This window comes from Zingiber officinale, chromosome 4A, assembly GCF_018446385.1.
Source record: "Zingiber officinale cultivar Zhangliang chromosome 4A, Zo_v1.1, whole genome shotgun sequence".
Lineage (NCBI taxonomy): Eukaryota > Viridiplantae > Streptophyta > Magnoliopsida > Zingiberales > Zingiberaceae > Zingiber > Zingiber officinale.
Window position 1 is genome coordinate 25374253 of NC_055992.1, and position 72089 is coordinate 25446341.

The 72089-nt window shown below is 40.8% G+C and overlaps 1 protein-coding gene, 1 long non-coding RNA gene and 1 pseudogene across 13 annotated transcripts; 1 reads left to right on the plus strand and 2 right to left on the minus strand.

Moving 5' to 3' along the window:
- Nucleotides 1-23329: 23329 nt before the first annotated feature.
- Nucleotides 23330-25014, minus strand: LOC121969736 (annotated as a pseudogene).
- A 5722-nt stretch (nucleotides 25015-30736) lies between these two features.
- Nucleotides 30737-37647, plus strand: LOC121969737 (uncharacterized protein At5g43822-like). 12 transcript variants are annotated; one of them, XM_042519960.1, is made up of 10 exons: nucleotides 30737-31316; nucleotides 31639-31699; nucleotides 33180-33323; nucleotides 33428-33733; nucleotides 34224-34389; nucleotides 34879-34997; nucleotides 35612-35788; nucleotides 36123-36170; nucleotides 37143-37207; nucleotides 37309-37647. In XM_042519960.1, the coding sequence occupies exons 5-10, from the start codon at nucleotides 34258-34260 to the stop codon at nucleotides 37350-37352; spliced, it is 585 nt and encodes a 194-aa protein (XP_042375894.1). In that variant the 5' UTR covers nucleotides 30737-31316; nucleotides 31639-31699; nucleotides 33180-33323; nucleotides 33428-33733; nucleotides 34224-34257; the 3' UTR covers nucleotides 37353-37647. The 12 variants fall into 12 exon arrangements, with proteins under 12 accessions (XP_042375894.1, XP_042375896.1, XP_042375895.1 ...); XM_042519962.1 differs by having other exon boundaries at nucleotides 31643-31699; XM_042519961.1 differs by having other exon boundaries at nucleotides 30737-31117.
- A 13327-nt stretch (nucleotides 37648-50974) lies between these two features.
- LOC121973219 lies at nucleotides 50975-51567 on the minus strand. The gene is made up of 3 exons (XR_006109426.1): nucleotides 51460-51567; nucleotides 51265-51355; nucleotides 50975-51038 (listed from the first exon to the last, which is right to left on the minus strand). It is a non-coding gene; the product is annotated as an uncharacterized LOC121973219 (long non-coding RNA).
- Nucleotides 51568-72089: the final 20522 nt, after the last annotated feature.

Below are 72089 nucleotides of genomic sequence, written 5' to 3' on the forward strand. Positions count from 1 at the left end.
GGCAGAGGAGATGAAGGCATCAACCGTCTCATGTCCGTTCGATCAATGGGGAATGGATATTGTGGGTCCATTTTCGATGGCGACCGGGCAGAGGAAATTTTTGCTGGTGGCGGTCGATTATTTTTCCAAGTGGGTGGAGGCCGAGCCACTGGCCAAGATCACCGAACAGATGGTCAAAAAATTCATCCGCAAAGACATCATCTCATAGGTTCGGTATCCTCGCCGATTGGTTTCCGGCAATGGGCGCAATTCACGGAAGGTGCTAGAAGATTGGTGCAAAAGCTACGGCATCGAGCAACACTTCACGTCCGTGGCTTACCCCAAAGCAACGGTCAAGCCGAGGTGGCCAATCGGAAATTCTCGTGCGCTCGGCTCGACCACTTGGGAGGAAGTTGGCCGGATGAAGTGCCGGGCGTTTATGGGCCATCCGAACGACTCCTAAGGAAGGAACAGGCGTCACACCTTTTCATCTGCGAGGCAGTCATTCCGGTTGAAGTCGGCGTCGAGTCCGTCCGGGTCCAATGTTACGATGAAGGCAACGCCGAGCGAAGGAACATGGAGCTGGATTTGGTCCACGAGGAGCGAGCCAAGGCATCCGTTCAGCTGATGGCATACCGTCAACGGATGAAGCAAAACTACAACTGGCGCGTCATTCCCAGATCATTCTGTGTCGGCGACCGGTTCGAAGAAAGTCAAGCGGCTCGACGTCGGCAAGCTTGAAGCTCCGTGGGCAGGTCCCTTCAAAATCATCGAGAAGCTCCGCTCGGGCGCGTATTATTTGGAGGATGAGGAAGGCCGACAGCTAGATAGGCCGTGGAGCGCGAACCACCTCCAGCCTTACCGGGCGGGGTGAAAGGTGTGCCTATGTAAATCATCCTGTGTACTTTTTTCGACTGAATACTTGAAATGCAGAAATGAAAAATCAAGAAAACAAATAAGGCATCGCTAACAAAGGAACGAAGGCCCCGTACCGTTCGGACGGAGGTAAATTATCCGAGCCAAAATGCTCAATGCTGAAGACCCCGTGCCTTTCGGCCGGGCGTACGATACCCCAGCATTGACACAAAGACCGAAGGCCACGTGCGGGAAGCAAAGTGGTGTAATATGGCTCTAATTCTTCGTATATTTTCGGTTAGCCTATAGCCTCATAACGTCGGAAGCAAAAGTGATAAAAGAGGGCAAAAAGCTTCGCCGAACGGAAGAATCAAAATTAGCCTGAGGCCGTCTAGCCCAGACGTTAAACCGTAGAGCCGCGCCGATCGGCTATAAATATCCGCGCCGACGAGCTCCGTCGTTAAAGATCGAGAGCCGCACCGATTGGCTATAAATATCCGCGCCGACGAGCTCCGTCGTTAAAGATCGAGAGTCACGCCGATCGGCTATAAATATCCGCGCCGACGATCTCCGTCGTTAAAGATCGAGAGCCGCGCCGACGAGCTCCGTCGTTAAAGATCGAGAGCCGCGCCGATCGGCTATAAATATCCGCGCCGACGAGCTCCGTCGTTAAAGATCGAGAGCCGCGCCGATCGGCTATAAATATCCGCGCCGACGAGCTCGTTAAAGATCGAGAGACGAGCCGGCGTCTATAAATGTCCGGGCGGAAGGCCGACGAGCCCCGTCGTTAAAGATCGAGAGCCGCGCCGATCGGCTATAAATATCCGCGCCGACGAGCTCCGTCGTTAAAGATCGAGAGCCGCGCCGATCGGCTATAAATATCCACGCCGACGAGCTCCGTCGTTAAAGATCGAGAGCCGTGCCGATCGACTATAAATATTCGAGCTGGGAGCTCGAGAGCGAAGGCCCCCGACTGTGAACTTACTGGACGGAACTAAGGACGCCAAATAACGAGCGTTCGCAAGTACTAAATTGATTAAGTCCGATCGGCCATCGGTTTGCCAATACTTCGCATTCACTGAATACAAATAGTGCAGCCAATCACTAAACGGTTTCGAGGAAAACAAGCCAATTGATTAACCTGAGCGGTCGTCCAGTGGGAAACACGTGGAGCTTAACTGATTCTACGAATAAGCACCAAACAGACTAAAAAAGGGCAATGAAGGGCAAACAAAAATACAGGCAAAGGAACACAATTTAGCCGATCGGCACATGCAAAAATTTACATCAGCAGAGCGGATGAAATACAAGAAGTACTTGGAAGAACTCGCCTCACTCCGGGTCCTCAAAATTAAAAAAGGCGTCCGGGATATCATCTATCATGGCCGCCAGGTCGGAGGCAGGGATGTGCATTCCCGCAGGAAGGTGGCCACCCTTCTTCAAGTAGGCCATGGTGACCTTGACCGCCTCGGCGAAAGTTGAGGAGACGTTGCCACCGAATTTTGTGCCGAACCGCTCCGAGCGGAGGTATTCTTGGCGCGCTGCTGCTAGGCGACTCGGCTCTCCCTCCTTATATTTTCTGAGCGCCGCCCGGGAGGCAATAAGTGAATCTTGGAGAACTTTCTGGTCGACCTCCGCTTTAGTACGTTCAGCCGAGCGCCCCTCCCGTTCAGCAGTTAGTTGGGCTTCCAATTTCTTAGATTGCTGATCTAGGGCTCGGACTTCAACTTTCATCTTGTCCAGATCAGCAATCGCCCGCCTCTTCCGAGCCATCAGCCCTCACATCTCCGCCTTCTTCACCAAGTCTGCCTCTTGCCACCTTTCTGTACACCCAAGGTTCTGTTTCTCCCTTGATGGACCCCGAGTTTTGTTTTTCCATGGGATCCTCCAGTTCGACTAAGCTGTTGGCTAGTGGCATTTGCTCGGCCCATCGCTGTAAGGAAAATAATAAAATCAGGAATCAAACAATAGCATGACACGGGAATGAAGATGGGTTTACCTGAGTGGCCTGCTGCATATTGTTATCACCGAGTTGCTTAGGCGTCATAAGGGCCACCTGAATCTGGGCGTCCTCGAAGAGCTTGGCGAGCGGACCAGTCAAGGTTATTTCATGAATGGGGCTTGATGGCCGATCGGTGGACAATAAATATTCCTCCGAGGGAATCGAAGGGTAGTCTTGATGGTAGGGTGGCCGGACGTCGCTTCTTCAGTCGCGGCCGCCTATGGTTGAAGTCTCGCCCAACCGTCGTAAGCGACGACGAGTCCGTGGAGGAGAGCCAGAGGGCTGTGCGGTGGGCGAGGCCACTGGGGTCCCGATCTGCGATGGCGTGCGATCTGGCGAAGCGACCCCGATCGGCGCTTGTGGATCGCCCTCTTGGGTCGGCGGAAGGCTGGAGCCTCTTCGACGTTTTCGCCGAACTTCCAGTGGTGAATCCCCGGCCCGGGGGACTCCCAGCTCGGCTGGAGCGGAGGAAACAGGATCCGCCTCAACCTCCGTTGAAGCGGACGGGGCAACCTCTGTTTCAGGGGCGGACTGCGCCCCCCCTCTCCTGCATCTGCCGGGCGGCTGGGGATGAGACCCCGCTCGGCGAGTTCTTTTTTGGTAGCCGCCTCGATTTCCACGGCCTTCAGTTTCAGATGATCGGTAGCCTTGGAGCGCCACATGACTTCAGCTGCAGTGGAAAAAATTAAAATCAGTTAGATAAAAAAGGCGAAGGGAGTAAAGAGTCCTTACTCATGCGGTAGGGGAGATTGGCCCGAACGGGAGATAGTCCAAAAATGTACAACACCCCCTTGAGAAGCAACTGGTCAATTTTGTACCGCTGACCGGACAACCAGTTTGCCGCATGAAGGTAGGCTGGATTGCTTCTGAATTTGCCGAGCTCCGGCTGGGTCGGCACAGCGGTCTGCCATTTGGTTCTGAATGCTGGCCGCTCGGGAAGTCGTATATAGAAGAAGAACTCCTTCCAGTGCTTGTTGGAGGTCGGCATATTCTCAAAAAATTTGAAGCCTATTCTACTTTGGAAAATAAAAGTACCCAACTCGGATTGTTTGGGGTAGAAGAAGTAGTGGAATATTTAGGGGTCGAGTAGGATACTGTGCAGCCTAAAGAGGACGACCACCCCGCTCAGTAGCCTAAAGGAATTCGGCACAAGTTAGCCCAGCGGGATGCGGAAATAATTACAAACCTCCAAAATAAAGGGATGGGTAGGAAATCTAAGGCCGCCCTGGAATTGGTCTAGAAAAAAATAAACGGTGCCGATCGGAAGGTCATGGGGCCGGTCGGTCGGGTCGGCTATAACTATTTCGTGGTCATCAGGAATCCCGTACGTCCGAACAAGGCGCCGAGCGCCCTCTTCATCAAATCGACTCTCCATGGTCAGATACCAAGGGCCATGAACATCAACAGTGGGTACGGAAGTGCTTGCCATGACTAAAGTACCAAGAAAAAGAAAGAAGGAAGCCGAAAGAAACTCGGAAATGGAGGACAGATAAGAGTTCACAAGCAAGGGAACGAAAGAAGTCCCACGCGAAAGGGAAAGGCCGAACGAAAGGAAGGGAGAAGCTTACTGAGGGAAGATGAGCGGAGAAGATCACCAGAAAGCCGAAAACCACCAAGAGGCAAGAACTAGGACAGCCGGAATGAGGCAGCCGCGGGCACCTTCGACGGAAGACGCGGAATGAAACAGAGAATGCAGGTAAAGGCGAAGACGAAGGCTTTATGCGAACGAGGCTGGTCGGCCTCGTCCGTCGGATGCAGGTCACGAGAGGCGAGGTCATCATCTAACCGTCCATTTCAAAGTAATCGGCATCCCATCGTACGGATCATCACCGCCACGCAAGAAGAGCCACGTGGCGCTCTGTCACCAGGCGCAATTAATGCGCCCATACCGCGCATGCTTCGGCTTAATGAAGAGGATTTGCGTGATTTTCGAGAAGATTTAGACAAGCAAACATCCACGTTGAGCGACAAGACAACCAAAATGAAGAGCCGAGCAGCTGAATTTGGCATAAGGGCCGAACGGCTCAAGGGATATTATAAGCGACGGTAAGGCGACGACCGCCCGCTCGGACACATAGTCCAGTCAGTCGGACTCACTGCCTCCTTCGACTAGACTTGAAGGGAAGGCAAGTGATCCGGCGGTAAGAATGGGGGACCCATTTCCTGAAGGGTCCCAGCTTGAGGACAGATGGAGGGCTGACTAAGCGGTTAATGGCCGCGCCGAGCAGTTGAGTAGGTCCGAGCGGAGCCAAAGATAACCCAGCCATGGGCTTGGGTTTCCGACGCCAAGGCGGGAAGACTGAATGGCCGAGCGGGTGTCCGCCCGGCTGGGATCGAAGGGCCGAGCGGGTGGTCCGCTCGGCCAGGATAAGGGCGAGGATGCAAAGATTAGCCGAGCGGCCTATTCGTTCGGCTCAGGATATGGGACGTCAGCAAAGGCATGTCTGATGATTACGCCGTACACAAGAGTGCACGATGGAGGATCTCGCCGTCACATCATGGAGAGGTTGATACAGTAGCGGTATGGCCTTATGGATGCCCTTCTGACAAACCCATACCTGAGCATGGTCGAAAGCAGGTGATTGCTTTGATTGGCGCGCCCAGGCTCCTTCGAGAGGTCTATATAAGGCCTCCATTTCTTCATCGGAGGTACGCGGGTCTTAATCTCTGAAGCCACCTCTTTGTTATTCCTCGCCTGACTTGAGCGTCGGAGGGCCGTCGCCGGGACACCCCTCCCGGCTCGGTTTGTTGCAGGTTCGCCGGAGCACTCGAGGGTCCAGCAGGGAGCGCCACGTCCCCAGCGTCCATTGACTTCTGATTCGGACAGGATCAAATGACATTATCTTGCTTGTATCGATTAGATCTTGAATGATTGATGGTGATTCGTGCTTAATTCTCATTCTTGATTAATTGTTTGGATTTCTTATGGACTTTGTAAAGATAAACTCTCACTCGATCATCCGAGGGATCCACGTGACAGGTGCAAGCCCGTGTAAGGACGTTTGAGAGACAATCTTGAAGAGGAAATAGGAATATTCAAGAGAGTAGGATGGATTTTGTGATTAGTTTCTTGTATCTTGATAGATTAATAAGTCGTGGGCTTCTATGTTGATATCCGAGGAAGGCATAGTAATAGGTGCACTTCTGTGTAAGGACAACATAGGTTCATGTCTAATTAATCCTATTTAGATACATTTCTCAGTCCTTAGCCGGTTGTCTATTGTAAGAGAGAACCGGCAACTTTCTACATGTTTAGCAATTGAGGGATAAGAATTGGTGAACCATTTACATTCGAGAAATCCTACAAAGAAACCGAAACTCCTAGAATCTCCCTTTATCATAACCCAAAACACTAAATTCTTGTTTGTTGATCTTTAAGATTAGATTTGTTTACCTTTCCTTTGCTTTTGAAACGATTGGATAGTTGCTTAGCTAATTCGCATTGAGACATTTCTAGTGCTTATTCCAGTCCCTGTGGATACGATAATCTTTTATATTACTTGCGACATTTCCGTACACTTGCGGAGAGCGAACAGTGGGCTCCCACAGTCGCCTCTGGGTTCAGACAACCTAGCTCTAGGTTCAGATAACCTAGAAACAGCAAATTAGAACAGTTTAGCTATATTCAGTATTTTATTTTCAGTGGCACTGTACTGGATTAGATATCCATTGGGCTGGGCTCCCATAGTCGGTCCCTAGGTTTAGATAACCTAGTAAACCCTACTAAATGCGGGACTTGCAAACCCGGGTCTAGTTAGGGATGCGCGCACAGCAAGTACAGTTGTTGGGCCCATTAGTAACATGATTATGTATTTTCACTTATTATGATAATAGCTTTCAAACTCATAATCTAGTTATGTGATTATAGTTTAAGATCAGCACTAGCTCAGTTTTAGCTCAGTTTTAGTTTCAGTTTCAGTTTAGTTCTCCTAGTTGATACCATGAGATAGCTCCATGCTTAGATTTTATTATGCATGCCATGTTTCAGTGTTTATGCCATGTAACTTCAGTATGCCATGCTTTAACAAATCCAGTGCATGTTTTTAAATAGCATTCTTTAAAAACATGATTGCATCGTTGCATGTTTTTGTGAGGTAGATTGTTTCTTACTAAGCTTTAAGCTTACAGATTCTACTTTCCTTATACTGCAGATAAAGGTAAAGGGAAAATGGACTAGCAGAGGAAGTTAGAGTTCAATGCAAAGATGGTGTGTGTGGCAGGAACTGGAATAAAAGATCCTCAGGGGTTTTAGCAAGCTTAAATAGTTGAATTCTTAGTATTTCTTCTTTCATGCATTTTTTAGACCTTAGAATGTTTAAACCATGGGAGATTTATTTAGTTTGTTAGTAATTATGTTAGAATGCTGGTTAATAGTTGCTAGAATATATTCCAATTGATTTTAGAATTGTTGTGTGAGGTTTTGGCACGCCAGAGTGCTGAAATCAGGGGCTCTGATTCGAAATCAGAGACCCAGATCGGTCTACAGACCGATCGGAAGTGGGGTGAGCTACTGGATCGGTCAGCCGACCGATCAGTGTGCGAACAGAGAGTTTATGGATCGGTCAGCCGACCGATCCAGATGCGAACATAGAGTTAGCGTCTGCGAACAGTGAGTACCGAAGCTTACTGATCGGTCAGCCGACCGATCAGTGTACTCCTGGATCGGTCCGTAGACCGATCCAGCCACATACAGAAGCGATACAGCTTCTGGATCGGTCAGCCGACCGATCCAGAGCCTTCTTCCGTGCCAGTATCAAGCTGGATCGATCACGGGATCGATCCGACAGGCCAATCGATCCATGGATCGATTGAAATGCCTGATTACAGCTAGCAGGATATCCGAAAGGCATAGAATATCTCCCCTAGCATGTGTATGACTCCTAGGTACACCTAGAATATTAAGTTCAGTTTACAGTAATTAGTTTAGTAAAAATTTTAATCAATCCAGTTTTTCCGCAATAGTAATTTAGCATAGCATTACGTAACGATCGGCCTCGCAGCCTAGTCAGTAGGAGGCGGGTCGTTACAAAGCATCCGACGATCGAACCGTTGTTTTGATAATGGCAAAGGAATTCAAAGTTAAGGTTATATTGTTATCTAACAAGGTTCATGGAGCTTGCAGGAAAGTCCTAAGTGGTACTTAGGCAAAAGTCCTAGTTGCGGTTAGGCAGGTGGAAAACCCTAGGGGGTGGTAACCCTAGGTCATAGGGGGCGGTAACCCTATGCGGAAAGTCTTGACGGATCGAGGGCTTCAGGCAAAAGTCCTAGGGGTGGTAACCCTAGGTGGAAAGTCCTGGTGTCACGAACCAGGTGGAAGACTGGACGAGCCAGGAAGCGGGAGTCCAGCAGAAAGTCTGGAAGCATCGAGTACCGAGCAAAAGTCCAGTCGATCTGGAGGATCGTACTGGCAACAGGTAAAACTCCTGAGTGGAATAGGTGAGGACGCGTTCCCCGCAAAGGGAACAGTAGGCGTCGGGTCGACCTAGGACTTCCGGTCGAAAATCCGAAGTCAGACCCGGACAGTCCGAAGACTGTCAAAATATTCTACTATCATGATTAATATCTGTGCTAACTTGGTTTTGCAGGATGTGTTTGTATTTGTAGACTAACATGTTTTGCAGGGCCAAAAACTAGAGTTTAGCCTCGGATGAATAGTGTTCGAGCGCCTCCATGGAGCTTGGAGGCGCCTCGGGTGCAAGCCAAAGCCAGTTGTCCAGAGGAGCTGGAGGCGCCTCGGATGAAGCAGGAGGCGCCTTGGACCATGGCTTGAAGGCGTCTTGAAGAGGCTTGGAGGCGCCTTAAACCAGATAAGGTACGACCAGGCCTGTGCTGATCCACCTGTGCGACTCAGCGGCCTGGAGGCGCCTGGGACAGGCTTGGAGGCGCCTCCAGCACAGTATAAAAGAGGAATTCGAGGCAGCACTCAAAATATCTTCATCCAAACGATCCTTTTGCGACAAGCTGCTAACGACACAATCCCGAAGTGCTGCGACAACCTCCCGACGACCCGGAGCTTCGTTTCTTCATCTCTTGTTGTCGGTATAAGATCATTATATTAATTTGAGCTGTAATTGTTATACTTGTAAACTTTATTGATTCTATAGTTGTTGCCCACCGAAAGCGGTCAACGATCGCGGGCCTTGGAGTAGGAGTCGTCACAAGTTCCGAACCAAGTAAATGACCTGTGTTCGCATTGTGTGCCTTTTATTTCTGCTGCTTTATTACTCTTATTACTCGTCGAGTTTTATAAAGTCGATTCCGAAATGTGAAATAGCCACGAGCGCTATTCACCCCCCCCCCCCACTAGCGCTTCTCGATCCAACAATTGGTATCAGAGCGGAGTCGTGTTGATCTGGTGCAACCACCAATCACGTAATTTTTTTTCGTGGTGTTTTCGATTTTACGGAGTCAATTAGAATCTAGCGTAATAGCTACATTCTAATTCTTTTTATGAATCAGTTTTTGCTAGGCGAAGATTTCTTGGCTCACTTTCAAATTCAGGCCATATATGATCCAATAACTTCCATGACGGTGAATCAACTGGATGACGTAACTGACCAACAACTCTTGTAGAATCTGCATGCTATGTTAAATTTCTCGAGGTCTCTAAAGATTTAAACATGCACTTAAATCTTGGAACGGGAGGGAAATACCAAACCACCTTAGCAGGAACACCTTTCTTCTCAACCTTGTTTTTCGTTAGCTTCCACCGTGACAAGCCACATCTAGGGCAACTTACACAGTTTTCATATTGCTTCCTATAAAGAATGTAATCATTTGAACAAGCATGAATCTTTTCATGAGTCAGCGCTAAACAACTCAATGTCTTTTTGACATCATACATTGAGGATGGTAGATTATGATTATTTGGTAGCATATCCCCAAAATCTAATAGTAGATCTGAAAATAAAGCATCACTCATTCCATGCCTTGCTTTGGTATTGTACAGTTTAACAAGTGCACTCAACTTTGTGTAACATTTGCATCCCTTATACAACGACTTCTCTGATTCCTCTAAAAATTTCATAAACGCTTCAGGATTTTCTGTATAGTTATCGTACGTTGCTTCACACATATGGGCGGTTTCAAAGTTGTCATAATCATTATTAATTGGCCCCTGGTTGACACTCCATTTTACTTTATCATCTTTAGCAGGCTCACCATGCCAAATCCAATTCACATAGTTTTGACTAAAATTGTAGAAATAAAGATGCTCTGAAATGGACTTAACCGACCCTTTTTTAAGATTGATACATTTGCAACAAGGACAATGAATGTCATTGGGGTCAATATTCGGATTCTATAAACAATCTCTAATGAATTATTCCACACCCTCCTCATACTGTTTGGACCTTCTATCCAAGTATATCCAGGATATTCATTTCAATCTAGCAAAATCCCCAAACAAATAGGTCAAAATATGAAAATATTAAAATAAATAAATAAAAGTTAAAAAATACTACATGTAACTCAAAATGTAAAATCATTGGAAGATCAATTTGTGAAATCTAATACAAGTAAGAAGAGACAGACCAAAGAGGTTGGTGTGTGGTATGAAGAAAAATTTATTAAAATTAATATACTAATCTCTAATGGTATTAAGTTGTTTATAATATGTGTTGGTTAACAAAAGAGTGATCAATAGTTTCATAATTGCATTGTAAATAATAATATAGATTTGTAAATACATAATTGCATTGTAGAAAGAACTATAAAATGGTCAACCTACATTGCATAACATTTCTCTAATGGTCAACCTACATTGCATTTGACATGTGCTGTAGTTAATGTTCTCATTTGTTTGTACACTTCCGTATCAGCTTTTTTTTATCACCTACCTTTGCAATCCTATTACGTTCCTTTCTTTTCTTCACTCATCTTCCTTCTTGCTCAAGAAGTGCAGATTCTTCCCTTTTTTCTCCAGCAGTTCATTTCCTTCTCCTAATGATTCAAGCTGTACGAGTTAAAACCTATGACAGACTGTCTGTTCCAAACTCGTGTCCCTCTCTACTTCTGTTGATTTTTCTGAAGTTGAAGATTTACCATCGATACCAAGCTTCAAACAGTGTTGTGGTTGTTCATGCATTAGGTGCTATGATCAAAAAAAATTTTGGCAGACTACTCGGGATTAATTGGAGAAAATCTATCGACATACCAAGTAACCTATCCTTAGTTTAGTCATATATCGTGTAAAAAAGTTGTCTTTGTTATGGTACTGCTGTAAAAAAAATTTGGAGTTCATATTCTTTTGGTGGGAAGAAAAAACAAATACCATCCTAGTTTTATATTCTTGTCTCCTAACAATTTGAAGTGTTAATGGTTGGCTTTAGTTTTGCACAATTTGGCTCTTGGGTTTCTGTAGATAAATGTTTCTAACATGGTAGTTGTTTTTAGGTATGACAGGGAAACTACACCGTGTAGTCTAATTAGAAATCCAGAAGCAATCCAGACTCTATGTTCCAGCAATAGATGAACCAATTCTAGAGGAACTAACAGAAAACTGAAACCTTTCATCAGAACATACCTACTACTCAAGAGATGAAGGAGATATCTATAGGAAGAACATTAATGTCACAACATAGGAAAGAAGGGGTCGAGAAGGAAGAAACCTAGTGTCGGGTGACTCTTGGCGTCAGGGAGAAAATGCAGAAGGAGAAGCTGTCGTTCGCGTTGGGGAGAAACGCCGAAGGAGGAGGTAGTCGTCGGGGGAAAAGAGGCACGAAGGAGAAGGCTGGTGTCGAGTGGCTGTCGCGCGTCAGGGACGAACCGTGACGAGTGGCCATCACGCGTCGGGGAGAAAGCGAAGAGGAGAAAATGCGAGAAGAAATTAAAAGGGTAGATTAAGGTTTAGGGTTTAGTGAAAAATCCTTATAATAAACCAATTCGGTGAAAAATCCTTATAATAAACCAATTCAACTTTTAACCAACTATAACACTAATATTAATTCATTTAACTTATTACTTCATCAATTATCCATATAAAATTTATTTTATAACTTATTACTTCTCCGAATATATAGTATGAAATAAAAAGTCAAATAAAATTAGAAGTGAGGTCCACGTTTTTAAACCTATGAAGTATAAAATTGTATTTACTACATCAAATTTATTATCGAAATTGATTATCATATATTACTTCGCAATTGCTGATTGACGAAGTAAACAGTGGCGAAGTCTATTGTCCATTTTCACATAGTGTTCTATTGCGACAAATATTTTCATATTTGTCTTATGTATAGTTCAATCAAACATTTATCTCTTGAGCTAAGAATCCTATTTTTAACTTGTTTTGCGTCTCTTAGAGACTCGTTAGTGCGTGTGACCCAATAGGTTCTCGATTTATCTTTGTCATTTATAATTAATTACTTAATTATAGAATGATCATGAGTGGCACCTAGTAGTACATCATGATCCCCAATTAGTCAGAAAATCATAGTTGATCTTAGAATTAATTTTAAACCCTTCAGCAGCTACAGTGAGTTGTGCCTACTTCCTTTCACTCGTCTTATACCCACTTGGTTCTGAACATGGTCTATGTGTCTTATCCCCCACTAGGCTGACTACGTCACACCTAGTTCAAGTAATACTTTCTCGTTCTACGAATTCAAATTACTAATACATGTGTACAAGAGTCTCGCACTCTTAATATGTAATGTTTTAGCCAAAGACTTTGAGTAATAATCCTAACGAGTAGTCATAGGGTATACGTCTCCTCGCAAGGAGCAATGAATCTTCTGTGGGCTATCCAAACACCTTCAGGTACTTTAACTTATACCCAATCATCCTGGGTCCATACCTCAATGAGATGCTCGCTTAAGATATCAAAGTATAAGTCTCTATGACCAAGATGACTTGTATACCTCAAGTCGATGGAAACTTGCACTTGTGTTATAGTAAGAACTTCACAGACATATCTATATATATGTAGAGAACCATATGAAGTCTTACTGCGAGTCACTTTAATGAACTAGTTATTATAACCAACATTCACGTTTAACTTTCGACATCCAATGTCTCCATCTAGTGAGAAAATGGCTGTTTGGCCGAACCAAAGAGTATAACTCATGCTAGTCTTACAGAATTGATGATGTATGAATACATCAATTCGAAAACTAAAGAAATTTCAATATATTCATAATTTCACATGTAGAGATAATCACTAATTGCGATCCAATCACAAATTCTCTTATGCTATGAATTATATTATGGACATTTAGTAAATGAGTTTAAGACAATCAAATATATAATATGTACTCAAATAGTGAATATATACTTATCAAATAAATAGAAAAAATCGTAAGGTGATTGCCTTAGGACATCCCTCAAATTCTAACATGGGGACGACGAGTGTGAGAAGCAAGTGGAGTTTGCCGAGTAGGAATAGGAATGTAACGGATGGGTTGTGTCACTTGAGGAGCGGAAGGACCAGAGGTAGAAGTACCTGTGCCTATCTGGGAAGCATTCGAAATGGAGTGTCGGATGCTTTGATCGACCAAAATTATCCGCCCTTGGCGATTTATTTCCAGAGCACTCAATAGAAGAGGTCTAATTGCAGATGCTTGGGCAATAGTATCCGCTGTGGAGAAGTAAGGATCAGAATAAAAAGGTATAAGAGGACTAAAGCTGGGGTAGTACTTACCTAGAGAGTGTGGCAACTCTGATGGCATGAAGCTTAGCTCAAATAGATACAGGACATCCTCTGTCAGTAGCATGCGCAAATCAAAGTGACAGCCCACTAGTTACGTTGATGCCTCCATAAATGCAGGGTCTAAGTGATAGTCTCCTAGAAAAGGCGTAGAAGGGAGAGCGGTCTGGTGCCTGGTCGGTTACTCTACGATAGAGGGAAAGTGGAGGAAGAAATGCCTCTCTTTCCACTCTAGCTCTGAGGAGGGTAAGGGAGTGAAAAAGGTAGTCCTGGGGCGAGCCTAGAAATGAAATAGGCCTTCACTATGACGACGAGGGATGAAAAAATAGTGAAAGAGGCGAGGAGTCCAACGGATGTCACACAAGTTACAAATGAGGGCGAACCCGCATAGAATCCGGATGAAATTAGGAGTAAGATAAGAAAGGGAAATGAAGAAATAGCGACTCACGTCGGAGAAAAGGGGTGGATCGGAAAACGAAGACCTGCTATGATCTGCTCATCAAAGCAAGTCACATAACCTTGAGGAAACTGGTAAAAGTGATGGATCCGAAGGGTATGATAATATGCATGGCAGTAGACACTTCATACAAGAAATGAAGATCATCTAGATCTACACTGCTAAAGGTCGACACTCCGAGAGCATACCCAGACTCTAAAGGATCCATGAAGAGGTTATGGAGGAGGGATGAGAAGGCAGAATCAGAAGAGAAAGGAGAGAACGGAAGTTGATTCTGGCTGTCTACAAGAAGTTCAAGAGAGAAGACGGAGGAGGGAATATATAGCCAGCATAAAGGGTGCTAGGCACAGTGCCTCATCTTCAACACTAATCATACGATTCATATAAAAAGTGGGTGACGTCAGCCAAAGGCAAGGAAGTTGTGCTGGTCATTGGATTATCATAGAATATCGTGTAAGAGTGGTCTTGTTAAAAAATGGCGAATCAAGGGGCCACGTGGTAAAAGGAGAGTGGAAGCCTTTATGACACCGGAAATAGACGAGGCTACAATGACTCTCGCCTAGGAAAGTGAGGGGACTCCAAAATCACTATAGCTCACAACCGAGCAGGCGTTTCACATTGACATAGAGTAACCCGATCTTGACACAGAAGGGACCTCTCGGGAAACTAAATTAGCTAGTGCACTGTTAAGGCACGATCGAGGGGAGCGAGCCTCCCTTGTAATGGGGTCGACCTAGGTAGAAGGGCCGACTAGATATCCATCTAGAGGCCAGACACTTAGCCCATCACTTAGAGGTAGAAGCGGAAATGTCAAAGGGCTCTGAATAAAACCCAGTGGACATTCGCATAACACAGCACGATAACAACATAGCTATTTACACAACATCCTAAATAACTACAATTCCAAGGTTCAAAGCAGAGTCTTGGATATTAAGTAGTTGTTTTAAAACAAAGAGTAAAACAATAAGATAACTATAGTACGCCCCTGACTAATCAAAAACAGGGAAAGCTCTTCAGGTAGCTCTTTAAGTAGACGGGTGAGGTCCAGGAAGTCTTCAGGCAGAGTTGATCGGAGCAAACCTTTCTCTTGTAGTTGCACCAGGGCCCCTTCACCACCATAGCATAACATCTGGTCTATGAGGTGGGCCACCTTAGCTCTAAGGTCTTTGGAGGCTAGGAAGGAAGTCTTATGGGTTGCAAGGCAAGAGTCCTCCCCTTCTAGTAATCCTTCAGCTCTTCCTAGGCTTTGCACCCCTCATCTTGAGCTCTAGCCAACTCTTGGTGGGTAGTCGCGTCCTCAGTCTTAGCTGCCGAAAGTTCTACCCATAAAGACTTGAGTGTAGCCTGAGCTGTATCTACTCGTTTCTGAAGGCCGACCTCCTGATAAGTACTAGCAGATTGTTCGGTTGTTTTGGCTGTCAAGTCTATTTATAGGGAAGAGTGGGCCTCCTGCAGGTCCAGTAGTTGAGAGGAGAGGTTGGTAACCTCTATTTCCTTCGTCTCCAAATCGGTCAGGCTTTGGATGCACCTCAGACCCTCAGACTTAAGCTTAGCCGCACTGGTCTTCAGGGCTACCTCCAAGGATTTCACCTTATCGGACTCAACATGGGCCAAGTCCCTGGCGATCCGAGCTTGGCCCTCCACTATTTGCAAGTGAGATTGTACCAAACTCCCGGGGTCGTGAGATCGAAAATCTGATCCGCTGTCGTTAGGGACGCCAGTTCTTGAATATGAGCCGTTAAGGACTCATTTTCTTAACAAAGGCCGACCACAAACTGAGAAATGCTTAGCCCCATAATGAAAGTCTGCAAATAGCACCATATCAGCAACAGTCCAAGGAAATGAAAAGGGAGTAGCTAAAACTTACCAACACCATTTGTTGGGAAAATGTGTTGGACAAATTCAACTGTGGGCTTTCCAAAATTTGGTTGGCCATGTTCTTCTAGGAGTCGATCAGGGTGCCATATAGTTATACCTGGCCGCAGTTAGGAGGAGTGCTGGAGGAAGGAGCTGTACCCAGCACTTAGATGGATGGTAGCTGGAAGGAGAAAGTAAACACATACTGCCCCTTCGATCGGTTCTTAGAGTGGGAGGAAGGTGCAGGAGCTGCTGATGACGGTTGAGCGACAAACGTTGGAGGTAGAGAGGGCGTGGAAGTTGCGGGCTACCCCCGGTTAGGAGGATGTCTGGTCCATGACTTGAGCAGGGATTGGACAGGAGGCTGCGACCTCCGGGTGGTGGGAGTGCTAGTCTGGGAAGGAGTCTAGGTCTGGGCAAATACCCATAGCAATGGTGGCCTCCTGGGGGAGGACAGGACCGAAGGAGTCACTCCTCGCCTCTTGCGTTCAAGGCACAAGGGGCACTCGACCGCTAGAGAAGAAGTCCTCTCACTGGACGCAATGATGGTAGAAGGTTTCACGGAAGGCCGATATTCTTCTTTAAGAACCTCATGTTCTCCCGTTTGTTGGGAGGAGGCTCCTATTAAAGCGCTGGCCTGGGGAACCTCCTACCTAGACATAATCTCTCTTCCATGTTTTCGCAGAATATCACTGGGCGGTGTGGAGGAATTGAGGGAAAAAGCTCTGAATATGATGACTTCTACTGACGAAAGAAGATACCTCAGTTAGTGAAGATATGAGGGAAGAGTTGTTTGATCTTACCAAAAGGTACAGTCAAGGGAGTCTGGATGGGACTCAGCCCAAAGGTATACAACACACTCTCCCGTAGCAAAGAAGAGAGTTGGAGCTACACCCCGGCCAGTTTCTCAAAAGTAGTGAAGCAATCTGACTTATGCTGATGGACGCTTAACTCAGAAGGAGGGGGAAGACCTGAACGCCACTAAGTGAACCAAGCCACAAGATCGGGTAGTTGCACATAGAAAAAATGACACTTCCAGCCTTTATTAGAAGAAGACATGTCCATGAAGAACTTACACCCGGGCCGAGATTGCACCATAAAAATGCTAGACTATGATCGTTTGAGGGAATAGAAATGATGAAAAAGTTGAGGAGTCAAAGGAATGTCATATAGACAGCATAGGATTACCATCCCGCACACAGAACGGAAGGCATTGGGAGCAAACTGGGACAAGGGGATACAAAAGTATTGACTTAACTCTAAAAAGAAAGAGGGGGTAGGGAAACGCAGGCCACCAAGAAGCTAATCCCTGAAGAAGGTCACATAACCAGGAGGAGGATGACAGGGATGATCATCAGGCCCAGGAATGTGGAAGGTGTAGTCATCAGAAAGTTTCAAGCTAGACTGTATCAACTTAAAATCACTCCTATCAAAATCAGAGCGGAAGAAGGTATATCAAGGGACTAAAGTTTCTCCGACCATAATCTGAAAAATGCGGAAGCAAGAGAAAAGGAAAAGGAACACTTATGAAAGAAACACACGAACGCTAAGGCAATCAAGTAGGGAAGAAGAAGTATCGATGAAGAACCGCTCGATGCCTTTAGGGTTTTAAACTAAAACCACTAAGAGGTATAGCGATGCGAGCTAGACAATCGAAACGACACTGCGAAGGATAACCGTCTGATCGCCAGAAGGGAGGCGCTATTGAGTCCCGTGTAGAAAGTGTGTGTCAGCCATCATATCAAAGGAAATCAGTCAGACACATGTCATCTTCCTATGAAATGACATTTATGATAGAAAAGACAGAGAAATCATGAGGCTGATTTGGTGAAACTGGCGCCATGCCTCGAAGACCAAGAATTCCATGTAGTTACCTTGGGAATAGGAGTAGAAGGTGGTGGGAAACATTGATCAGAATTTGGCGTTTCGCCCCAACCTTGAAATAAGAGTAAGATTCAAATTTGGCTAAGACCTGATGATCGAGTGGGAGTTATGACTATAGGTTGCTCCAAGGGACAGAAGATAAGTCCACGGGCGACCAACGACCTCTCGACCGACGTTCCAGACTCTCGTCCCAACACGAGTTATAAGTGAGCATGCTCTCACGACCAACGACCTCTCGACCAGCATTCCAAACTCTCGCCTCAGCGCGAGTTATAAATGAACATGTTCTCACGACCAACGATCTCTCGGCCGACGTTCCAGACTCTCACTTTAGCGTGAGTTATAAGTGAGCATGCTCTCATGACCAACTACCTCTCAGTTGGCATTCCAAACTCTTACCCCAACGCGAGTTATAAGTGAGCATACTCTCTTGACCAACGGTCTCTCGGTCGGTGTTCCAGACTCTCACCCCAGCGCATGTTATAAGTGGGCATGCTCTCACGACTAACGGCCTCTCGGTCGACATTCCAGTCTCTCACCCCAGCACGAGTTATAAGTGAGCATGCTCTCATGACCAACGACCTCTCGGTTGGCATTCCAGACTCTCGCCCATCTCGAGCTATAAGTGAGCATGCTCTCACAACCAACGACCTCTCGGTCGACGTTCCAGACTCTCGCCCAACGCGAGTTATAAGTGAGCATGCTCTCATGACTAACGACCTCTCGGTCGGTGCTTCAGATTCTCGCCCCAGCACGAGTTATAAGTGAGCATACTCTCACGACCAATGACCTCTCGGTCGGCTTTCCAAACTCTCACCTCAATGCGAGTTATAAACGAGTATGCTCTCGCAACTAACGACCTCTCGGTCAGGCTACTAACTCCCATCCCGGCGCAAGGTATGAGCTAGCATTATTCTTGCAAACACTTGTCAGCAAACTGAGCATTTAGATCATCTTTATCTGTTCCAACATCGCCGGGCCAATGGCAATACTATGACTCGCTGATAAGCTATGAATTGATACATTAATTTTGGGTTAATATTTGGTGTTCTTTATATATTTGCACATGTTTAATTCCAATTTTGATCATGTTTCCCCAAACAAGGTTTTTATGAGTTTTATGAGGTTTTTCCATCTTATGCATGATTTATTTCTCATTATGTGAATTTGGTCTTGTAGGGTACTAATGGGTTCATAATTCAAGTGGAGGCATGGTTCACTCAACCAAATGGAGCCCAAAGCCCTAACTGACCCCAATTGAGCTTGGATTTGAGTCAAACCCCAGCTGTACCAACCCCTAGGTATAAAAGGGAATTTTTGGCACGGTGAACAGTGAGCTCGCGTACTGTTCATCGTGCCAGTTTACGTGACGGCGCGGACGCGGCTCCCTCCCTTCTTCCAGAGCTTCGAACCAGCTTGTCTTCACCAGCGTGGAGTTCCTCAACCTCCGATGATCAGATTCCGACCATCAGTTCTCATCAGCGAGTGGATTTGGCGAGCATGGTACTGTAGCTGTGGGCTGCGATTCTCAGCCCAGATCAGTGGCGTTCTTCTGGTCTGAGTTTCCATTCCATCACAGGATTATCGGCGGTGGTCCTCCGGTGATTCTGAGCCCTTTTCCGACAGTTTTCCATCCATTTCAAGCCTTCGTTCAGTTCGTGACTCCAGTGCCAGTGAACCCAGCAGCGTGCAGCAGAGAGACACTTCAGAAACTGATCTCGCTGTATTTTTGTGAGCTGATACAAGTTAATCTGAGTTTTCTCGAGTTCAAGGACACCATCTGACTTCTGTTGGAGTGTTCTCTGCAGATCCTTGTGTGACAGCAAGGAGAAGATGAATTTGGTCCTAGATTTAGGTGTAGGGATGTTTAGTTTTTCTTGCAGTTGTTTCTTAGTTTAGATTTCTTGTTCCTGCAAAATTTTGTTTCTGAAATTGTTTGAAGATAGCTTAGATTCGTTTTTAGTTTAATTCTTATGCACGAATATGCTCTTTTCATTTCTAAACTAGGTTGTTCTGTTTTGGTTCTGTTATTTGCGGCAGTGCTGCTGCAAACCAGTTCTTTGGTTGTGACTGAAATTTCTATTAAACCATTTGTTAGCTGATAATTTAGTTCGTATAATAGAGTAGCTAATTTCTATATTGATTGGTTCTGTTCAATGTAAAGCAAGTGCTCTGTTTTAAATCTGCAGTGAATGAAGCTGGAATTCTGAATTTTGTCTCTATAGATGAATTAAATTAGCTAAGTAGAGTTGGTTTTACATTTAGTGCTGGTAGACAAGAATTAGAGATCTAGTTTGCTTTGTGCATGTGTAGAATAAACAAGGTTTGATTGTAGTAATTAGTGCAAGTATGTGTTAAGTGTTTGAATTGTAGTACGTTTAAGTAAAGTCTGCAGTAGGTAATGGTTTTTGTCAACAAGTTTAATTCTGCTCTCTGTTGCATTTTAACACCAAACCTCCATTTCATATTTAGAAAACCCAAAAAGAGTGTTCTTAATCCAAGACAAACACGTCTAGCGTGATCCTCGAAAAATTCGACTCGAGCCTTATACTAAAACATTGCTTTGTGTAGTTGTGGGTTTTCGATCTGAACATTAATTTGGGAGTTTATTTGTGACATCTATTTAGAGAGCTTACCACTCGCCACCTTCACTAGACCGATAGCAGCACTGTGACAAGGATACAGGTTTCAATCTTTGTAAAGATAATCAGCTACACGTCAGTTTCTTATACGCAGGTGGAGTCACAAGTGTGCTAGGGTCTAGTCAGTTAGACTTGAGCTTCCTTCGCCTAGACTTGGAGGAGAGGTTTGTGATACGGTGCATAAAGGTGGGGCCCGATAAGGCTAGGCAGTCAATAGTCAAGGGGATGTAGCAGTCAAAAGTCAAGGGGATGTGACAGTCAAAAGTCAAGGGGACATGACAGTCAACAGTCAAGAGAAAGAGGGAGTTGGATTGCCTCATGTCATCAGCCACATATTTCCTGGACGGTCACAGCTAGGGCAGGTCTCCCAAATCTGAGACATAAGATGGAGTTCGTACTAGTTCCTGACCTGCCCCCGACTGATCAGACTTCCCTAGCTCTGGCCGTGTAGACAGGCCTGGTAGTTTCACTAAAACAACCCCCGACCGACCCTTCAGTGATCAAGGCATGAAAAGATGGGTCCCTCTCTATAGTCTCAGATAGAGCCCGGGTGGGTTGCCACCGCTCATCCTCCTCATCAAGACTCAAGCTGGGTGGTACATCTGAACGGTCATCCTGAGCTGTCTATAGCTAAACCCAGTCCAGACGAAAAGAGCTAAGTGACAACATTGTTAGGGAATCGTAACCTCCTGTCAGAGAATAACTGTCATATGTCAGGGAATATTCCCATGGTCTGCTATCATCTGCTAATGGAACCTTCCTTCCACCAATAGGAGGTCACCGTACATCCTCTCTCACTCGACAAGCCCTGACACCCGACATTCTCTGACAACCGGTAGACTCTAAAGGTATGCATCATCATATAAAAGGGAGGTCCTCTTCCTTAGCCAGGTACGCACACATACGCACTCATCTTCAACAGTTCTTTTTTCATAATACAATGTTCTTCTGGGGAAAATGGACTTAACTTGAGAGTCGAAGGGCCTGCGCTGGGGATTTTTTTCCCTGATTTCTGGTCTCTAACGTTCTGGATGCTTGTTTGAGTGTGTGCAGAGTTCAGGTACTACCAGTCCTCATACTATAGATCAGGAAGTTCCACGTAGGGGTTTGTTTTTCGGACGTGCATACACTGAGTGCATCAAAGTCATCTCTTCGTCAACACCAACACCATCTTCGCTGGCCTCCATCTGACTCAGATTCTGGATAGGATCAACACACAAAATGAGAGAAAACATGAGGAAGGAGAAGAACAGAAAGAAGAAGAGTTATTGTGATTTGGCGACGTGTCTACTCCACAAAAAAGGCCGAAGTTTTATTAGAATTCTCTCTACACAAGAGAATCACATCCAATGATTCTTATGATTGTTGTTGTACTATAGGTTTACAATGATCCCTATAAATAATAGATAAATTTCAGACCTGGTAAAATCGTAACCGAATTTTGTTATGAAAAATCGTAACAGAATTCTGTTATGAAAAATCGTAACAGAACTCTGTTATATAAAATCATAATAGAATTTTATTAAAAATCTTAACAGATTTTTTTCCTTGACATCCATCACATTGGCCTTCATCCAAATATGAGTCACCCATCAACAAACCTCCTAGCGCCTAGTGCATGGCCAAATGCCTATCTTGACCATCTCTTTTGGATCGCTCAATCGTGCCTACTCAGGTTTCCTGAAAGCTACTTTAGTCGTTTAGACACCAATGTTGACTGCACCTCACTCTAATCTCCTAGATGTTCTTGACTTAGTCAACCAAAACTTATCTCTAGTTGATCACTTGGATTCCATCTGGTTGCCTAAAACACCAGGCAGCTTCCTACGATATAAAGTTATACACAAGTTGAGGATTTCAAACACACCTAAACTTCGCCAAGTCTTCAACCCTAACTGATCCTCTTGGGCTTTTCATCATCTAGTTGCCAACTAGGTTTTCTGTTGACAAGACCATAGCTCTCAGTTGATTCTCTTGGACTTTTAGTGTCTAGTTCTCAACTAGATTTTCTTGTTGTCCATTGGTTAGTTCCCAACTAAATCTTTCTATTGTCTAATTCTCAACTATGACTTGTTATTACCTAGTTCTCAATTAAGGCTTGCATCATGTCAAGTTACCTGCACCTACATACTTGACAATCAATTTCTAAAATCTCCCCCAATATAAAACTCCCCTTGAATTTTAAAAACTTTTATATTAGGAAAATCTTTATTTCTTAATTTAAAATCATTTTTTCTCTCTTTAAAGCCTTTTAAAGTAAACTTACTCTTTTAAAAGTCGATTGTAGGTAAAAGGCTTTCAAATCAAGTAAACATTTTAAGTAACAACTAGTAAAATAAGTAAGCTCCCAATAAGAAAGATGATAGACTTGAAATCAAGAAGTTTAAAATCTAATGACATAAAATGATATAGTCATTTTTTTATCTTTAATATAGACCCATTTGTCATATTTATCATTTTAAATCTACTTTTGTTATAGTAATATCAAAAACTTATGTCATTATTTAGAACTTATTCCAAATCATATAACAACTTTTCTAATCTATAATTTTTTTCTTTGAAACAGAAAACCTTGATGAGATAATAAATTGTGGTGCAGAAAACCTTATTGCAACTGTCGGTGGAATGTAGCTTGTTTCAATCTATTGGTGGATTGTGGTGCTTCATTTGTCTGGCACTGTTCACGAATACATACATTCCAAGGATGACCACATCGGTAAATATATTTGGTCAGAATCTAATTGTTCAGAATTGAATTGTAATACATGTATGTAATTAATATATAGAGATGATATTATTAAAATATTTTTGATAATAATTTATAAAATATATTCTGACCAATCAAATTCTAATCATTTAATATTATCCTTATTATATATCATTTTAAGAAGTGTGATGCGGGTTAGTCAAGTTTACTAAATTAAACTTTTAGAAACAAACAAAAAATCCAAATGAATTTACAATTTTTAATTATATTAAATTCTGTAACTAATTTCAAGTCAAATTCATATTGTAGAATAAAATTTTAACTAATAGTGATTTACATAAAATTCCATTTTTTACATAAATTATTGATTTGGAACCTAAATAATAATAAAGCACAAAACGTTGAGCATAATGTCCACTTTCCATTCTAAACTTAGCGTGAATATATAGTCGAAGAAAATCACTGATGCTTAGTTTATACAGGCGATCGAAACAATCCTTAATGTCCAAAAGGTCCAAACCAAATCTGTTTGTATGCTTGAACGAGACTTGATCCTCACCTGCCCTTCTCTTTTTTGTTCCTGATTGCTTCATTGAGCAACGAAGATTTAACAGAAGCAGAGGGATCGATGGCTTTCCGGATCTTGAACAGGTTCCAAGCTGTTCCTACTGCATGGTCTGCTGTTGCAAACACATCCTCTGTTGCTTGCCCTGCACTCTCTCCAAACCTATAATTTCACCAAATTCCTTTCGTAAAATTGCTGATTAAACAACCATTTTTCCAAATTGCTTAGAGCCTTAGACTCAAACAATCTTACTGGTTTGAAACGACTCCCGAAACAGCAACAGAGGTGGCAGCCATGGTGTTTCTTTCAGCTGCCTCTATTGCATCAAGAACGCTGTCTGCAAGTGGAAATCCATGAGTCCGATCACTCTTATCGGCACTGTTTAGTTAGTCGTAGTACTTACTGACTGCATCGAGCGAGGCCATGAGGACCTCTCCTGGAAACGTTCCCATTAAAGACTTGGCGGTTCTTGTTCGAGCCAGCGGCGCTGCCATCAAGCCGGTGAACCGAAGAACGCCGTCGAGCAAGCTCCCGCTCATCTTCTCTGTCATCTCTGACACCTTCCTCACCCTGAAAACAAAAGGTAAATGAAATATTTTCATTCGGAAATTTAATTGGTATGGTCTTTACCGTCGGAGAGTTTTATTTATCTCTCCCTCTTTTCCTCCCTCCTTCGTAGCTCTCCTCGCTGATGCGCTAGAGTTGTTTGGTGAAGCTTGAGACTGAAGCAGAGAAGCACCCTTTTCAACCTATATATGGAAAATATGTTTTAGAATTGATCGAAATGACAACAGGAGAAAGGAAAGACGACGGAACGGACCTGTCTGGCGTAGGTATTACTGCACATGAAGATCCCTTTCACGAGCTGACCTGTTCCTCCGGCGATGGCCGTCGCCAGCGCCCCGTTGTAATCCCCTATCCTCGGAGAGTACTCCCTCCAATCGACAGCGGCCGACCTCGGAGAGCCTCTCGAGAAGCAGGCGTTCTCCTCGAGGAACTTGTCGAGGGGAGCCAAGCTCTGGTGGGGCGGCGCCGGAAAGGTGACCCCATAGTTTAATAACTCGTGGAGTGCAGAGTGAAGAGGTAGTGGAGCGGGTCGAGCTTGATGACCGGCTCGTCCTTGGTGAGGGGCCATCGGAGGTGGGATCCGACACTGACCACCGTGGCCAGCGCCTTGCCTTCCTCCTCGATGCTCAGGATCGCGAGGTCGCCCCTGGCGAGCTCCATCGGCGCCGCATCGGGGTCTTGAGTGACGAGGTGGACGGAGGCGTTTGGAATTCGGAGGAGAGTGGACTCAGTGCGGGCGGGGAGCCTCGGGAGGGAGGCCGTCGTCGGATGAGAGATGCACCCGCCCATGTTTGATCGATGGAAGTGGAGGAGTGCGAGAGAAGATCAATAAGCAGTCTGTAAAGTGAAGAATAAAAGGGCATGCATCGGATGCATGGTTTCAACTAGGCACTTTATTCTGTGAATTATATTTAATTAATGCCAACAATTTAAATTAAAATATTAAAATTACAAAATAAATATTTTAATTATATATATATATATATATATATATATATATATATATATATATATATATATATATATATATATATATATATATAGATCCTGTTCGGAAGTTGAGTCGGACGAAGGCTGGTCACGGCGGCCTAGATGTTGACGGAAGGTCGTGGGTGGTCCGGCTCCCACGGGCGGCTGACGCTGCTGCAGACCCCTGCACACAATCAGACGATCCCCTCCTCCCCTTCGTTAGAGACCAGAACCCCAGGGAAAAAGTCCCCGGGTCAGGCCCTCCGACGCTCAAGTCAGGTACTTTTTTCCCAGAAAAGACGCAGAGAGAAAGAAACGAATGCAAGTGAAAAGTTGTGGAGAGGAAAAAGTGACGAGAGAGCGTACCCGCGTACGAAGAAGCCCCTCTTTTTATGCCCCCTTCTCGCTTCTAGAACCTGCAACTATGTCAGAAAGCGTTAGACGCTGGGCTTTGTCGTGTAGTTCCGGACACCTGTCGTACTGCTATTGATTGTGAAAGCCTCTTCTCGTTTAGGGACCTCGGCCTTTACACATGGATTTTGTCTTGTAATGAAGGACATCTGTCAGGCTGCTATTGGTTATGAGGGCATCTTTTCGCTTAGAAACCTCCGCCTTCGCACATATCGCTGATATGTAATGATTACCCCTTGACAGACAATTGTGCTTCTCCGACTCCCGCACGGCTTAGCTCATCCGATCTATTGTGGCCTGTGTCTGCCTCGCATCCTCCGATTAGATCCGGCCTCCAAGCGTCACCTGCGAGTCGGGCTGTCTCTAAACAGCTCTGCCGATCCCGACCTATACCCTGCGCTTTGTGTTTCCTGGCCTTCGAATCGCAGGCCTGTAGATCGAGCTGTCTCTAAACAGCTCTGCCGATCCCGACCTGTGATTTGTACTTCCTGGCCTTCGAATTGCAGGCCTGTAGATCGAGCTGTCTCTAAACAGCTCTGCCGATCCCGACTTGTGATTTGTACTTCCTGGCCTTCAAACTGCAGGCCTGTAGATCGAGCTGTCTCTAAACAGCTCTGCCGATCCCGACCTGTGCCCTGTGTTCCGCCTGTTGTCTCCCTTCGTCTTTCTACTGCTTCACCCCCTTGATCAACAAGTCTGTCTGGCCTCTGACTATCCCATATGCTTGACTTTGACTGCCCAGTCAGCTTGAATATTGACTGCCACATTACCTTGACTTTTGACCGTTATATGACCTTGACCCTTCTCATCCTTTCCTTTTGGGCCCCTCCATTGCCAGCCGTATCATATATATATATATATATATATATATATATATATATAAGATAGCGTGATACGCACAGTAGTGCATTGTATGCGTCGTGCAGGATATCAACATTTTTTTTTTTAATTTTGAATTAAAAAAATAATTAAAATATATTTTAAAAATATTATTTCTAGGATTCATGCTTCCCAATTGAGTTATAATTTGTAAGTTATTTTTTTAAAAAAAAATTACCTCTAAGGTTCAATTTTTCAATTGAGTTATAGTATTTAGTAAAAAGAAAAATTAAAAATGAAATAAATTTAAGTATTTATGGAGTATTATAATATATTTAGGGGATATATTTATGGATTAAGGATTTATATATAAGAAAATATTGATTTTTAAAATTCAAAATCGAAATAATAGATATCGTATGTTATTATTTGTTATTATTATTTTTTTAAAAAAAATTGAATTAAAAAAATTAATTAAAATATTTTTTAAGATTTTATTTTAGGGTTCATGCATCCCAATTGGGTTATAATTTTCAATATAATTTTTTTTTAAGATTTTATCTTAGGGTTTAGGCATCCTAATTGGATTATAATGTTTAGTAAAAATAAAAATTAAAAATGAAATAAATTTAAATATTTATGAAATATTATAATATGTTTAGGGGATATATTTATATATTAAGAATTTATATATAGAAATATTGATTTTTTAATTCAAATTATAAAAAAAAATAATTAGAAAAGGGTGATATGTTGTGCGCGCACAGTCGCGCATTGTGCGACGCGCAACATATCACCAATATATATATATATATATAGCCGAGGTAAATGCCTCCTTTATGTGCTAGTCATCATTCCAAAGGCTAGTAGCCGCCCGTGATTTATCTTCTCCGTGTTGGCCCTGGGACGGGTTGACCCTCGCTGGGGGCGAACGTATTCGCCTTTTGCCACCAGTGCGTGCCACCAATATAGAGAGAGTGAGAAAAATAATTGTTATGCTACAGACTTTATCTTGCGGATTGCTACGAACCAACTGTCACGTCATATTATTTTATTTTTTAATAAAACATTTCCTCTTTCTTTTTTCTTCTGTTTCTTCGTTCTGCACCTCGTCGCGCCCCGCATCCTCCTCCCGGTACTCCACCCGCTCCCCGTCCACCTTCTCGATGCGGAATCGCATCAGCGCCTGCTTGTCTGCCTGCGCATCCCGCCCTTCCACCAGCCACTCTGTGGACAGAAGGAAACACACCACCGTCAGACCGACGGCGCAGTTATCCTATGCGCTGCAGTTGTAGCAACCCCCCCTTTCCAAAAAGGAGTTGACCAGGATGCCGACGGAGCAGGGGGCATATTGCAGAATGTTGACGGTGAATGCTTGCATGGCGTGGCCCCCGCCAGAGATGAAGTTGCCGCTGGGGATGTCTTGCTTGTGGAAGGGCAGGATGACGATGGTAATATTCTTGTCGAGGGCGAGGGAGCAGACGTCGTCATGCATGCTACTGTAGGGGGGAGATGCAGATGTAGGGGAGAACCCAGATGCAGCCGCTGTCGAACTGCTTCTTGAAAAGCTTGAAGGCGTTCAAGATGTGGTCGGAGTCGCAGACGAGGACGGAGCTGTGGAGCTTGTAGTGGATGAGGATGGCATCGACGCCGGCCAATGAGTTGGATGAGATGGAGGAGGTAGACACAGATGGGGTAGTGGGACGTCGACGTGATCGGGTTGAATTCCGGCGCGATCGTGTCCGGATTCCGACGCTTTCGGATTCCAGCGCGGTCGCGTCTGATTTCCGACGCGGTCACGTTCGATTTCCGACGCGGTCGCGTCCGAATTCCGGCGTGGTCACGTCCGGATCACTGATGGAATCGAGGCGCGGCCTAGCGGCCGGCTTGCGACCGGGAGGGTGGCTGGCGACTGAGCGGGTGGCCAACGGTGACGAGGCGCGGCGAAGCACGGTGACGAGGCGCCGCGAAGCACGGAACGAAGAAATAGAAGAAAAAAGGAAGAGGAAATGTTTTATTAAAAAAATAAAATAATATGACGTGACAGTTGTTTCGTAACAATCCGTAGGATAGAATCCGTAGCATAACAATTCTCTCTCTATATATATAGAGTGGTGATATGCTGTGCACAGTCTATAAATTACAAAATAAATAGTTTACAAATTATAACCCAATTGAGAAGCATGAATCCTAGAAATAAAATTTTTAAAAAGTATTTTAATTATTTTTAATTCAAAATTAAAAAATAAAAGAGAAAAAAAATTGCAGATATAATGCGCGACGCGCATAGTGAGCGAGTGTGCGTGTCATGCAGGATATTAGCATTTTTTTTCCTTTTTTTTTTTAATTTTGAATTAAAATATTTTTTAAAAATTTTATTTCTATGCTTCATACTTTCCAATTGAGTTATAATTTATGCGGGGGTTATAATTTGTGCGGCCGTCAGTAGCATGCTCTAATACATTGTTTTTATAAAAATAATTAAAAAATAATAATAATAAATTAAACCAATAAAATATAAGATTCATGTTTTCTCACAAATTTTAAATCGACAGAATAAATTAAATTAAATTATTAAAATTTGGATATAGATTGGATTAAAATTTAATCATTTAGTTAAAAAAAAAAAATCACTATCTTAATGACCTCTTAGTACCAATCCAATGCCCCCAAGGTTATGATACAACGGTAGGGTATTTAAGTTATCATCCAAATACTCGCGGTTTGAACCCTAACTATGACGAATTTGTAAGAATTTTTTCTCCAAATAGGGCATGCAACTAAAGGATGTTGGGCTCTTAGGCTGTCCGCTGCGAACGATTCCCGATTACCTTGGTGGCCGGTGGGAAATTTTCATGGGACCGGCCCGGTCGCCTCTAGGCTCGACGTTACCCAGCCTGATTAATCATTTTTTTCCTTAGTACCAACCCAATGAATATAACGATGGATAAATACAGGTATACAGACATTAAGTGTATGATAAGATAACTCTCAGATCATTAGTTTTTGAGAATCGACCTCCAGTTATTACACCAGAGATACCATGTGTCTACCATCTGCGCTATACCTTGGGGACATAATTGAACCATTTAGTAGGTATCATGCAGATACGGATTGTAGGATTGCACAATCTTTTGATCCGAAAAGTCTCAAATCGTTTCGTAGATCATTTGGAGTCATCTTATGTGATAGAGTCGAAATAGAATTGTTGGAATTACTTAGGATCGATAGAATCGGTACGATCTTGTATTAAAAATGATGGCTCTAAGGGGGCCGCTGATATGACGGTTCCACAATTTTTTTTGTATTACAAATGATTCTAGATATTTTGTGAAAAAATGAATATTCTTAAGGTTTAATACAATTATTATTATTGTGGCAATAGAAAATTTATAGCGTTATATTTTGTGATATAAAAATATGAATATAAATATTATTAAGTGTTTGAGTGTTATAATTAGTGGTGTAAACAAGTCAAGCCACTTACAAGTTATTCGGGTCTCGGCTCAAAAAAAAGTTCATTGAGTACATTCAATTAAGTTAACGAGTCGAGATCGAGTCTGATTTCGAGCTTGAAAATATTATAGAGTCGAGCTCGAGCTCGAGCTTAACAGTATTTGTTTCGTGCCTTTACGAACATGTTAATTTAGAGGCTCGCGAACGTATTCGTTAAGAGTTTCGTGAACATATATATATATATATATATATAATAATAATAATAATAATAATAATAATATTATTATTATTATTATGTTATTAATTATTATAGCTATTTATCTTAAATGAGCACGAACTAAGCTGGTTTAAAAATTAAACGAGTTTTTTTTATCCGAGCTCGAGTCGAACTTGAGCTATTTAATTTTATTACAAGCTGAACTCGAGTTTAAGTACTAAGCTCGAAATGAACTTGAGCCGAGCTTGAACTTAAGGATAACGAACTGAGCCTCTTACTATTAAACTGTAATGTTGAATGTTGACGATGATATATATAAAATTATTAATCTATTTATATATAAATAATATTTTTAATATTTTTTAATTATTAATCATTTTATTATTTTATTAAGAATCTAAATATTTTAATAATTAATTTTGATGAAGCTCAAAATAAAATTGGGTTAATATATATATTTTTTATTTTTATATTGAAAATAATTTTAGTATTTATTAATAATTTATTAATTATTTTATATAAAAAATATGTGCTTTCATAGAGCATTGGCTTAGATTTAGCTGGTAGTTTAAATTTTTTAATGGCCATGGTAATTTTACCGATAAATTTAAAATTTTTATTTTTTAAAGATAGATATACCGAATTTTTTTTTTTTTGTTATCGAACGCTATAAAGAATTAAGAAAAATTTTAGGGTTTAAGGTTAAATCGTTTGAGGCCCTCGCCGGCTCGCCCTTCTCTCTCGCAATTTTTTCTCCCCCACTGCGTACCGCACGCTTTCTTCCTTTTGTTTTCTCCTCCTCTTCTTCTTTCTCTCTTCCAGTGGCAGCATCCTCTTCATCTGTTGCCGGCGACATCACAACCTTCTTCCTCTTCCCCCACCCAACAGCAGCAACCCAACCGGCTGCGGCTCCTCCCCTACGCGCGGCGCCTGTGTCATCCTCTCTCCTCCATTCTTCTCTTGCTGCACCAGCAACGCCGCTGTGCCTCCGCCACGCACACGTGCCGGTGATAGCTGCCGGAAGCCACTCCCTTCCTTCCGTTTCCTGCGCCCACAGCCGGCCACCGGCCGCCGTTGAGCTAACGGTAAGAGGACAACCGGCCTTCCTCCACTTGCCTCCTTCCCCTTTTCCTTTTCTTTCTCCTCCCTCTTCCTGCTGCTCCGACACCTACGGCCATCAGTCGGCTGTTTTTTTTGGCCGAGCCAAGAGCGATCCTCCTCCTTTTTCAAGCCTAATGTATCCTCGTTCAACGAGATTGTTGTTCATATGATGACCAATTGAAGGTAAGGATGGATAAATAATTATTTGTTGATATTTGTTTAGGTTTGATTGGCTAGAGTGTTTGAAGGAAAGTTGCAAGATATACATTTTATTTTATTAGATTTCTAATCAGGTTGGTTTACCTAGTTTATGATGGAAAAAATGATAATGAATAAATAAATAAATTTGTAATTCGATAGTAATAAGTGTCGTATAAAAATTAGGATTATATTAAGGTAACGAGATTAATAATTGATCTGTTAGTTTTGATTTTCAATCAAATTCTTAAATTTTTGTATTACTATCATTATTGGATATTTATCAATTTTCATATTGTATATGTAGATAGGAATTCGAGTGGAGCACGTTGATTTGTTGACACTTGGAGTTTTTACTATAAATAGAGGTGGGTAAATTCATTCTTTGACTTATATATATATGTCCTTGTGCATGAATAAATATAAAAAATAAATTATATATGCTTGTATAAATATTTTCAAAAAAAATGAGATTAAAATAATATTTTTAAAATAGTGAAATGGGTTTTAGAATAATTAAACTATTGGGGGATAAATAATTAATATTCTTTTATGTTCACATGTAGGATTCATTTTGTAATTAAAACGGGGAGGGATTGTTTTTAAAATTAAATGGGTCTTCTAAATTATTCCTCAGTTGGTACCTGCCATTACATCTGCTTCATCTTATACGTTAGTTAATGATGTAGATGTAGATACTTATATTTTCATGTTGTATAATGCTTATCTGTAGACCCTATAATTATATATAAAATTAAATAATTTATACTAAAAAGTTGATTTAGATTGAACTCAGAATAGAGTAATTATGGTTAAAAGAATTAAAGTAAAATAATAAAGATGTTAAGAGGGAAAGAAATACTAAAGAGTAAAAATTCTGAGCTTAACCTTATAGTAGAGTACTTGTCTACCCATAGGTGGATTTGATAGAGAGGGGTCGCCCCTATTTAGTATTTCTTTATGTGAGGCCGTGATAATGTTGTTTACCATCAGTGAGGGCTTTTAGTACACATGTCAGATAATGTTATTACACTATGAGGAATTGACTCTAGTGATTCACTTCACGTTTATACATAGTGATTAAATAATGATAATTAAAAATTATTATAATCAATGATAAAAGACGACAAGTTAGTAATTTAAAAATATTATAATCAATAATAAAAGATGATAAGTTAGAGTAATAGTAATAAGTATCGATAAACGATCAAAATGAAAAAAAAGTAACTAATTATATGTATAAACTAAAGAACTAAAAGAATAATTTAAAGATGGATACAAAGTTTGGACATGACCTTTTAAATAAGATTCATATACATTTTTTTGTTTGGTTTTTTGTTTTATTGCCCATGGATTTTCCTAGTTGGTGCCTACATAAGTGTTTGTTGTAATAGGTCTTGGTGTCAATTTTCAGCGGTACGAAAATGCCTCGTTGGGTGCTTCATCTCCCTCATGCAAAAGGTTGCTACGCTAGGGCAGATATCTCTCGTGATTTACCCCCTTCCAGACCTCCCTCATGCAATATACATCTTTTTTTATTACTCACATAGAAAATTTGTGTTTACCATATGCTCTCCTCAACCTCTAGGTTTGCAAGCAAGGACAACCTTCTGATATTATAGTCGGTTTCGGTTGTTTCATAGAATTGCTGAGAGATCTCAACTAGTTAATTCCTAGTTTGATTTTCTTTTTGTTTTATTTATCTAACGTTGTCTGTATAGTTTTTGTTGTACTTGTAGAAACAATATTTATATATAAAGTTCGTTGAATTTCTTAATTATTTTAAATTAGTACATGATTAGTCGACTCTCGGTTCTCTTTTATTATTGGTGACATACCTCTTGGTAGGTGGGAATTGCGCCCCCAAGATGTTGCACACTTGTCATCATCGCCACGGTTGTCGTCGACAGTCGTCATGGTGCCTGCTTCCTGAAGTGGCTGCTGTGCCTGCTAGCACAAACAATGGCCATCAATTTGCCGCTTGCTGCACCCGTACATTTCTTCCTCATCTTTATGTTAACTTCCTCTCTTCTCTCCTTTGGTTTATCATCTCTACTCCTCTCTCATGTTCCATGGCTCTTGTGCTGGTGTTGTAGCTTGGCACAACTCAATACCCTTGGTCTAGTGTTCCAAAACAACATAGTTCCATTTCTGTCAAGTGTTAAAGAAAGAGGTGGACAAAACAAAAGAGAGGCATACCTTGAAGAAGTATCACTGTAGAGAAACCCTAGTTGCACCTTATTTTGTTGTTTGCGGAGTACCGTCAGGAACGTAGCAAAGGCTTTGTCGCTTGCAAAGGAGTGTCAGGAATGTGTAGCTACGCTTGCGGATTGCTCTGTCAATGTCTCATGCCTTCTCAAATGTAGGGAGGAACAAAAAGTTTGCTCGTCTAACCTGCATTGGTAACACTTTTGCAAACCTTTAAGGATTTTAGGAATTTACATCTTTTATCATATGTTTTTTTTATCTTTGTAGTTGGGGTTCTTTTATTCTCTATTTGTTTTATTATTTTTCTTGATCACTAGTAATGTGATTGTGATGCAAGACTTATTATAGCGAAAGATTTTCTTTATTGTTTCTTTTAATAACTTGATTGGAATAATATATAGTTTTAAAATCTTTGCATTTATCTTTTTAGTCTAGATTTGATTTAGTAGATACTGGGGAAAATTGTCATCGGCCCCTGTGTACCATGCGAAGCCTATAGCCAAGCTGACCTTCTTGGGACATGGCATGAACATTTATACCATATAAATAAGGTTGATGGTTAATGTGTAGGATATAGATGCAACTGTATAATGAGATATGTTTGGGCTTATTTAATCAATTCCCTATTTAAGATATTTCAATTGTAGTTCTTTAAACTTTCTAACTCTCAGTTTACTCTCATAGACTGTTGAACAAGCTTCCAAGATTTAAAGAAGAAATGGAGACGGTTATGAGGAAGGTTCAACAAAAGTACAAAAAATTGAGGGAGGAAATGGGGAGATGGGATGAGTTGCAGTCAGGGTTGCTTTCTCACTTCCACAGTGCATCATCTATCATTGACAGACTGCGGGTATCATTCTTTTCTGTTCTTCATATTGTCAAGAATTTTATTGTTTGGTATGCCTTATAACTTTACCTCTCCAAACTCTCAATTCAATTCACCAGTTGTTTAAACTTTCTAGGAGGAATACCTTTTTGTACCATGACAAAAGAGGCTGTTTTAACGTGTAAGATTATTATAGAATACTAGTTTCTTAAGCTTAGTTGATGGACAATTTGACTGAATGTGCTGATGAAGTATGGCTGAAAAAGCTTTGTCTAGGTACTTTCATCACATCCAGCAGTTAGTAAGCCTTTAGTGATCCATGAAACACAAGTTTTTTTTTTTCACTTTTCCACAGAATTGGTCATTTTGTTTGAAATATATTCCTATTCTCACTTTGTATACAAATTTAGGTTTATATTTTGCATATGTGTTTTCCAGATCAATCTCCTGGCAGTAAGTGACATTGGTCATAATTTTTAATATTTAATCAGTTATCATGGCTTTTTTATTTAGTTGCTTTCAGACATGAACAATTATGGTGCTCTGAGGGGCATTCCAGGCATTAAAGAAGCACTTTTGGGGAAGCAGATGGACACACTGCAAATGGTATTTTGTTCGATGAGAGAGAAGATGTAAGTTGCCTCTAGTAAGCTTAAATTGGTATTCTTGTTGTCCGCACCATTCTGTAGTTTGATTTAAATAACAATCTGCTATTACTTTGACAAACTAACAAGATGGATTTGGCTGGTCAGGTAGTATTCCAGACCCTTATGCTCAAATGCCAACTTAAAAATAAATATGTATATTCTCTTTGTACAGTACTACCCCTTGTCCACATTGTTGAATACTGTATCCTCAAAAAGTGTAGATCTGCAGATATAGATATGGTTGCACTTTGCCCTTTTACTATTATTTAATTGTATTTTGCAACTTTAAGTGACTAAATAGATATGATCTAGTGGTATTCAGGATATTCGTTCTTGAAAAAAAATTATACAACTTAAAATAAGTGTGCTCACTATACTTGTTTTGGCAAAGTCCAAGTTTATTTGCCTCCTGCAACTGATTTTGATTTCCAGAAAAGCGCCAATGACACAACATACTTTATTATGCATTCTCCTGTTGGCACTAATACATAAAATTAGGGAGGCATTTTTTAAGAATTACTTAACCAATTTATTGTTTGCTGGTTCAACAAAATCTCTTCTTGTTTATTTCCTTTTGCTCCTTAATTGTGTATAAGCAGGGAAGAATTTCATGCAGTTGTCTTGTCTCTTGAGAAAATTGCACGAGATGCAAACCAGTTGGTGAAAGGAGGTTCGGCACTAACTCCTCAGCAAATGAAGCTTCAAATTGGATTGTGGCCAAGTCTTGATTATTGCTTGGAAGGGCTTAGGACAATTTATGAGATGCATCAATCTGAGTAAGAGATTCCTTTCACAGCTAATATTTCTTGGCTGTTTAAATAACAAGAGCTGAATTGCATAAAATTACAAAGTTTTTAAATGTTTCTAAAGCCAAACATATCAAGTTTATTATGTCGCCATGGTTTGGTTGTATGTATTAAGCTCAAAAGAAATAAAAACTTTCAATATTTGTTCTCATTTTTCAAATTAACAATATTTTGAACTTGTAAGGGCATCTGAATTACAACAAATTACTTTCTTGTGAAAATGGGAAACTAGGATCATATTTTATTTTCTGTTTTCCTTGGTGAAGGTCTGATGTTTGCTGATATTGGATTTTGTATTTTCCAGATATACTCTTAAATTATCACTTGTGACCTCCTTGACTTTAAAGTCCACGTAAGTTTAACTGCCTTCTTTTTTGTCTATGATCATTCTTATCATGTGATTTTTATGATGCAAATATTACTAAGCCTTCTGGTTATAATTAAAAAAAGATGAATGCTCATCTAAAAATCATAGATGCTTGTCATCATTTGTTGTTGAATTTAAGCTAATAAGTTATGGTTTCAAAGGGTATTAGTGAGGAAAAGCCTTTTGATTGTGAAGTTTTGGGTTGGGAGCAAGGTTGTTAGGATTGAGATCCTAGGAGTGGTTAAAACTGAGATCGGACTGCAATAAAATTTTAAAAAAATAAATGGCAATTATGACACAAGTACTAACTATAACATCAATTATGAATATTTAAAATTTGTGGCATTATAAGATGATAGAGCATAATTAGGAGTATTTACACTGCAAGCTGTATGAATCATCCAACATAACAGAGTTGCATTCCTGCGTAGCAATTAGTAACTTTTATACTAACTATTTAGAAAGTAAAAAAGAGTTCTTATAGAATTCAAAGCTTCTTGGAAGATATAGTATGTAAAAGATGATATCCTTTGAGGGTATCTCATCCGTTGAAATGTCCATGTAATGTAAATATATTTCATTTGTCAAAGTTATTAGGATCAAGATTCTATCTAGGGATAGTGAGGGAAAGTGAGCCAAAATTAGATCCTGCTTAGGATTTGGATAGATTATGCCAATTTGGGTGGAGCATAAGATTTGATGTGGCATTACAATTTTGACAATGGGAGTATATTTGTCAGATTAATTATTTTTATTTTGGAAATCCAATATGATTCAAATTGCTTTCAGTTATTTGATCCAAATCAATTTTTTTTCCTAACAAATGAACTGTTACTGGCTTCATTTGCTCCACAATCTACTTTGTCACATCTGGTTCATTATCGTGCAAATAGGATATTGATTCTCAAACAGGGATGTCAATATTCAGTACGTAACTTTTTGTGTTAGTTCATGCAGTTCTGCTGAGATTGCTGCAATGAACCAGCTCTTGGTAGATCAACCCAACATCCCAAAAGACCAAGGTACGGGTTAAATTGGTGCCTCCAAATGTGTTTTTAGTCGGGAGAATCACCATGTCCTTGTTATGTTAGTTCTTATTGTAATTTTATTTTCATTTGTACAGTGCAAGCAATATTTGACAGGATATTTGCGGAGGAGATCTGCTGATTCTTTGGTTGGTCTTTGTATTTTGCAACAGCTCACAACTTTAAATATTAATTCTTCAAGGTTTTATAGAGCTTCTTGACTTTTCTGGATGAGTTGTTTTATAGTGGTGTTAGTACATCCACCACTAGAGACATCCCTTCCAGTTATTCCATTAAAGAAAGTAGCATTTGCCTTCAGCTATACCTGCTGGCAGCTGATGTAGCCCTACAACATGTTTCTTTACCACGTGGAATTTACTTGATTTTTCTTGGAATTATATCAATTTTGTGATCGGATGGCATTTGTGATTGAATTATTCCATAGGCAAGCTTTCAAATATTATTTAGTGTTGATGGCAGTCTCTAACTAGAACAACATAGTTGTATGTCATATTAGAGTATTGATTCATCCCTTCGGATGGATCTAGTGGTTATTGCATGAGGTGTTGTCACCATGAGGTTTGGGGTTTGAATTTCGACAAAGTCGAAGTAAATGACTTTTTTATGTGTTAGTCACTATTCTAAAGGCTAGTAGCTGTCTGTGATTTATTTTCTCCGTGTTGATTTTAGAACGGGTTGACGGGGACGCTGGGTGTGAGCGTATTCATCTTTTGTCATAGAGTATTGATTCTCTTAGCATTTTATTGAAGTTAATTCTATAATTTATTAAGGCTCATTTTAACTAATGCTTTTGAGTTAATTCAAGGAAATGCTTTCCAGTCGTCTGGCTTAAGAATTAATTTTTTTTTTCATTCATTTATCAATCGTAGTTAACCATTAGGTGTTGGATTTAGTTGTACCAGTAATGGAAAATGTAGAAAAGTAGGGGTTCAGATGTACATGTTTACATATCTTGTTAGTGGAGAGAATTTTTTTATATCATCTCACATAACCTCCGTGATTGTGAGGTGGTCTCTGATTGTTAGAGTTTATTAGGTGATAGAAGAAAATATAATCTGAGTATTTTATGATAGTTCTAAGGAATTTATTTTATTCATAGTTGTACTTCTTTTGTCGTTTATGCTTCGCATCATTATTGAAGTTGTTGAAGGAGAATAACTAACTTATTAATGAGAAATTAATTAGTTTTCACAGGAGTTTTTAAGAGAATATTTCTTGACAATCACAACAGACTGTCAAAATATTGTCTGCTGTTTGTTTGCTGAATGTATCAGAGCCACTTCACCAGGCTGGCCAAGCTACTTATTATTAAATTAATCCGCTCAATCATATATTACATACTGTAAGACCTTGTTCAAATTTGAACTAATATGATACCATTATTATGTCATAAGCATGTATGTTACAACTATATTTTATGGGTACTATACCTTTAGCTAATTCAAACCCGTTCGACCTTTAATAAGCTGGGCATATACAGAGAGCTATATGTTCCATCTACCCTCATCCGAACGATAATGTATGTATGAAGAATTTATGGGACAAAATATTATTAAGTTTGTCTGGGCTTTGTTCTGTCGAGTGTCTATAGGGAATCTTATGTCCGTTCAGTTTTTATACGGCTGAACGCGTATCGAGAACTATATAAGGTCAAGTACCTCTAGGTTCGTCTGGGCTTTATCCGACTGAATGTTCATAGGGAACCTTATGTTCGTTTAGCCTTTACCTGTTTTAGCGCGTATTAAGAACTATATAAGGTCAAGTATCTTTGGGCCCGTCTGGGCTTTGACCGGTCGGATATTCACAGGGAACCTTATGTTCGTTTAGCCTTTACCCGTTCAGGCACGTATCAAAAACTATATAAGGTTACGTATCTCTGGGTCTGCCCGGGCTTTGCCCGATCGGATATTCACAAAGAACCTTATATTCGTTCAGCCTTTACCTGGTCGAACACGTATCGAGAACTATATAAGGTCAAGTATTTTTGGGTCTGTTCGGGCTTTATCTAGCCGTGTGTTCACAGAGAACCTTATATCTGTTCAGCCTTTATCCGGCCGAACGTGTATTGAGAACTATATAAGGTCAAGTATATTTAGGTCCGTTCGGGTGTTCACAGAGAACCTTATATCTGTTCAGCCTTTATTCGGCCGAACATGTATTGCGAACTATATAAGATCAAGTATCTCTGGGTCCATCCGAGATTTGCCCGGCCGATTTGCCCGAGTTTTGTCCGACCAGATATTCACATAGAACCTTATATCCGTTCAACCTGTATCTGTCTGAATGTATGTTAAGAGTTTTATAAGGTTAATTACCTTTAGGCTCATTCGGGCTTTGCTCGGTCGAGGACCTATAGAAAGCCTTACGTTCGGCCAAGCTTCGTCCGATCGAATTCTTCTAAGTCCAATCGACAATTAACTGACCAAGTGCTTTATTTCTCTTTTTCATCATAAAATCTTAGAACTCTTACATTCTACCAAGCTCACAATCGGTCAGTTTTATACGAGCGTTCTACTTCGGAACCACTCGGATGAGATTTAAAGATTCCTAGATCAAGTGATCAACAGAGTCAAATATTGGATATTCCTTCATCTCCATTTTAACCGCTACCTCATTTTGATATGACATCTATGCCACTCCTAAACTTACTCGCTATTACCCGTTTTAGATTCCATGTCTTGCAATTGCATTGTCACCATCAATCAACCCTGTCGTGAACTGAGCAGGTTCTATAGCCGGCCGGGTCATTGACTCGAACCTTAAAAAATGAACTTAAAAAAAGGAAAAGAAAAGTTTCTGAACATGTAGTTCGGTTAAGTGTCCAGAAGCAAGTGCCACCCTGAGCTTGTAAACTACAGTTCGATGTAAAAAACGAGAGAAGAAATTTTATCTGTCATGTCGTTGCTAAATAGGGATTGCTTTGCTCGTAAAAGAAAGGATTTATTTTGGTAAATGTTATAAAAAAAAAAACTACCATGAAAGAAACCAATTCAGCAAAACACCAAGTTATCTGGTTACTTGAGCAAAGAACCAATCTTTCTTATAAATATTGATACCAAGATTGTATATTAGATCACTTTTAGGATACAAGTCGGTATATTTCACCCTTAACCCATATTGTCTAAAACCTATCACGGTTAATGTAAAGTTTATCGACATATTTAGGATTAGGATTGGGAACGAAGAACTCGGCTGCAGAACATAAGGAATGCCAATGCCCCACAATGTTGGGCCTTCTCTTGGTGGTTTGTATACCCTAAGTCGATATTACCTCCTGTTTAAATTACCAAAGAAATAGTTAAATAACATGATTAACGGAGAGAACCAAAGAACTTGGTATAACTTTAATAATAGCCCTATGATTAAATTATCCTAATTATTTTAAATTAATTAATATTTTGATATATTGTCAAATAAGTTTAAATTAGACTAGCTTATGTTGTATTGATATGTGTGTATAAGTGTGCATAAATTTAGAGGAACAGATAAATACCTAGTGGGCCAATCCAGTGGAGTACGGTCACTATAAAAATCAATATTTTGGGATGAATTTTGCGATGAATTATGTAACGAAACAGTTTTCGTTGCAAAAAAGGCATCACCCAATTCTGTGACGAAAATATGTAAATTCGTTGCAGAATTTGTCACGAATTATATTTTCGTCGCTAAATTCGTTGTAATTTTGCAACCAAAATTAAAATCGTCGCAAAATTACTAAATGCAAATTTGCAATGAATTCAATTTTCATCGTAGATTTGACAACATTGTCACCAACTCTTATTTCCCAGATTTAGCGACAAATATTATTTTCGTTGCCAAATCTGTGATGAATATAGTTCATCGTCAATCTACTAATTTGCCAAATCTACGACGAATTCAGGATTTGTCGTAGATTTGGCTATGAATGCAGATTCGCCATAGATTTGGCTACGAATCCACTAATTCATCACAAAATCAGTGACGAATCCCAAATTCGTCGCAAATTTGTGACACAGTAATTTTACGATAATTTGGTGATGAAAATAATTAATTGCCAAGTTTGTCCCAAAATATTAAAATTTTATCAGAACATAGCCATTTCTACATTTTATTGTGTTAATACAATATACATCAACAACCCATTACAAACCTGTTTATATAACACAACCTATTTCACAACATATACATCCTATTTATATTCTAATCCATATCAAATCCATACATCAAAACAAATCAATAGGTTACATACACATCCTATTTACAAATCAAATCCATAAGAATAAGTCAATACAAGAAGTATCAATTACATATCAAATCCACCATGTAAGTTAATAGATATATCACTAAATCATCATCTTCTTTCATAACAAACACTTTCTTCTCTTTCAATTTTTCTTCTTTTCCTATATTAAAACAAACAAACAAATAAAAAGAATTATTTATATAAAAAAGAAAATCCTATAAACTAACACAAAACTTAATACTTACTTCCTACATGGATTTTCAATTTGTATTTGTTTTACCAACCCCGTTCAAAACAAATTAACAGTATTAATCACAAATACAAAAATGAAAGTTCACAATCAAATAATTAATGCTCATAAATACTAATTATGAGATAAATAACATTCATACATAAATAAAGTCATGAAGAACTATCACCATCATCATCGTTGTCGTCGTTGCCACCATCATCATCGGGACAAGGAGGAATCTGATTTCGAGCGGAGCTCAACTGAAGATGTTGCATTATGAAGTCTTGTTGTTGGTGCAATTCGCTAATTTCTTGATCCCTTTACAACATTTATTGATCTCGTTACGCCATTTCTTGATCCCTTTGCAATATTATCTCATTCAAATGGGTAACCTCTTTAATCAAACTATTTATTTGGGCCCCTACTACTGGTGGGGTGTGTAGGAATTTTCGAGCCGCAAAAATCGCTTTTTGTGTTATGGAAACCCCGAAGTTCTTGCAACGGATCCGTGCGAAGATAAAAATTAACATATACATAGTTTTCTCCTAGATCTACACTAGATCTACATGGTAGAGATTATATCTTTGTAGTGAAGCCCTTCGCTTATCCCGCTCGTCCAAAAGATGTCGGATCTCGAAGAGTGTCAAGTGAACACTCCTCTACAAGTATCCACACGGACAAAAGGTGGAGGAAAAATCACTTAGAGTGTGCTAGCACTCTTGGGTGGCTCGACAATAGAGGAGAGGGAGAGATTAGAAGAGAGGAGGAAGAAGATGATATCTTGAATGAGCACTTGATTGCTTCACATAAAGTGGCCGACCACTTTTCTAGAGGTTTTATACCTCCATGTAATACCAAGAGTCATGACTCTTGGTCTCCCTCATGAGGTGGTACACAATTATGTGACCATGATGATGTGGACCACCATCATTGGTCGGCCCCATGCCAAGTGTAAAATGAGGTGGCATTTGGTCAAGTCAAACTTGACCCTTCATCTTCCATATCAAATCAATTCAAACTTGACCCATTTATCTCCCATGGTTGATCAAATCTAACCATTGATTCAAGTCAATTTGATTTAATGAATCTCTATTCATTGAATTAAATTGATTCAATGAGTCATAATCTAAATTAGACTCATTCAACACATAAATCAAATTGAGTCCAACTCAATTAGTCTAATTTGGATTACTCTTAATCCAATTTGGTTCATCATATGAACCTAATCCTCTTGGTCCATCATATGAACCTAATCTCCATCTAATTTCCCTTTGTGTGTGACCCTATAGGTTCTTGTAACGTTGGCAATGCTCCTAAACTCATTTAGAAACATAAGTAATGAGCGGTATCTAGCAATACATCATTACTACCCAAGTTACAAGAATGTTGAGATCCAACATCACCTTTGTGACTACTAATTGTGACTCTCACAATATATGATAATGTCATTCTATCCTAGACATCTAAATTGATCAACTGAGGCATAGACCATGTCATCCTCTAATCAATTTATATCTCGAACTCCAAGTAGACTCACTCTAAACAAATGAGCTCAACATCTCATATTGACTCATTTGGGCATGACCATGCACTTAGTGGTCTCACTCTATCAAGAATCATGATGTCACTCTCGTCATATAGGAGGGATAGATCCCATCTACATCACTCACATCCCTCTGCATAATTTGTTACATACCCAGTAATCGTCTTTATAGTCCACCCAGTTACGGGTGACGTTTGACGAAGTCAAATTATGCAACTCCTTATATAGGGAACCATGGTGATTTCAGGTCCAAGGACTCATAGTCATACTAATAGTCACATGAGAAAGTATATGACACTCATAAAACGATCCATGATACTTTCTCATGGCGAGTCATTCAGTATACATTCTCCAATGCATACCCATGTGTCTAGGGGTGAGCAAAAATTCGGAAAAATCGAATTAACCGAACCGAACCAACCGAATTTAGAAATTTGGTTCGATTAATTCGATTTTCATTTTTTTTGAAAATTCGGTTCGGTTTTCGATTAATTTGGTTCGGTTTCGGTTTTGAATTTTATAATTCGGTTAAACCGAATAAGAATATTATTTTAATTAATTTTTATTTTAAAATATAATTTATTAAATAAAAACTTTTTTTAAAGGTAAAACCGAATAGGGTTTTAAAATTCGGTTAATTCGGTCAAAAATCGAATTAATCGATATCTTATGGGTTCGGTCGGTTCGATTTTATAGGGAAATTCGGTTAGTTCGGTTGGTTGAAAAGAAATTCGGTTTATTCGGTTTTCGGTCTATTCGGTTCGGTCGGTTCAATTTTGACCGAATGCTCACCCCTACATGTGTCAACTTGATATCTCTATATCCATGACTTGTGAGATCAAGTCATCGAGTTGACCTACATGCTAGTCTCAGCGCATTAACATTGTCCCTGAATGTTAATACTTGACTAGGAATGATTAAGAGTAGTGTTAGAACCTTCCACTCAAGGACGCTATTATACTTAGTTATTTGACATCAATACAAGTAAGTATAATAACCATAAAGAAATGCCTTTATAAGTATATAGGAATATGATACATCGAGTTCATACAACAATCATTATATGATTGACTCTAGAGCTCTAACTAACAATCTCCCACTAGCACTAGTGCCAATCAGTGTAGGCTCTAAGGCCTAATGACCTAGTGTGACCATCATGCTTTTATATGCCAAAGCCTTGGTCAAGGGATCAACGACGTTAGCCTCTGTGGGTACTCTACAAATCTTCACATCTCCTCTATCGATGATCTCTCGAATGAGATGGAAGCGCCATAGTATGTGTTTGGTCCGTTGGTGTGAGCGAGACTCCTTAGCCTGTGCAATTGCTCCATTATTGTCACAATAGAGCTCTATAGGATCGGCTATGCTAGGAACCACCCCAAGCTCAGTAATGAACTTGCGGATCCAAACGACCTCCTTTGCTGCTTCTGATGTAGCAATATACTCAGGCTCTGTTATAGAATCAGCAACTGTGTCTTGCTTCGAACTCTTCCAGCTCACAGCACCACCATTCAAGCAAAACACGAACCCAGACTGCGATCTATAATTATCCTGATCAGTTTGGAAGCTGGCATCACTGTAAGCCTCTACAGCTAGCTCATAATCGCCTCCAAATATCAAGAAATAGTCTTTAGTCCTTCTCAGATACTTAAGAATATTCTTGAGCACTATCCAGTGACGTTCACCTGGATCTGACTGGTATCTGCTCGTCATGCTCAAAGCATACAAAACATCAGGACGAGTACATAGCATGACGTACATGATAGATCCTATGGCTGAAGCATAAGAGATCTTATCCATGCGGTTTCTCTCCTCTCTAGAAGAGGGACTTTGAGTCTTCGAAAGACTCACACCATGTGACATCAGCAGAAATCCTTTCTTGGAATTCTGCATGACAAACCGTAGTAATACCGTGTCAATATATGTACTTTGACTTAGGCCAAACAATCTCTTAGATCTATCTCTATAGATCTTTATGCCTAAAATACAGGCTATTTCACCTAAGTCCTTCATTGAGAAACAATTCTCCAGCCAAGTCTTTACAGACTCCAGCAAAAAGATGTCATTTCCAATGAGTAGTATGTCATCCACATGCAATACAAGGAAGACAACTGTGTTCCCAACAACCTTCTTGTAGACGCATGGCTCATCTTCATTCTTGATGAAATCAAACTGTTTGATTGCATCATCGAATCGAAGATTCCAACTCCGAGAAGCTTGCTTTAGTCCATAAATGAACTTATGCAGCTTACATACTCTTCTAGTATGTTGTGGATCTACAAAACCCTCAAGTTGTGTCATGTACACATCCTCGAGTAAGTTTCCATTCAGAAATGCGGTTTTGACATCCATCTGTCAGATCTCATAATCGTGGTATGCTGTAATAGCAAGCATGATCCGAATGGACTTAAACATCGCTACTGGATAAAAGGTTTCATCATAGTCAATACCATGAATTTGCTTGAAACCTTTAGCTACCAAACGACTCTTATAGGTATGCAAATGCCCATCCATGTCAGTCTTTCTCTTAAAGATCCACTTACACCCAATGTGTTTGACACCTTCAGGTGGATCAACCAAAGTCCATACTTGGTTGGTGTACATGGATTTCATCTCGGATCTCATGGCCTCTAGCCATTTCTCAGAATCTGGTCTCATCACAGCTTCCTGATATGAGGTAGGCTCATCCTCAATGAGCATAACGTCATCATAGTTAGGCAAGAGAAATGAGTATCTCTCAGGCTGACGATGTACCCTATCAGACCTGCGAAGAGGTAGGTCTACTTGAACTAGTTGTTGTTCCTCAACTCCTTGTGGAACAATCTCATCATCCACAACACTTTGTGGTTCCAGTTCAACTTCCATCAAGGCTTCAGTGCTATGGTCCATATCTTGAACTTCTTTAAGATCGAACGTACTCCCACTAGTTTTTCTAGAAACAAAGTCCCTTTCGAGAAATACCCCAGTCTTAGCCACAAACACTTTGTGTTGACTGGGAATGTAGAAGTAATATCCCTTTGTTTCCTTAGGATATCCAATAAAATAGCACTTGTTGGATTTGAGTCCCAGTTTGTCCGAGACTTGACGTCTAACGTAAGCCTCACAACCCCAAATCCTCATAAAAGACACCTGGGCATCTCTCCCAGTCCATGTCATATATGGTGTCTTTATCACAGCTATAGATGGAACATGGTTAAGTGTGAATGCTACTGTGTCTAGAGCATATCCCCAAAAGGATATAGGAAGATCTGTGTGACTCATCATAGATCGTACCATATTTAATAGGGTACGATTCCTCCTTTCAGATACACTATTCCACTGTGGTGTTCCAGGAGGAGTGAGTTGGGATAGAATCCCACACTCAGCTAGATAGTCACGAAACTCATGGCTAAGGTATTCACCACCTCGATCTGATCGAAGTATCTTAATACTCTTGCCTAGCTGGTTTTGTACTTCATTCTTGAATTCTTTGAACTTTTCAAAGGATTGTGACTTATGTGTCATCAGATACACATAACTATATCTACTAAAATCATCAGTAAATGTAATGAAGTACCTATAACCACCTCTAGTAGTGACATTGAAAGGGCCACATACATCACTATGTATAAGTCCTAACAAGTCAGTTGTTCTTTCGCTGTGTCCACTAAAGGGAGTCTTGGTCATCTTGCCCAGTAGACATGACTCGCATGTCTCATATGATTCAAAATCAAATGAGTCCAGCAAACCATCTTTATGGAGCTGGGATAAGCGATTCTCATTTATATGACCTAAGCGACAATGCCAGAGATAGGTTTGGTTCATATCATTTGACTTGAACCTTTTGGTACTTATGTTATAGATGAGGTTCTCTAAGTCTAGAATGTAGAGTCCGTTCATCAGAGGTGCACTACAATAGAACATATCGTTTAAATAAACGGAACAATATTTGTTCTTTATTATAAATGAAAAACCTTTCTTATCTAAACAAGAAACTGAAATGATGTTCTTTGTAAGAGCAGACACATAACAACATTCATCTAATTCTAGTACAAGCCCAGAGGGCAGAGATAGATATTAAGTTCTTACAGTAACAGCAGCAACCTGTGCTCCATTGCCTACTCGTAGGTCTACCTCGCCTTTTGTCAATGCCCTGTTATTTCTCAGCGTTTGCACATTAGTACAAATGTGAGAAGCACATCCAGTATCCAATACCCACGATGCAGAAATAGATAGATTGACTTCTATAACATATATACCTGAAGTAGAAGGCTCACTCCTCTTCTTCTTAAGATCTTCTAGGTATCCTTTGCAGTTCCTCTTCCAGTGCCCGGTCTGACCGCAGTGGAAGCAAGTAACATCCTTGGCAACCCCTCCTTTAGGTTTCATTACCTTGCCTTTGCCTTTAGCTTGAGACTTTCCCTTACCTTTAGGCTTGCCCTTACCTTTATGCTTTTGTACCATCAAAATGGAGTTGAGTTTTACCTTCTTAAGGTTGAGCTCAGCAGTTCTTAACATGCTTAGCAGCTCAGGCAGTGACTTGTCAATTTCGTTCATGTTGTAATTCATTACAAATTGACTGTAGCTTTCTGGCAAGGACTGCAAGATCAAGTCTGTGGCCAGCTCTTGGCCAAGTGAGAATCCCAACCTCTGTAAGTTTTCTATGTACCTAATCATCTTGAGCACATATGGACTTACGGGGTCCCATCTTGCATCTTGCACTGAAACAGTGCCTTGGAGATCTCGAATCTCTCGTGCCTTGCTTGTCCTTGATATAGTTGACGAAGATGTTCAACCATATCATAAGCAGACATCAACTCATGTTGCTTCTGAAGCTTAGAGTTCATGGTCGCGAGTATGAGGCATGACACATCTAATGCATCATCTTGATGCTTCTTATAAGCATCTCGGTCAGCTCGCGTGGCAGTGTCAGGAGGTGCCTCGGGAATGTGCTGCTCTAGGACGTACAATTTTCTTTCTTATGTGAGAACAATTCTCAGATTCCTGTACCAGTCCAGGAAATTAGCTCCATTGAGCTTGCCCTTGTCAAGGACAGAACGCAGGGAGAAAGTGTTCATGTTTGTCGACATGACAATCTACAATAGAAATAATGCAGAAAGTAAATATCATATTCCATTTATCATTTAATTAGGCCTTTAACTAAATGATACTCCCACTGAATTATAGAACTTTTGTAGAATCAAGTTATGGATGTGGTCAAACCACACTACTAGATTCATACTAATGGGCTATAATTCATGTGGGACAAGATCCACATCATCCATTACATCTACCAAGACTTGAGTTATCCATTAATGGGCTATAATTCGCCTTGAGTTAGCTTTGGCTAAATCGCCCAAGACTTAGTATAATCGGTAGATAACTAATTATCAATTACATCTCTATGCAACTCTTGTTTATAGGATCAAGATCCTCATTTATACTAAAGCTTGAGTTAGCTTTGGCTAAATTGCCCAAGATTTAGTATAAATGTGATTTGTATCCTATCTTCCAACTGTTGGAAAATGCCTATAGTTATACCCGGTCAAATTGAGTTAACTAGTTATACTCAATCTCATTGAGTTTGTACTCACCCAAGCTTTGATAAGCGGGATCAATATTGTCCCTCTGCACCCTACCAAGATAATATGCGTTGCTTTGCTTTGGCAGATTCAACAACAACAAATGATCGAGGTAGTGATGGGTATCAAAACATGGTATGCATTTCGAGTTGACTTGATTAAGATCTAATCTAATCGTTAATGTGTATCATATACGCATCAAGGCACTAATTACCCTACAGTAGCATACATCACATACACACAAAGAATATATCAATATTCAAAAATAATGTGACATGGTTATGGCCCTACTATGATCCTCTCTAGCCAAAGAGAAGATCGAATGGTCAACCTAGGGATAACACCTTCTCTAAGATCTTCATTTGACCACCTTGTGTTGTCGGCTCCCTTCTTGTAACTCCATCTTCAGTTGTACATTACAAAAGTGAAACTCGAGTTACATTCGAGTCTAAAATTATTTTACAACAGGAATATTAAAAGAAGGAGGGTATGACACACAGGTCGTGTAACACAATACAACACTCACAACCAAATGACGGCTCACAGGCTGTATTATGAATTACAACACATAATTTACAATCATATTGGGTCTTTTGGGCCATAACCATGAACACATCACACATATATTCAAAATATGCATTTTTAATAAATTTTCATAAATTTACTACCATTCTAACAACCCTTTATGAGCCGCAACTTCGCAGCGGTTTAGTTTGTTGATTTTTCGGCCGAGGTCAAGTAACAATTCCCCTTGCGGGGTTAGGGGCAGCACCCCTACTCACAAAATTAATTTTGTGAGTGTTACATAGACCTTACAGCACCTAAAATCACTTAGATCACCGATATGGCCGAGACCAACTTGTTGCGAAATTTTTTTCTTAGTGGCCGAAACCTCCAAGTGACTATACACTTGTTGTTTTGCCCCCAAGAGAAAATTACTCATAAAAATGTTAAAATTTAGTAAATCTATAGAAATTTACAGATCTGCAAATATCCAATAAAATGCAAATAAAACTAGTATATGCTTCGCACGTGGCTCTGATACCACTGTAGGAACTTTCGAGTCGCAACAACCGCTTCACTACAACAAAAATGACTTTTTACAGCGTGCAAATTCACTTTTCGCAGCGTGCAATGCGCGCTGTACAGTTAAAAGCTATTGAAAGTCATAAATTATCCGCAGCGTGCGTTTGCGCGCTGCGGATAGTATTTTCTGTAGCGCGCAAAGCACACCGCGGATACTATTATCCGCGGCGTGCAAAGCACGCCGTGGATACTATTATCCGCGGCGTGCAAAGTACACCGCGGATAGTATTTTCCGCAGCACGCAAAGCACGCCGCGAATAATAGTATTTTCCGTAGCACGCAAAGCACGTCGTGGAACTATTATCCGCGACGTGCTTTGCATGCTACAGAAAATACTATCCGCAGCGCGCAAACGTATGCTGTTGATGGTCTTAACTATATTAAAAAAAAATTGACGAAAATAATAAATTAAAATTTTATAACAAATTTAGTGCAAATCAAATCCATACAAAATTAACAAAAGTCATAATTTTTCATTATACCACAAAAACTCAAAACATCTAAAACAATATATGAAATATCTAACAAACTAGCAATTACATAACAACAATTCAACTTACAATCCAAACAAATTAGTATAATATATATCAATTACACAATACTATAAATATAGATAACCATTCGACTGTGCTTTCTATTGCATCATCGAGAAACTGCATTTCATCATTTGGTCGAATTAGGTCCACCTGAAATTGAACACATGTACCAACTCACAAGTAAAAAATAGCTTGAACACATGTACAAGGAGGTATAGAAAAAACATTTTAGGCTGTATAAATAGAGATCTTAAGTATAAATTCTTATGAAAAACAAGATCAGTGGAATAAAATACTAAAGAAATCTAAAATGAGTGGGCATGCTTACTATTTTCTCTCCAACAGCTTGAGTACTAGGCTTCCCATTTTTTTTCTTGTGACCTTCAATCCAAACTTGTGATCTTGTAATTTTTGTTTCTACCGGACTTGTCTTTCCTTAAATATAGAAATATATACAAAATCATTACAGCACAATTCAAAAGATACATATATCATTACTTATTACTTAAATTATACAAAATTAAAAATAATTACCATAATATGAGTCAAACGAGCATAACCTACCTGAATGGAGAAGCCTCAAATCCTGTTAAGGCACTACCACAACAAATCTACTAATATTTTGAGCTGGAAAATCCAAATTGGATACGCTTCAGTTGTTACCGATAAGAATTAAATCCACATAATTATTTAACAAAGAACATACAAGAAACTAAGACGGGAAAGTGAAACTATTCGACCAGAAGGAACAACAACTACATAATATCTTTTCGATCTTGTAGCAGTAAATCAAACTCGGAAAAGCAAGTAGCATGGAAGTTCCATCTCAGATATGCTCGTTGAGAAGAACTACCTTAGCACAAATCATGGAGCTTTCTAGATATGTAGCAAGCCAACAGAGACCAAGCCAACACTCAGACGCCATCACAATGCAAGACCAAACACTACTGTGCGGAAAAGAATTAGTGCTATCAATTCAACAGTACATTAAAGACATGAATCTAGTGGCATGCTTATATATAACATGCTTGCGAATATAAGTAAATACCTCTTCGTTCAAAACACCATTTGAAGATTATCTAGGTCTGTGTATGCCATCTTAGGGTCCTCTGGCATTTTAGTATCAAATAGAGGAGTAGCCAACTTGGGAGGGTTCTAAACAAAGGTGAATCACTCATTAAGATGAAAAATCTCCAAAACAATCAAACATGCAAGTTGAGATATGGAGATATCGGAATAGAGTAAAGTTGATTTTGGAAAGCAAGTTCTAAATATTATAAATAGTCATACTTTCTCAAATAAGATAACATATCCATTAATGGAGTTAAACTGATTTTGGAAAACAAGTGACAACGCATTGTCACTTTACGCTACGATATCACCATTAATGAAGTTAAACTAAGAAATGAAATAGCAAAACATTAAATGAACCTAACCTAGTAAATGAAAGACGATGCAAATAAGGAAACCTATTCTAACTTAAACTAAGATTGCAATGAAATTAAAGATAACATAAAGTAAGCATTGAATTAAAAATCTAGAACATTAAAGAAATCTAATCTAACATATTCTAATTGCATTTAATCAAAACTAGAACCTAACAAAATTGAAAGAACAAGATAAAGTAAAAATTAAACAAGTTAAAACACATCAAATTGAACCTAACGACTTAAAGAAACATTTCATTGAACACATTATATGCATGAAACAAAGTAGATAAAGTGTGTGCAATCTAAACATGAGGATCTAAGTTTGCTACAAACATATAATAAGAATTAACAAACATCAGCAGTAAACATAAAATAAACTAAGACTTCCAACCACAATTCACACTTCCACTTCCGATTCCAACTACTACCCTCGTCGTCACATGAAGACCCGGCTCAGAACCCCCAAAGTCGGTGGACAGAAACTCACTGCCGGTGGTTGCTGCTTGCTTAGACAACGAAGATGATGCAAATCTTCCACTGAGGAACCCCCTCAGATGGAAGTTGACCGCACTGTCATGGAGATCCTACCGTGCTGCCTTCTTCTTGCTGCCAACTGAACCCCAGAAGGTAAGAGTGAAGGAAGAACGTCTGGAGGTGAAGGATCTCACCGGAGAACCCCTCCGGTGAGGTGGAGTTGGTCGGAATCGCCGTGGTCGCCTGCTGCTCCCTGCCGTGTTCGCCTATGCTGTCACCACTGGAAATCTAGAAGAGGAAGTGGGCTGTGGAGATCCGGCCGGTGACGAGGAAAGGGAAGATGAAGAAGCTGCCGGCCGGTTGTGAGGAAGGAAGAAGATGCGTTGGTGAGGAGAGTTGTCGCGCCCTAGCTGCTGGAAGAAGAAACGCGAGCCGACAGGGTGAGAAGAAGGGCACTGTGCGCGTGTTTGCTTAAGAGGGGAATTTCTCCTCATTTAATCTGGGTCGTCCATCTTTGTAAGGGAGATGATGAAGATCTGGCCGTCTGATTTAGCTGATGGAGAGATGAGTGGTTTGGATCAAGCTGCCTTTATTCTTAGATCCAAGGGTCCGTAGCATTTAGATCTGATCAAGGGCAGGATGCTTGGATCAAAATGAAGGAGCAAGATCTCTCTTGATCTAGATCAACGGTCCACACTGTTCTGCTTGATCTACCCCATTTGACATCCAAATCAAGTCAAATTCAGTCCGGCTTGACCCTAATCCATAGCTCTTTTGATTTCCTACAAAACCACATAAAAATATGAAATTAAATTTTATAATTTGTAGGAAATTTATAATTAAGTCCAAAATGAGTTCCTACTCACAAAATATAATATAAACACCAAATTAAGTATGTGAGAAGGTAAAAATTGTAAGAATAAAAGCCAAAATAATGCACCAAAATACTCATTATCAGGCTTTGGCGGAGGGCATCACGTGAGAGGACTTCGGTGAAGGGCTTCGCGTGAGACGGCTTCGGCGGCAGAGGAGTTTGCGTGAGAGAGAGGTCTCACGTTTAGGTTTTTTTAAACTTAACGTGAAAAAAAATAATTTTTTTATTATTTTTTTAAATTAATCGCAGCATGCTGCATGCCGTTGATAATTTTAAAAAGTATTCGCAGCGTGCCAATTTTTGCATGTCGTTATTGTTATTAAATATTTATAGTATTAACGACATACTTTTAATGTGCGCCGTTAATATCTGGACGTAATTTTTTTCCTTCTTTAAGTTTATACTATTAACAGCGCGCAGCAATATGCACGCCGTTAATAATACTATTAACGACATGCTTTTAATGTGCGATGTTAATAGCAAGTTGCGAAAAGCTATTTTTGTTGTAGTGCTTTTTGCGTTGCCGAAACCCCGAAGTTCTTGCCACGGATCCGTGCGAAGATAAAAATTAACATATACATAGTTTTCTCCTAGATCTACACTAGATCTACATGGTAGAGATTATACCTTTGTAGCGAAGCCCTTCGCTTATCTCGCTCGTCCAAAAGGTGCCGTATCTCGAAGAGTGTCAAGTGAACACTCCTCTACAAGTATCCACACGGACAAAAGGTGGAGGAAAAATCACTTAGAGTGTGCTAGCACTCTTGGGTGGCTCGGCAATGGAGGAGAGGGAGAGATTAGAAGAGAGGAGGAAGAAGATGATATCTTGAATGAGCACTTGATTGCTTCACATAAAGTGGCCGACCACTTTTCTAGAGGTTTTATACCTCCATGTAATACCAAGAGTCATGACTCTTGGTCTCCCTCATGAGGTGGCACACAATTATGTGGCCATGATGACATGGAACACCATCATTGGCCGGCCCCATGCCAAGTGTACAATGAGGTGGCATTTGGTTAAGTCAAACTTGACCCTTCATCTTCCCTCTCAAGTCAAGTCAAACTTGACCCATTTATCTCCCATGGTTGATCAAATCTAACCATTGATTCAAGTCAATTTGGTTTAATAAATCTCTATTCATTGAATTAAATTGATTCAATGAGTCATAATCTAAATTAGACTCATTCAACACATGAATCAAATTGAGTCCAACTCAATTAGTCTAATTTGGATTACTCTTAATCCAATTTGGTTCATCGTATGAACCTAATCCTCTTGGTCCATCATATGAACCTAATCTCCATCTAATTGCCCTTTGTGTTTGACCCTATAGATTCTTGTAACTCTTGGAACCCCAAGGTTATTTTGGTATGATCAACAAGTTAAGTTAGGTCCTATGTGTTTCTAACCTTGTGTCTAAGTGTGCAGGAGCTTAGGAGCACAGGTAGTCGAGCGGAAGACACAGCTAGCGAGAAGGACGACAGCCTGAGGGACGAGGTGTTGCGGAAGAGTACACCGGCGGACGAGAAGGAAGCGTGCGGTGGTTCCGAGGGACGAAAGCCGGAGTGGAAGATTGCTCGGGGAGCAAGAGACGGAGCTAGCGAGAAGGACGGCACGCGATGCGTCCGAGGGATGAAGACTGCGGATGAGTACGCTGGCGGACGAGAAGGAAACACGCGGCGATTCCGAGGGACGAGAAGCCGGAGGGAAGCCCGCTCGAGAAGACCGGAAGTTGGGTTCAGGTGAGCCCTTTTCCGGATGGTAGAGATCACCCAAGCGAACGGATTCGGAACAAAAGACCCGGACCGAGCCAAATCGAACAGGAGCAGAGGTCCCGGACGAAAAAGTCAACCGCTGTTGACTTTTGGCTCTGGGGCGCCCGGAACCCTTCCGGGCGCCCGGACCAGAGGTTTTGACCAGATCGAGATTTATCTCGATCTGAACGTTAGGGGATAAAATTTATCCCCCCCCAGGGCGCCCGGAATCCTTCCACGCGCCTCGACCAAGGCTATAAATATAGCCTTGGTCCAGAAGCTTATCATCAGTTCAGAAATTGTAACAATGCTTGTGCGCTTTCCACTGTTTAGATTAGCTTCTTTCTTTTTGTGCTTCAACGCTGTACGAGGCTTCTCCGCCTGAAGGAGATTGATAGTACACTTCATTCTTTCCTTGGATTAACAACCTCCCCTGTTGTAACCAAGTAAACAATTGTGCCTTTTTCTTTTCTGCTTTTAAATTACTGCTTTGATTATTTTACAAGTATTAGTTTGAAAAGTCGGGAAGGGTTTTTGTTTATTTTTTACAGGGCTATTCAACCCTCCCTTCTAGCCGGCTGCAACAGTCCTACAAGTGGTATTAGAGCCGAGGCGCTTCAAGAGGACTAACCGCTGAACGAAGCAACGAGATGGCCGGACCAAACATCCACCCGCCGAAATACGAAGGGGACTTCGCCACCTGGAAAAAATTGATGCAGGTATTTTTTACAACAGATTTCAAATTAGTTGTAACAATGGAATCTGGCTTTGTTGCTCCAGAAGGTAAGGAAAAATGTCAATGGACAAAAAACGAGCAGGCTGAATTCGTGGCGAATGACAAAGCAGAATACCATCTGCTAAGCGTTCTTCCACCTCAAGAAGTCAACAAGATCGGGCACTACAACTCAGCAAAGGAACTTTGGGAGAAGTTCCTCGAGCTGCACGAAGGGGCATCCGAAGCCAAGCTCGCGAGAAGAGATCTGCTTCGCAATCAGCTCACCAGCCTGCGACTTGGGAAAGACGAGACAGTCGCGCATCTGCACTCGAGAATAAAAGAAATCATTACCGGACTTTCGAATTTCGGAGAAAAGGTAAGTAACCGAGATTCGCTCAGGTACGCACTGAATTCATTTCCTAGAAATACCAAATGGACATCATTAGTAGATGCCTTTTACATTTCTAAGGACTTATAAAAAATTTCGTTAGAAGATTTCTTTTCAACATTTGAAGTGCATGAGTCAAGATGTGCATGAATGAAGGAGCCCAAGAACAACGTCACCCTCAAAGCTTCGAGAGACGAACCAGAGTCGGAATCTTCTCTCGACGACGAGGAAATGGTAATGATGGTAAGAAGATTCAAGAAACTTTGTAAATCCAGATCTATTAACCATCCGCAGGGGAAGAAGAAAAGGATGATCCGCTGCTACCACTGCGACGAAGAAGGGCACGTCAAGGACAACTGCCCCAAGCTGAAGATCAAGGACAAGGAGAAGGATAAGAAGCCTATCCAAAAGTGAAAGGCCCTAAAGACGACGTGGGACAATACGTCGTCCGAATCGGAAGTCGAAACATTCTCCAGACTCGCACTGATGGCGAGTCATCAAGACGATGACTGCGATTCAAGCTCTTCCGAGATGAGCATCGAGAGCATAGATGAAGGGGGAGCTTTATCAGAAGAAAGCAGCAGTTCAGGGGGAGACACGAACAACGAACTCGACAAGGTAAGTCAGGTACGTTCTCTTCCTCCCAATAAACTTTTTAAGTTTGTTAAGTTATTAACTAAAGACTTCTGTAAATTAGAAAAAGAAATAAAGAATTTAAAAATAATTTTAGCTAAATCCTGCCCTTTAGAAGAATTAGATAAATCAAAATTGGAAAATGAAAAATTACAATTAGAAAATCAAAATTTGAAAAAACAAATAGACAACTTGAAAAACCATGCATGTTCATTTAAAAGCAATTTTAGAAGATCTAATAATTTAAATAGGTACTTTAGATATCATCCGGGACAAATTAGGAACATCTTAAGAAAATATGTCCCTAAAAACTTTTTAGTTAATCCAGTAGGTTGGAACCTATATTGGGTTCCTAAATCATGCTTAAACTAAAATTTTAAATTAAAATTAGCGCTTTAAGTAAGAAAATCAAACAAAGAATTTCTTTATGAGGCTTTGTCAAGGAAGTGGTTGTTGCTCCAATAACCAAGAAGACCTAGTGCCTCGCCACGACCTGGAAGATATAATATTGAAATAAATGTTTGATTAACTTACTAATAAAGCATTAATACAATAATTAATTAGTGTTTTAAAAAGGTTATTCAAAACATATTTTGCAATTTAGAAATTTACTTATTTAGAATTTTTTTTAAAAAAACTTGTTTAAAAAAAATTCTCAAATATTTAAGTTAGAATTTTTCTTTAACTTATTACAAAAAATATTTTTACTTAGGATTTTTTATTTTCAAAAATCATTTTTCTTCTAAGTTAAAAACTTTTCCTTGAAACTAGAAATTTCAGCTTAAATTACTTAGAAAAATTCTCTAAATTTTTAAAACTCTTTGACTTAGATATATTTTAAAGTTTTTAACCCTTAGATTGTTTTTCTTAGAACCACATTTTTTTTGTGATCAAAGGGGGAGAAGGAAAAGTATAAGTCTAGGGGGAGGTAGACTAAATTTAATTTTTAACTTGTTTTATCTTTTGCACTTAACTGCAAATGTAGTTAAGATTATTTTATATCTGTTTTAACCCTAACTTAACTTGGGTTGATGACACCAAAAAGGGGGAGATTGTTGGAACCCCAAGGTTGTTTTGGTGTGATCAACAAGTTAAGTTAGGTCCTGTGTGTTTCTAACCTTGTGTCTAAGTGTGCAGGAGCTTAGGAGCACAGGTAGTCGAGCGGAAGACGCAGCTAGCGAGAAGGACGGTAGTTCGAGGGACGAGGTGCTGCGGAAGAGTACACCGGCGGACGAGAAGGAAGCGTGCGGTGGTTCCGAGGGACGAAAGCCGGAGCGGAAGATTGCTCGGGGAGCAAGAGACGCAGCTAGCGAGAAGGACGACACGCAGTGCGTCCGAGGGACAAAGACTGCGGATAAGTACGCCGGCGGACGAGAAGGAAACACGCGACGATTCCGAGGGACGAGAAGCCGGAGGAAAGCCCGCTCGAGAAAACCGGAAGTTGGGTTCGGGTGAGCCCTTTTGCGGATGGCAGCGATCACCCAAGCGAACGGATCCGGAATAGAATACCCGGACCGAGTCGAATCGAACCGGAGCAGAGGTCCCGAATGAAAAAGTCAATCGCTGTTGACTTTTGGCTCCGGGGCGCCCGGAGCAGCCCGGGGCGCCCAGAACCCTTCCGGGCGCTTGAACCAGAGGTTTTGACCAGATCGAGATTTATCTCGATCTGAACGTTGAGGGATAAAATTTATCCCCCCCAGGGCGCCCGGAATCCTTCCAGGCGCCTCGACCAAGGCTATAAATATAGCCTTGGTCCAGAAGCTTATCATTAGTTCAAAAATTGTAACAACGCTTGTGCGCTTTCCACTGTTTAGATTAACTTCTTTCTTTTTGTGCTTCAACGCTGTAAGAGGCTTCTCCGCCTGAAGGAGATTGATAGTGCGCTTCATCATTTCCTTGGATTAACTACCTCCCTGGTTGTAACCAAGTAAACAATTGTGCATCTTTCTTTTCTGCTTTTAATTTACTGCTTTGATTATTTTACAAGTGTTAGTTTGAAAAGTCAGGAAGGGTTTTTATTTATTTTTTACAGGGCTATTCAACCCCCCTTCTAGCCGGCCGCAACGGTCCTACAGTAACGTTGGCAATGCTCCTAAACTCATTTAGAAACATAAGTAATGAGCGGTATCTAGCAACACATCATTACTACTCAAGTTATAAGAATGTTGAGATCCAACATCACCTTTGTGACTACTAATTGCGACTGTCACAATATATGATAATGTCCTTCTATCCTAGACATCTAAATTAATCAACTGAGGCATAGACCGTGTCATCCTCTAATCAATTTATATCTCGAACTCCAAGTAGACTCACTCTAAATAAATGAGCTCAACATCTCATATTGACTCATTTGGGCATGACCATGCACTTAGTGGTCTCACTCTATCAAGAATCATGATGTCACTCCTGTCATATAGGAGGGATAGATTCCATCAACATCACTCACATCCCTCTGCATAATTTGTTACATACCCAGTAATCATCTTTATAGTCCACCCAGTTAAGGGTGACGTTTGACGAAGTCAAAGTATTTTCCTTATATAGGGAACCATGGTGACTTCAGGTCCAAGGACTCATAGTCATACTAATAGTCACATGAGAAAGTATATGACACTCATAAAATGATCCATGATACTTTCTTATGGCGGGTCATTCAGTATACATTCTCCAATGTATACACATGTGTCAACTTGATATCTCTATATCCATGACTTGTGAGATCAAGTCATCGAGTTGACCTACATGCTAGTCTCAGCGCATTAACATTGTCCCTGAATGTTAATACTTGACTAGAAATGATTAAGAGTAGTGTTCTCTATATCATCTCACTATCGATTCAACCAAAAGATCGATATATATAAGAACCTTCCACTCAAGGACGCTATTATACTTAGTTATTTGACACCAATACAAGTAAGTATAATAACCATAAAAAAATGTCTTTATAAGTATATAGGAATATGATACATCGAGTCCATACAATAATCATCATATGATTGGCTCTAGGGCTCTAACTAACAGGGTGTAAGATGTACTAGCAACTCTATGGGTTCTACTCAAGAAACTCATTCCCAATATCCTCCCCCCTTTGACTCTCCCACTTGCCTCTAGTCATAAACTCATATTATTGCCAACAGAGGGTTCAGGTCCCTCAATATCATCAATAGCATATGAGCACCTCTGTGCTAGCTATAGCTCATCATATTTATCTTGTATTGTCTTTAGAAAATAGAAACATATATAATCTTGATTAGATATAATATAAATGCATATAATGTTGGTGCGGGAAGCATCAGACAATCGAACCTGAGTTTTGATAATGACAAAGAGTTTAAAGTTAATGTTATTTGTTGTCTAACAAGTTTGAATGAGATTGTAGGAAAGTCCTAAGTGTTCTTAGGCAAAAGTCCTAGCTGCGGTTAGGCAGGTGGAAAACCCTAGGAGGTGGTAACCCTAGGTGGAAAGTCTAGGCGGGTTGAGGTTCTTTGGGCGAAATCCTAGAGTCGGGGACTCTAGGTGAAAATCCTGATGGTCGCAAACTAGGTGGAAGACTGGACGGGTCGGGATTGGACGTCCAGCAGAGAAGACCTGAAGACTCGGACGTTGAGCAAAAGTCCAGTCGGTCTGGAGGAAAGTCCTAAGTGTAGGAAAGTTAATGTTATTTGTTGTCTAACAAGTTTGAATGAGATTGTAGGAAAGTCCTAAGTGTTCTTAGGCAAAAGTCCTAGCTGCGGTTAGGCAGGTGGAAAACCCTAGGAGGTGGTAACCCTAGGTGGAAAGTCTAGGCGGGTTGAGGTTCTTTGGGCGAAATCCTAGAGTCGGGGACTCTAGGTGAAAATCCTGATGGTCGCAAACTAGGTGGAAGACTGGACGGGTCGGGATTGGACGTCCAGCAGAGAAGACCTGAAGACTCGGACGTTGAGCAAAAGTCCAGTCGGTCTGGAGTACCGATCTGACAAAAGGTAAACTTTCCTGAGAGGAGTAGGTGAGGATGCATTTCCAAAGAGGGAACAGTAGGCGTCGGTTTGACCTAGAGTTTCGACGAAACTGAAAGTCAGAACCGGACAGTCAGAGACTATCAAATTTCATATTATATATGTTTTTTTGCCTGGACTAACTTGATTTTGCAGAAAATAAGGGGCTAGAAAAGGCTGATCCGGGCGCCCGGAGTTGGTCTGGGTGCCCGAAACCCAAAAATTATTTGCAAGCTGATGTGGCGCGCGTCGGTTTGCTGAACCACGTGGTCCAGTGCCTGGAGTGGTTCCAGGCGCCCGGAATAGACTATAAAAGCAACCTTCGACCAGGAGTTTCACAACAATATTACGAATGACTTTCGCTTCTTTGAGCTGCTTAGAAAATGCCTCTACGACACCTGAAAGTTCCAACGATGATTTTACTGAAGATTTCATCATACAAAGTTGTTGGTATTCTTTAGTTTTCAAATCATTTGTAATCATTTAAAACTATATTTGTACTCTTTACAATTGATTAGTCTTTGCCCATCAAAAGCACTCTCACGTGCGGGCCTTGGAGTAGGAGTCATCACAAGCTCCAAACCAAGTAAAAAGAAACCTGTTAGCGATTGCTTGGTTTTCTTTATGTCTTTCCGCTGCTTTTACTCCAATTGATTTTAAACGAACAAATTAGCCACGAGCGCTATTCACCCTCCTCTAATGCAATGATCCCACAATTGGTATTAGAGCAAGACCACTCTGAATTAGTGAAACCACCAATCGAGCAAGGGGGATTCCTTTTTGAAAGAAAAATAGATATCGTTTGTGCTCAAAATAAATCCCTACGTCTTTCGTTTTTTCCCTCCAAAGTTATTTTTTAAAAATTTATTTTCATCTTTTCACCATTGGTCAGTATTGATAAAATATCGCACTTAACAAAATTTGAAATAATATTTTTTATTAATATTTTATTATTTTTTCTCAAAATTAGTGAATTGCTATTTTTATTTTTCTCCCGCATTACTAATCCAAGACTAAGTCTTGGAACATTTGTTATTATTTTTTGTGTGTGCTAGATTCCTCTTTAATGACCCACCAAGAAGGGTATAACACTGCACATCCTCCCCTCTTCTCTAGCGAAGACTTCGGCTACTGGAAGAGCCGAATGAAGTACCACCTCATGACACAAGTCGAGATGTGGATAACTATCCAAACTGGTCTCGAACTCCCACTCGACAATGATGGAAAGCCAGCATCATGCCAGAACTGGGACACAACCTTGATGAAGAAAATTGAGACCAATGTCAAAGCAACATGCACTGTTTAATGCGGCTTAACTAAAGAAAAATTGAATCGAGTTGACCCGTTCTCAAGCGCCAAAGATCTGTGGTAAAAGCTAATCGAGCTGCACAAAGGGACCTCCGATACTAAGGTAAGAAAAAGGGATTTAATTTTAAATAAATTATATAACATAAAAAATGTAAGATGGAGAATCGACAAGCCAACTTCACGCTCGAATCCAGGACATTCTCAAGGGTCTCCATGCAATCGGTTAAAAAGTGGAGAATCGCGATGTCATCAGATATGCACTAAATGCATTTCCAAGGAATACTTTGTGGGCATCCATGGTAGATGCTTACAAAGTCTCAGGATCTTTTCTCAATTAAGCTAGATGAATTATTTTCAGAATTTGAATTACATGAATAGATTAATACACCCTTGGTCGAGAAAAGTATTGCTTTTGTTACAAGTACAAACAAGACAAAGGAACCAAAAGTTAAGTGCAGAACTGAACTTGAGCCCAAAGATGAATCAGACTCAGAAGACAACGACGAGATCACCGTCAAGCTCGTTAATCTTGTGTGAAAGTTATGCAAGAAAAAGAAGGGCGGCACAAAATGGGAGATCAAAAAGGTGATCCAGTTAAAGACGACGCAATCGAGCCCAAGCTCCAAAATGAAGTTTGAAGTCACCTGCTATAGCTGTAGCAAAAATGGACACATCAAAGTGAATTGTCCAAATAAGAATGAAATAAAGAAGCAATGAAGAAAGAAGGCGTTACAAGCAACATGAGATGAATCATCATCAGAAGACTCTCATCAAGATCTCGAACAAACGAGTTTCCTTGCACTTCCGGTTCGAGAACAAGTCGTCGAATCTGAGTCAGAGACAAAATCAGAAGCTGAGTCCGAACGAAGCCACGGATCCATATCCGATTTAGAAAGTTTCCAAACCAATGTAAGTATTTCTTTAATTAGATCGTCCAACTTAATTTCTTACTTGTCAAGGAAGCTATCCAAGTCCAACATCCGGGTCAAGTCACTCCAAGAGGAAGGTCAAAGCCCTCAAGGAAGTGACTATTTCAAACTCCTTGACAGAATTAGTTTAAAATGGAACTTCTGTTGGTCCCTTTGGAGGACGACAAGAGGGGAGGGGTGAATTGCCCTAAAAAAATAAATCTACCCTTTCTTGGACTATCAACTAAATAAAGAATACTTGTAATTAAAAAGACAGAGACTAATTAAAAGAAAGCATACACAAAGGAGTTACTTGGTTTACAATCAGAAGATTGCTAATCCAAGGAGAAAGTAGTACACTATCTGAAGATCTCCTTCGGGCGGAGTAGTCTCTTACAGCGTTAACAGTATACAAGAAAAGTATAGCACAGAGAAATGGATTACAAGTGAATTGAATTGACTATTAAAATCAGTGCTATATTTATAGCACTGTTCGAGGCGCTTGGAAGGATTTCGAGCGCCTGGGGGGATAGAATTCTATCCCCAACGTCTCGGTCAGTGTCCACATCATCATTGATAGAATTTAGGTTTCGAGCGTCCGAAACGGTTCTGGGCGCCCAGACCACATTAAAGGCTCCAGGCGCTCGGACCACATAAGTCAACCGAGTTGACTTTTTACGGTTTGGTTGCTCTGCTCCGATTCAGCTCGTCTTGGTCCGGGTCTTCTGCTTCGGCTCCGTTAGCTTGGGTGATCTCTGTTGGAGCAATCCCAATGGTCCGTGCGACCATGTATTTTGGTGTTTAGGCAAAGGGTTTAAGTTAGGTTCACCCTTGTTATTTGATATGTGTACTTGAGTTGTGCAGGACTGCAGGATACACATGTGACTCAGGTTGACGGCTTTGGGTCTGGTGAAGGATGGAGCATCCGAGGGACCGTGGACAAGGCAGCGAGGACAAGGGCCGAGGGAAGTGACTTCGAGGCATACACGAAGGATGACATTGGGGACGAGCCGTGAGCTTGAATGCATCCGAGGGACGAGAGTCAAAGGAAGTAGGTTTGAAGGCAAGAGGTCAAGACTGCAAAGAAGCGCCAAGTGAGTCATAAGGGTGAGGGTCCGAGTGCTGAGAGATTGTACTAGGGGTAAAATCCTAGATTTTGGGTTTTACTGTAGCAGTCACTGTAGTAGTACTATAGCATTACTGTAGCAGTCGACTGCATATTTTAGCAGTCGACTGGTGCAGTCGACCATGCAGTCGACTGAGAGCGAACAGAATGCTTCTGTTCGTTCTATCAGTGTGGAACAGTCGACTGCTAGTTTTAGCAGTCGACTGGTATCGGACCGTTGGGATGTAACGGTTGAATTTCCACAGAGGGCAGTCGACTGCATGTTTTGGCAGTCGACTGGTAGGTGAGATTTCCAACCCGTGGCCTATATAACTAAGCCTTGGGAGCTTGGTTATAGTTGATGAAATTAGTGGTGGTAAATCCTAATTAGTAGTCTACTAGTCTCAAGAGTCTTGGTTGGTGTTGTGGTGAGATTTCTCCACCCACAAGGAGCGACTTGAGATAGCCGGAGTTTGCTAGGAGCTAATCCACCGACGGATAGGGATCGTCCACCTCAAGGACACGCTGTGGAGTAGGAGCAAGCAATCTCCAAACCACGTTAAATGATTGTGTAGCTTGGTTTGATTTCTTTATTGTCTTTATTTTTCTTTGTATTTCCGCTGCGCAAACTAACAAGTGTAGGAAGCGAGTATTTTGGGGGTGCAGTCTACCCAATCCCCCTTCAAGCCGGCCGTCGATCCCTTACAATCTCGGCCATCCGGAATAGGGCTCACCCGAATGCAAGTTTCGGCCTTCTCCTCGAGTAGCCTTCCTCCTCAGTTTCTCGTCCCTCGAACGTCGCGTACGTTCTTCTCGTCCACCGGTGTACTCTTCTGCGGCACCTTGTCCCTGGGATGCATCGAACCCGTCGGCTCTCTCCCCATGCCGTCCTTCTTGCTAGCCGCATCTTCCGCTCGACTTCTTGTGCTCCTAAGCTCCTGCACACTTAGACATAAGGGTTAAACCAAACAGGACCTAACTTAACTTATTTGATCACATCAAAACACCTTGGGGTTCCAACAATCTCTCCCTTTTTGATGTGAGCAACCCAAGTTAAGGTAGGGTAAAACAAACATAATGTAAAGACAAATAATTTTTCAAATAAGATTTTTCAATGAATACATCCCCTAGACTTAACATTCTTCTCTCCTTTGATCACATAAAAATATAGGGTCTTAACACGTCTAAGGTTTACTTTAACACTTAAAACAAATTTGTAAAAAAAAAAAAATTTAAGTGTTAAAAACAATTTAAGTTAGAAAATTTTCAGACAGAAAAAAAATTTCTTATTAAGAAAATTTCTAAATGAAAAAAAATTTCTAAGTGTTTGTAAACATAAATATTTTTGAAAATTTTCTAAAACAAATTGAATAACCCTTAAAAGCATTAAGTAATTTCAATTCAATGTTTTTTCAGTTAGTCAATTAAACTTTTTATTTCAATACTCGGCTTCCAAGCAGTGGCGAGACACTAGACCTTCTTGGTTATTGGAGCAACAACCGCTTTCTAGACAAAGTCTCAAAAATAATTTAAAAGTTTAATTTTCTCGCTGAAAGTGCTAGGTCTTAATTTTGTATTTAAATTAAACAAGTTTTTGAAATCCAATAGAGGTTCCTTCTTACAGGGTTAATCAGATATTTTCTAGGTATATAGGCTTTTGATATTTTTCTGATTTAACTTTTGTGAAACCTATAGTACCAGTTTAATCCTCTATAATTTCTAAAAATAGAAATATTTGAACAAGTAGAATTTTTCAAGTTTTCTATTTCTTCTTTTAATTTATCATTTTCAAGTTTTACTTTATCAAGATCTTCTAACAAACATGATTTTGCTAAAATTCTTTTTATTTCTAAGTTTTTATTTTTTAATTTATTATTTTTACTTTTTAATTTGTACTTGGATTTTGCTATAGACTTAATACCATAATAAAGCTAATCAGGAGGTAAGAGACATACCTCACTTACCATATCAGACTTGAAGCCTGACTCTCCCCCTGCTTCGCTGCTTTCATCTGAAGTCGCTCCCCCTTCATCGATGCTGGCTTCTGATGTACTTTGCTCTTCATAGCTCACCATCAGTGCTAGTCCGACATATTCTTGTATTTCGGAATCAGATGATGAACTGTCGTCCTAAGTTGCTTTTAGGTTCTTGTGCTTCTTGGGTATCTTGACTTTATCTTTCTTGAGTTCTAGGCAATCTTCTTTTAAGTGTCCTTCCTTTTTGACACTGGTAGCAACGAACTCTTCTTCTATTTCTTGGATTTTTTTATTCTGCATTTCTTTAAATTTATTAGATCTAAAGAACTTTTTGAAATTTCTTACCATATAAGCTTCTTGATCTTCTTCTGAATTTAACTTGGGTTCATCCTTCTTGGTTGCATTTACTGCCATAATCTGGCTTGAGTCTTTTGATGTTCCTGCACATCTGGTTTCATGTAATTCAAGAGTAGAAAATCATTCCTCTAAGGTGCTTACCTCCAGGTCCTTTGAGATATAGTAGACATCGATGATTGAGGTCCATTCTGGAGTTTTGGGAAAGGCGTTGAGTGCGTAGCGTATCGTGTCCCGGTTGGTTACCGTTTCACCAAGGTTCTTGAATCCGGTAATTAGTTCTTTTACCTTTGCGTGTAGATCGGCTACCTTCTTACCTTTTTCCAGACGGATATTTGTCAGCTTATTTCGAAGTATATCTCTTCTAGCGAGCTTGGCTTCGGACGTGCCTTCATGAAGTTCCAGGAATTTTTCCCAGAGTTCTTTGGCCGACGAGTGGCTTCCAATGTGGTTGACTTCTTGAGGCGGCAACACGCTCAGCAAGTGATACTCCGCTCAGTTATTCGTTATGGAATCATTTTGCTCCTTCTTCGTCCAAAGACTCTCTTCTTTTTCTTCTCCATTTTGATTCGTAGGAGCTACAAAGTCATATTTTATTATTAAACGAAGTTCAAAATCGATTTTCAGAAATACCTCCATACGACGTTTCCAGTGTGCGAAGTCTCCCTTGAATTTTGGTGGAACGATGCTTGGTTCGGCCATTGGTTGCTTTTCTTCGATCGGCGGTTAGTCCTTCTGAAGCGTCCTTGCTCTGATACCACTTATTGGTCCATTTGGAGGCCGGCAAGAGGGGAGGGGTGAATTGCCCTAAAATAAAATAAATCTACCCTTTCTCTGACTATCAACTAAATAAAGAATACTTGTAATTAAAAAAATAGAGATTAATTAAAAGAAAGCATACACAAAGGAGCTACTTGGTTTGCAATCAAAAGATTGCTAATCCAAGGAGAAAGTAGCGCATTATCTGAAGATCTCCTTCGGGCGAAGTAGCTTCTTACAGCGTTAACAACACAGAAGAAAAGTATAGCACAGAGAAATGGATTACAAGTGAATTGAATTGACTGTTGAAATTAGTGCTATATTTATAGCACTGTTCAGGGCGCCTGGAAGGGTTCCGGGTGCCTGGGGGGGGGGGTAGAATTCTATCCCCAACGCGTCGGTCAACGTCCACATCATCGCTGATAGAATTTAGGTTCCGGGCGCCCGGAACGATTCCGAGTGCCCGGACCACATTAAAGGCTCCGGGCGCCCGGACCACATAAGTCAAATGAGTTGACTTTTTTGCATTCCGGTTCCTCTGCTCCGGTTTAGCTCATCTCGGTCTGGGTCTTCCGCTCCGGCTCCATTAGTTTGGGTGATCTCGGCCATCCGGAATAGGGATCACCCGAACCCAAATTTTGACCTTCTCCTCGAGCAGCCTTCCTCCCCGGTTTCTCATTCCTCGAACGTCGTGTACGATCTTCTCATCCACTGGTGTACTCTTCCACGACACCTCGTCCCTCGGACGCACCGAGCCCGTCGGCACTCTCCCCGTGCCGTCCTTCTCGCTAGCCGCGTCTTCCGCTCGACTTCTTGTGCTCCTAAGCTCCTGCACACTTAGACACAAGGGTTAAACCAAACATGACCTAACTTAACTTGTTTGATCACATCAAAACACCTTGGGGTTTCAACAACTTCGACTCAAGCCCAAAAGCTTGGGGAAGAAAATTTCAGCCTGAAAAGACAAGTCAAGGAACTAAAGGATACTTTGAAACAGTTCACCTTGGGTTCCAAGAATCTCGATCTGATTCTTAGAAAACAAAGAGTCGTATACAATCTATTCGGAATTGGATATAAGGCTAAGCAGAAATTTAGATCTTACTTATCATTGGTCAATCAAACAAATAATAGAACACTCCAAGCATGGGCCCCCAAGTCTAACTTGATTAATCAAGTTGGACTTAGACAATATTGGATCCCGAAGGATCAAATCCATTATCTTGATAGACCCTATCGAGGCTATGATCCAGGGGAGCCAACAGAAAGACCATAATTGTTAGATAAATTTGTTTGATGTATGCTTTACTGCTTTTCATTATTCATACTTAGATTAGGTAGATAAGGACTTAGGCTTAATTCACACTTGACTAGTTAGACCTAGGATTTTCAAAAAGAAAATTAAATATTTTATTTCTTTAAACGACTTTGTCTAGAAGTAGTTGATGATCAAATACCCAAAAAGGCCTAGTGTCTCGCCATAGCCTGGAAGCTAATTATTGAAATGGATATTTAATTAACTAACTGTTAAACCTTAGTCTAACTCAAATGTGAATTAATCCTTATATTTCAATCTAAATTGAAGATAAAAATTAACCATCTCATAAAACAGATAAAGTTCCCTGATTGACAATTTAGAAGATGGGTGAGATGGAGTTAGATTTAAATTAATTAAATCTCTAACTTAATTAAACTAACGTAAACTAAACTTAAACTTAATTAACCTAACTTAAACTTAATTAAAACTTAATTAAACTAACTTAAACTAAATTAAAATTAAACTTAATTAAACTAACTTAAACTAAATTAAACTAACTTAACTAAATTAAAACTTAATTATGTTGGTGCAGGTTGCACCAAAATCAAACCTAAGTTTTGATGTTGTCAAAGGTTCAAGTTAAGTCTTGTTGTGATTTAACAAGTTGACTAAGTGTGCAGGCTGTTTACTCAACCGGTAAAGACCTAATTGGAGGCTAACCAGGAGAAGTCTTAGCAGATCGTGGAACCCAGGTTGAAAGACCAAGTGGGTCGAGAGGACCCGACACTTGGCAGTGAGATCGAGAGGTCTGGAGGATCAAAGATCGAGAGAAAGTCCTAACGAGCCGATCAAGGTTAAGTGAAAAGTCCAAACAGATCTAGAGGATCAAAGTTTGGCAGGTAGGTTGAGGTAAACAACTAGAGGAGCGACAGTGAGGTCGTGTTCCTGAAGGGAACAATCTAAGGTTGCTGATCCAACTGAAGAAACTGGAAAGGTTTCAAGTTGAGATCAAAATAGTTCTACTGTCTAATATTACTTATGCATTTTATATATATTACTGTGCTAATGTCTGTTTTACAGGAATATACTGTTTATCTATGTTTTGCAGGTTCGGCCTGATCGGTCGACCAAACAGGAGGATCGGTCGACCGAACAAGGCTAACTCAGAACAAACACCAGTTCAGATCAAAGCAGAGTGAAATTCGATCAAAGCTTGATCGATCGACCAAACCAAAGGATCGATCGACCGAACCCTGACGATGTGGCACAGATCAGTTCGGTCAGAAGCAGAGAAGGAAACTAAGCTGATTGATTGACCAAACCAGGAGATCGGTCGATCGAACGAACACCTCATCAATGCAGCATTAAGTGCGAATCTCGGCGAACAAGGAAATTCTCTGTTCTGTCAATCGAAAAATGAGATCGGTCAACCAAACACTTTAATGTCATTAAATGTCGAAGATTGAATCAGCATTAGATCTCAACGAAGATGGAAGGGAGCTAGTTCGGTCGATCGAACCCAAGGATCGGTCGACCGAACGTCGACGACTCTTATAAAAGTGAGCTCGAGGTCCGAGGCTGGGTAACGAAAACTGATCTATTTGAAGTTCATCTCTGCACAAGCTGCTGTTCGTGTTACTACTCTTCTACGCATTCATCAAGCAAGCTGGTGTACCATCTAAGAAGTATCGATCAAGCTGCATCTTCTATCTAAGTAATCAGTATATTTATTTTGCTTGTTTTATACTTAATCTAAAATAAGATAGTAGGTTGTTACTTGTTGGATCGAAAAGCGCTGGAGAGGGGGGTGAATAGCGCTCGTGGCTTTCACGTTCGTTTCCAAAAACTTAGAATAACGCAACGGAAATTAAAACACAGAGACATAAGCAAACACAGGGATTTACTTGGTTCGGAGCCTATGACGACTCCTACTCCAAGGCTCACACTCGTTGAGCATTTACTTTGGGCAACAACTATAATTGCGCAAAAGGTTACAAGAGATTATTACAAAACTGTACTGAAAAAGCTATACCGATAACAATGAATTGAAACTTCGCAGCTTCGGGTCGTCGGGGTCTTGTTGTAGCTCAGCCAGATCGTCTCGTTAGCAGTGCGCTGAAGAAGGACTGCCAAAATTGTGTTATTTCAAACTGCTGGTTGAGACAAGCTTATATAAGCCGTTGAGGGCGCCTTCAATGCCCTTGAGGGCACCCCATCCCCGACGGATCCACGGCGTGGATGAGCTTTGACTCCTTCAGAGCCTATCCACCTGAGGGCGCCTCTAATACCATGGATGGCGCCTTTAAGGCCGTCCGAGGTGCATCAGCACTCCATGAGGGCGCCTCCAGCCTTGCTGCGCACGCTCTCCCGCTCTTGCACCCGAGGCGCCTCCAAGCTCCATGGAGGGGGCCTCGGGTACTGTTCATCCGAGGCAAACCATGTTATTTTGTCCCTGCAAAATACGTTAGTCCCAAAATACCAAGCATACCCTGCAACACAAAGTTAGCACGTAATAATAAGACAAACATAAATGTTTTAACAGTCACTGGACTGCCCGGTTCTGACTTCGGATTTCCAACTAAAAACCCTAGGTCGAACCGACGCATACTGTTCCCTCTTCCAGGGAACGCGTCCTCACCTACTCCACTCAGGAGAGTATACCTGTTGCCAGTTCGATCCTCCAGATCGACTAGGCCTTTGCTCAGCGTCCAAGTATTCAGGTCTTTCCACTGGACGTCAGCTCCACGACCCTCCCAGACTTTCCACCCGATCCACGACAACGGGATTTTCACCTAGAGTTTCTGACTCTAGGACTTTTGCCCGAAGACCTCGGCCCGCCAAGGCTTTCCGCCTAGGGTTACCATCCCCTACGACCTAGGATTACCACCCCTAGAGTTTTCTGCATGCCTAACCGCAGTTAGGACTTTTGCCTAAGATACCTTAGGACTTTTCCTACAAACTCATTCAACCACATTAGATCACACATAACCTTAACTTTGAATCCTTTGTCATTATCAAAACTCAGGTTCGATCCTCGGATGCTTCCCGCACCAACATTACTATCTTACTCATTTCATTGTACGATCTGCTTCTCTCTGACATTTTCAGAGAAAAAAGTTTTAGTGGATTGCCCAACGATGCGATTAAGGATCGCGGGCCTTGGAGTAGGAGTCGACCTAGACTTCGAACCAAGTAACCGAAGTGTGTTATTTAATTTCCACTGCACGACTTTGATTTAAACGAGTAAAAGAAAAGTTTTTAAAAATGCGATATTCACCCCCCCTCCCCCCTCTATCGTACTCTTTCGATCATACAATTGGTATCAGAGCCTAGTAGCTCTGAAAGTACTTAATCATTTTTTGAGCACTTTTTAAATATTTTTTCTTTTCACTTATTCTTTTTCACTTATCTTATTTTTTGATACAAGGGTGTCGAACTTCTACCAAGAAGGGTACAGTATTGTCCAGCCTCCACTATTCAAAGGGGAGAACTTCAACTCTTGGAAGAACAAAATGGAATGCTATCTTAAATATGACATTGAGCTATGGTTGACAATACTAAAAGGCTACACACCTCTAACAAAAGATGAAGTGCCACTAGAACCAGAAGACTAGACTCCCCCAATGATCAAGAAGGCACAACTAAACTATAAAGCGATCAACACTATTCAGTACGGGCTCACAATGGAGGAGTTGAACCGAGTCGGTCCATACGACAATGTTAAAGAACCGTGGGACTGTCTGGTAAAGTTACACGAAGGGATTGGT

Coding starts and splice junctions, on each gene's coding strand:
- LOC121969737 (XM_042519960.1), top strand. CDS start 34,258: ATGGAGACGGTTATGAGGAAGGTTCAACAAAAGTACAAAAAATTGAGG. Junction 35,789..36,122: donor TATGAGATGCATCAATCTGA/GTAAGAGATTCC, acceptor TGTATTTTCCAG/ATATACTCTTAAATTATCAC. Junction 36,171..37,142: donor TCCTTGACTTTAAAGTCCAC/GTAAGTTTAACT, acceptor TAGTTCATGCAG/TTCTGCTGAGATTGCTGCAA.